Genomic DNA, 72,089 nt, shown 5'->3' with positions numbered 1-72,089 from the left:
AAAAAAATATTTCTTGATGATTCGGCCTTTTCCAAGGTATTCTAGTAATTTGACAAGTCAAGATCGTGCCATCACAATTTCCTTCCTAGAACATTAACAATGTTCATTCCGAAATTCATATCTGTGAATTCTGGACCATTACAAGCGGTGCTTAATCGCAAGAAGAAGAAACGAAAGGACAAAACTCCGAAATAGAAATTGGGGTATAAATTGCAGCAAATAAAAGAGAGCATTAACTGTGAATGATAATGATTATAGAAGACAGAAGCAGAGACTTTGAAATATAAGGGAACATATAAAGCTCAACGACAAACCAGAAATTATAAACCATATATCGATGCATATAGCAATATAAAGACACGGGAGAACTAGAAACACTATAAACCCAAGAGTATAGTAGAAGTAAATAGATTCTTCCGGCGGTAGATGAAAAAGAAGAATGACCGATATGAAAGTTAGAAGTATATCGAGAATCAGAGCTGGATGGAGCATATTGATGAATACTTTAAAATATGAGTTGAGGGGGAAAGAATAGAAGGTGATGAAACATGACTAGGAACTTAGAAATCAACAGATTTAACTCACACAATGGCAGAATAAGTGAATCAAACCCTCTAGTGAATAGGTTAAGTTTTTTTTGATTAATTTAGTCAAACCACAACTAAATCAAGTGTGATTAGATCAACACCTAGAGCTATTATTCACCACATGGGTGATTTGGACTGAGAGAGAATCGGAGGAGCTCACTAGATCTGAGTGTGTGTAACAAATAAGAGGCTTAACCTAAAATGAAGAACATAAGACTTTATATACCCCTGCTGTTGACTCACCCATACGATTCATTCATCACACATACGAGTTGGCTTCATCAGCCGTACGGGTGATCACTCACTCGTGTCTTCTCATTTAGGTTGTAATTGTGACTTAGCTCAGCATCAACCGTGCGTATGAGCCTGTCAGCCGTACTAGTGAGGCTTCACTCGTACGTCTGACTAAGTCTAACATAGTCAAACATCTAAATCTCGTTCCTACAGTTCCTGTAACCACATACAAACACAGGATAATAATGAGCAATCATGGTGGCCTGTAAACTGTTGTACCTGCAATGGACGTGGGTAGATGTCTAGGGACTTGCATAAAATGCATCACCAGAAGGTGTGAGTTGTAAGGAAACGAAGGAGGTGAATTTATAAGAAAATCTCCGACAGAATAATTAAAATGGACGATCGCATTTAAAGCGGATCCTAATTTCCTTGATTACCGGAGAGTCAAATCTTATTAAGAAGATTTTCTTCAAATCCCTTGAAATCTGGGAATCAATCATATCTACGTCAAATGATAAGATGAATCTACACTTACTCATTTCACTCTTCTATGTTAGCTTCATTCGTACTCTTCATATAAATGGATTGTTTATCCAAATTATTCGCTGATGATAAAACTCTAATTTTCAGCCCGTATGTATCATGAAAACATACTTATTATCATTCACGACCTTTCCACTTAAATTTCGGGACGAAATTTCTTTAACGGGTAGGTACTGTGACAACCCGGAAATTTCCAACCAAATTTAAACTTTAATCTTTATATGTTTCCGACACAATAAGCAATATTTGTTAAGTTAAATTTCAAGAATTTTAAACTATGTTCATACATTCATTCAACTTCGACCAAGTTCCAACGATTCACGAACCATTAAACGAATATGATTATATATGTATATGTGTATATATATTATAACTTGAAACGTAAACGAAATATTATATTAAATACTTTATATGATTGTATCTGTTTCAAAATGTTTATCAATGGAATTAGAAGATAAGATCAACTGATTGAATTATCAGATATATTAAATTATGATTACAAGTCTCTGTTGAAAGGCCCACGTTGATTTGAGAAATCTTTCCATTTTAACAATATTCGGAAAATGGTAAAGTAATTTATAAATAAGAACAAATTGTCAATCATTGAGAACTAGACAAAGGATAGTGGAAGATTGAATCTCATAAAGACTCGATTGATCTATTTAGTTTCAAACGTACAAAAACGTTTTCAGTTTAAAAAGAACTTTATTATTAAAACGTATATAACTTTTATAAATATCTAGAACCACTTTTGACAACTCATTACTTAACTACTATGATAAAGATAACGATATTTATATTTTATTTTATTAAATATATATAACGATTTAAATTAATATTATATATATTTATACGCGTATAATACGTATATAGTTTTATACTTTTACTATACTTAAACTTTACCTTTACTTTATTTTTACTTTACTTTAACTTTAATAATTCACTTTAATAATTCATACTTTAATAATTTATACTTTAATAATTCACTTTAATAATTCATACTTTAATAATTCACTTTAATAATTCATACTTTAATAATTCACTTTAATAATTCATACTTTAATAATTCATTTTAATAATTCAAAAATCTATTATAAATAGAATTCAATAGGTTTCATTATTTCATAGAAACTTGAAAATATTTTTCTCTAAACTCTCTCAATCGATTTACATATATATATTTACTCCGTATTATTTCAAGATATTATTAGTATACATAAAATATTACGACGGAGTGTTGTCCGAGTGATTTCGAAATTGTTTTTCGAGTAGGATAGGATTAAGGAAATTATGGGTTATAGCTATAGAGGTGATTGAGTATGGTTCATGGGTATGCTCGTGAGGTCAATATAGTGTTTATATTTTCCGTTGCGTCTACGTACCTTTCCTGCAATATTGAATCTCAATATTGATACGTGAGTACTCATAATTTAACTTTTACATACTAATAGTGTATCCTTGACTAGTGCTCGAGTATTTAGGATTATGCATGCTTGTACTTTTGATATTGCCCTTAGACAGGTTAGGTTGAATCTTGAATTAGTTACACTTGCGGTTGAGATAAGGTATAAGATATGCATGTCCTTGGAAAGCTAGCGAAAAATTAAGAACTTTTCCTTTAGATATCGAATGGTTTCGATGAACGGATTATAAGTTATAATCAATTGAATTTTCTATATTTTTATTAAAAATGATTATTATTATCGTCGTTTTTATCGTCGTTCTAGTTTTATCTTATTATTATCATTATTATTATCTTTATCAATAAAAGGGATTTATCATTAAAAATTGTTTTTTTATTACTATCGTTATTATCGTTAAAGTTATAATTAGTATTATTATTATTATTATCCAATTATTATTATTATTATTATTATTATTATTATTATTATTATTATTATTATTATCATTATTAATATATATATATATATATATATATATATATATATATATATATATATATATATATATATATATATATATATATATATATATATATATATATATATATATATATATATATATATATATATATATATATATCATTATTTAAAAATGGTTATTGTTATTGTTATTATTATTATTACTATATTATCATTAAGATAATTATTAGTATTATCGTTAATAATATTATAGTAACTATCATTATTAATATTAGTGTAATTAAAACAAATAATTGTAACACCTAAATATTTTGATTACTATTATTATCATTATTATGAACACGATATAAAAGATGATTAAAAGCTATTAAACGAAACGATTAGGAAATAATGAGTAAGAGTATCATGATGAAATTAAAATATTATAAGATATTAATTTAGATAAAATTATCGTTCTTATTATTTTTATCATTACTATTATTATTAAAAGTATCGTTAGTATTAAAACTATCATTTTAACAAAAATTATCATTTTAATAGAAATGTCATTGTTACTATAAAATATCATTATTATTATTATTATTATTATTTTAAATAGAATTATTATTTTAAAGATAATATTAAAAATTATCGTAAATATTAAAGTTATCATAATTAGAATTATCGTTTTATCATAATGTCATCTTAGTAATTATAAATATTGATATTTTTATAATAATAATTATTATTACAAAATAATACAACTTTTACTTACTATCATTATAGATATTATTTTATCAAATAAATATGTGATACAAACATATTTTACTACGTGTAATAACTTACTTTAATAATACCTATCATATTATCTTTATGATATTAAATGAACCCTATAAATTTTATTACTTAATATATATAAAAGTATATTTGATTATATAAATTTAATATAAAATTTTATTTATTAATAAATAAATTATATTATTTACTCTAATAAATCTTTTTAAAATATTTAAAAATATAAAACGATGATATTTAAACTATATATTAATCATGTATAGATTTTTAGAAATTATTTTAAGTCAAATTTACTTTTGTTGACTTTTGCATATTAGTCTCGAGCATTAGGATTGTGGTACACTATGACTTGACCTAATTTGTTAGAAAAATATTGACCAACATATAAATATATATAATTAATTTAGGTTCGTGAATCCAAGGCCAACCTTGCACTTGTTCAATGACGTTATATGTATTTTTACTACGAAATACAGTATGGTGAGTTTCATTTGCCTTTTTACCTTTTATATTTTTGGGCTGAGAATACATGCGCAACTTTTATAAATGTTTTACGAAATAGACACAAGTACGTGAAACTACATTCTATGGTTGAATTATCGAAATCGAATATGCCCCTTTTTATTAAGTCTGGTAATCTAAGAATTAGGGAACAGACACCCTAATTGACGCGAATCCTAAAGATAGATCTATTGGGCCTAACAAACCCCATCCAAAGTACCGGATGCTTTAGTACTTCGAAATTTATATCATGTCCGAAGGAGGATCCCGGAATGATAGGGGATATTCTTATATGTATCTAGTTAATGTCGGTTACTAGGTGTTCACCATATGAATGATTATTTTTGTCTCTATGCATGGGACGTATATTTATGAGAACTGAAAATGAAATTCTTGTGGTCTATTAAAATGATGGAAATAAATGATTATGATAAACTAATGAACTCACCAACATTTTGGTTGACACTTTAAAGCATGTTTATTCTCAGGTGTTAAAGAAATCTTCCGCTATGCATTTGCTCATTTTAAAGATATTACTTGGAGTCTTTCATAGCATATTTTGAAGAACGTTGCATTCGAGTCATTGAGTTCATCAAAGATTATTATTAAATCAATTTATAGTTGGATAGTGGATATTATGAAATGGTATGCATGCCTGTCAATTTTCGATGTAAAGAAAGTTTGTCTTTTAAAAACGAATGCAATGTTTGTAAAATGTATCATATAGAGGTCAAATACCTCGCAATGTAATCAACTATTGTGAATCGTTTATAATGTATATGAACGGGTCCTTTCAGTTGGTATCAGAGCGGTGGTCTTAGCGAACCAGGTCTGCATTAGTGTGTCTAACTGATAAGTCGATAGGATGCATTAGTGAGTCTGGACTTCGACCGTATCTGCATGTCAAAAGTTTTGCTTATCATTTTGTGTCGAAAATTAACTACTTATCATCCTCAGAAAATTACCTGCTTATCATTTTTAGTCTAAGACACGTCTTGCTGTATTGATTGCATGAATAGTGTATAGACAAAAATTCATATCTTAGCATATCTGCTAAATCATATCTTATCGTATCTGTTACTTTAAACTTTGCCTGACATATCCCGCAAAGTCCTCCGTAATCTACGAAATCTTTTGATCTATATATATATATATATATATATATATATATATATATATATATATATATATATATATATATATATATATATATATATATATATATATATATATATATATATATATATATATATATATATATATATTCTATGTAATTAGAATACCATCCGTTAGCCAAAATCATATCATATCGAAAAAAAAAAAAATCCTTTATCCAATCGTACGAAGACCAAGGATGGGAAGTAGTCCTAGTAAAACCAGAATGCATGACTTGTTTCTGGACGTATGAATTACGTGTCTTTATTGCCTTTGCTGAACGACTTGTGTACTAGCTAGAATTATCTTCACAACCATCTTGTATCAAATTTATTGTGTGCTATATTTCATGCTATATGTAAAATAAGCGGTATTGTAAGTTTGTAAAATATTGTGTAAAAGTTTGAACGCGAAATATTATTATAATCAGTTTTTCATATAGAATTGTAGTAGTTGAATTGTATATTAGCTAATAAGTATGAACTTAACGGGTAGGTACTACCCGAATTTAAACTTATAAAATGCTAATATGAAGAAAAAGCTTTTATAAATGAGTTCATATTATGCTACGAAATACTATTAACTACTCTTAATATTCTGTATGATTAACTTGTTCCATTTGACTATTTTGAAGGAAATGGCACCGACTACTCGACACACCGTGAATATGAATGAAGAGGAATTCCGTACTTTTCTAGCTTCAAACATAGCCGCAGTACAGACTGCGCTACATACCAACAATAACCTTGGATCTAGCAGTACAGGAAATCGTGTAGGATGCACCTACAAAGAATTCACTGCCTGCAAACCTTTGGAATTTGATGGAACCGAAGGACCGATCGGATTGAAACGGTGGACCGAGAAGGTCGAATCGGTGTTTGCCATAAGTAAGTGTACTGAAGAGGACAAAGTAAAGTACGATACGCATACCTTCACAGGTTCTGCGTTAACATGGTGGAATACCTATCTAGAGCAAGTGGGACAAGACGATGCGTACGCACTACCGTGGTCAGCATTCAAGCACTTGATGAACGAGAAGTACCGTCCCAGAACTGAGGTCAATAAGCTCAAGACAGAACTTAGAGGGTTACGAACCCAAGGATTTGATATTACCACGTACGAAAGACGATTCACAGAATTGTGCCTATTGTGTCCGGGAGCATTCGAAGATGAGGAAGAGAAGATCAACGCGTTTGTGAAAGGATTACCGGAAAGAATCCAAGAAGATATAAGTTCACACGAGCCCGCCTCCATACAACATGCATGTAGAATGGCTCACAAACTAGTGAACCAGATTGAAGAAAGAATTAAAGAACAGACTGCTGAAGAGGCCAATGTGAAGCAAGTCAAAAGAAAGTGGGAGGAAAACGGTGATAAGAATCACCAATACAACAACAACAGCAATTACAACAATAATCGCAACAATTATCCCAACAATCGCAACATCAATCGCAACTACAACAAATGGCCCAACAACAACAACAACAACAACAACAACAACAACAACAACAACAACAACAACAAGAACAGCAACTACAACAATCATCCCAACAACAATAATAACCGCAACAACAACAACAATCAGAAGCAGCTATGCCAAAGGTGTGAAAAGTATCACTCGGGGTTCTGCACCAAATTTTGCAACAAGTGTAAAAGAAATGGTCATAGCGCGGTGAAGTGTGAGGTCTACGGACCAGGGGTTAATAGAACGAAAGGAACAAATGGTGTCGGAACGAGTAATGGCGGAGCAAGTAGTGTCGGAGCAAGTTATGCCAATGTAGTTTGTTATAAATGTGGAAAACTGGGCCACATTATTAGAAATTGCCCGAACCAGGAGAACACGAATGGACAAGGCCGCGGAAGAGTTTTCAATATTAATGCGGCATAGGCACAGGAAGACCCGGAGCTTGTTACGGGTACGTTTCTTATTGACAATAAATCTGCTTACGTTTTATTTGATTCGGGTGCGGATAGAAGCTATATGAGTAGAGATTTTTGTGCTAAATTAAGTTGTCCATTGACGCCTTTGGATAGTAAATTTTTACTCGAATTAGCAAATGGTAAATTAATTTCAGCAGATAATATATGTCGGAATCGAGAAATTAAACTGGTTAGCGAAACATTTAAGATTGACTTGATACCAGTAGAGTTAGGGAGTTTTGATGTGATAATCGGTATGGACTGGTTGAAAGAAGTGAAAGCAGAGATCGTTTGTTACAAAAATGCAATTCGCATTATACGAGAAAAAGGAAAACCCTTAATGGTGTACGGAGAAAAGGGCAACACGAAGCTACATCTTATTAGTAATTTGAAGTCACAAAAACTAATAAGAAAAGGTTGCTATGCTGTTCTAGCACACGTCGAGAAAGTACAAACTGAAGAAAAGAGCATCAATGATGTTCCCGTCGCAAAAGAATTTCCCGATGTATTTCCGAAAGAATTACCGGGATTACCCCCACATCGATCCGTTGAATTTCAAATAGATCTTGTACCAGGAGCTGCACCAATAGCTCGTGCTCCTTACAGACTCGCACCCATCGAGATGAAAGAACTGCAAAGCAAATTACAAGAACTTTTAGAGCATGGTTTCATTCGACCAAGCACATCACCGTGGGGAGCTCCTGTTTTGTTTGTCAAGAAGAAATATGGTACATTCAGGTTGTGTATCGACTACCGAGAGTTGAACAAACTTACCATCAAGAACCGCTACCCACTACCGAGAATCGACGACTTATTTGATCAACTACAAGGCTCGTCTGTTTATTCAAAGATTGACTTACATTCCGGGTATCATCAAATGCGGGTGAAAGAAGATGATATTCCAAAGACTGCTTTCAGAACACGTTACGGTCATTACGAGTTTATGGTCATGCCATTTGGTTTAACTAATGCACCAGCTGTGTTCATGGACCTTATGAATCGAGTGTGTGGACCATACCTTGACAAGTTTGTAATTGTTTTCATTGATGACATACTTATTTACTCAAAGAATGACCAAGAACACGGTGAACATTTGAGAAAGGTGTTAGAAGTATTGAGGAAAGGAAGAATTGTACGCTAAATTTTCAAAGTGTGCATTTTGGTTGGAAGAAGTTCAATTCCTCGGTCACATAGTGAACAAAAAAGGTATTAAGGTGGATCCGGCAAAGATAGAAACTGTTGAAAAGTGGAAAACCCCGAAAACTCCGAAACACATACGCCAGTTTTTAGGACTAGCTGGTTACTACAGAAGGTTCATCCAAGACTTTTCCAGAATTGCAAAACCCTTGACTGCATTAACGCATAAAGGGAAGAAATTTGAATGGAAGGATGAACAAGAGAAAGCATTTCAGTTATTGAAGAAAAAGCTAACTATGGCACCTATATTGTCATTGCCTGAAGGGAATGATGATTTTGTGATTTATTGTGATGCATCAAAGCAAGGTCTCGGTTGTGTATTAATGCAACGAACGAAGGTGATTGCTTATGCATCTAGACAATTGAAGATTCATGAGCAAAATTATACGACGCATGATTTGGTATTAGGCGCGGTTGTTTTTGCATTAAAGACTTGGAGGCACTACTTATATGGGGTCAAAAGTATTATATATACCGACCACAAAAGTCTTCAACACATATTTAATCAGAAACAACTGAATATGAGGCAGCGTAGGTGGATTGAATTGTTGAATGATTATGACTTTGAGATTCGTTACCACCCGGGGAAGGCAAATGTGGTAGCCGATGCCTTGAGCAGGAAGGACAGAGAACCCATTCGAGTAAAATCTATGAATATAATGATTCATAATAACCTTACTACTCAAATAAAGGAGGCGCAACAAGGAGTTTTAAAAGAAGGAAATTTAAAGGATGAAATACCCAAAGGATCGGAGCAGCATCTTAATATTCGGGAAGACGGAACCCGGTATAGGGCTGAAAGGATTTGGGTACCAAAATTTAGAGATATGAGAGAAATGGTACTTAGAGAAGCTCATAAAACCAGATACTCAATACATCCTGGAATGGGGAAGATGTACAAGGATCTCAAGAAACATTTTTGGTGGCCGGGTATGAAAGCCGATGTTGCTAAATACGTAGGAGAATGTTTGACGTGTTCTAAGGTCAAAGCTGAGCATCAGAAACCATCAGGTCTACTTCAACAACCCGAAATCCCAGAATGGAAATGGGAAAACATTACCATGGATTTCATCACTAAATTGCCAAGGACTGCAAGTGGTTTTGATACTATTTGGGTAATAGTTGATCGTCTCACCAAATCAGCACACTTCCTGCCAATAAGAGAAGATGACAAGATGGAGAAGTTAGCACGACTGTATTTGAAGGAAGTCGTCTCCAGACATGGAATACCAATCTCTATTATCTCTGATAGGGATGGCAGATTTATTTCAAGATTCTGGCAGACATTACAGCAAGCATTAGGAACTCGTCTAGACATGAGTACTGCCTATCATCCACAAACTGATGGGCAGAGCGAAAGGACGATACAAACGCTTGAAGACTTGCTACGAGCATGTGTTATTGATTTCGGAAACAGTTGGGATCGACATCTACCATTAGCAGAATTTTCCTACAACAACAGCTACCATTCAAGCATTGAGATGGCGCCGTTTGAAGCACTTTATGGTAGAAAGTGCAGGTCTCTGATTTGTTGGAGTGAAATAGGGGATAGACAGATTACGGGTCCGGAGATTATACAAGAAACTACCGAGAAGATCATCCAAATTCAACAACGGTTGAAAACCGCCCAAAGTCGACAAAAGAACTATGCTGACATTAAAAGAAAAGATATAGAATTTGAAATTGGAGAGATGTTCATGCTTAAAGTTTCACCTTGGAAAGGCGTTGTTCGATTTGGTAAAAGAGGGAAATTAAATCCAAGGTATATTGGACCATTCAAGATTATTGATCGTGTCGGACCAGTAGCTTACCGACTTGAGTTACCTCAACAACTCGCGGCTGTACATAACACTTTCCACGTCTCGAATTTGAAGAAATGTTTTGCTAAAGAAGATCTCACTATTCCGTTAGATGAAATCCAAATCAACGAAAAACTCCAATTCATCGAAGAACCCGTCGAAATAATGGATCGTGAGGTTAAAAGACTTAAACAAAACAAGATACCAATTGTTAAGGTTCGATGGAATGCTCGTAGAGGACCTGAGTTCACCTGGGAGCGTGAAGATCAGATGAAGAAGAAATACCCGCATCTATTTCCAGAAGATTCGTCAACACCTTCAACAGCTTAAAATTTCGGGATGAAATTTATTTAACGGGTAGGTACTGTAGTGACCCGAACTTTTCCATGTTTATATATATTAATTGAGATTGATATTTACATGATTAAATATTTTCAACATGTTAAGCAATCAAACTTGTTAAGACTTGATTAATTGAAATATGTTTCATATAGACAATTGACCACCCAAGTTGACCGGCGATTCACGAACGTTAAAACTTGTAAAAACGACATGACGATATATATATGGATATACATATGGTTAACATGAGATTATTATAAGTAAGTATCTCCATAAGTATATTAACAATGAGTTATATATATATATAAACAAGACTACTAACTTAAGGATTTCGAAACGAGACATATATGTAACGATTATCATTGTAACGACATTTAAATGTATATATATCATATTAAGATATATTAATATATCATAATATCATGATAATATAATAATTTAACATCTCATTAGATATAATAAACAATGTGTTAACAACATTAATTGAGATCGTTAACTTAAAGGTTTCAAAACAACACTTACATGTAACGACTAACGATGACTTAACGACTCAGTTAAAATGTATATACATGTAGTGTATTTAGATGTATTAAAATACTTTTGGAAGACTTCAAGACATATATCAAAACACTCATACTTAACGAAAATGGTTACAGTTACTTTCCCATTCTTTTCTTTCATCAAGAATTCTAGTCGTATTCTTACCCGTATTATACACAGCTTCAAAACGTACTTACTATGGGTATATACCAATAGGAACTAGCATGGGATTCCTCTCTTGATTATGTCATGTATGACTAATCAATTTTAACTTCTACCATGAGCTAGTCAACTAACTAGAACTCCTTTTAACCCCACTCACCACTCACCAATTACCACTCATCATTCACTCCATTTCACTTCCAATTCTCTTTCTAATTCTCTCTCAACACACACACACACACACACACTATTATGAACATATTTTTCCAGTAGTTAATCATCATCTTCATCAAAAATCACTTCAAGAATCAAGCTATAATCATCATAGGAAGAACACTTTAAGAACACTTCAAAAATCCCTTCAAGTTTACTAATTTACTTCCAAGCTTTCTAATCCATTCCAAGTAATCATCTAAGATCAAGAAACCTTTGTTATATACAGTAGGTTATCTTTCTTATTCAAGGTAATATTCATATTCAAACTTTGATTCAATTTCTATAACTATAAACTATCTTAATTCGAGTAAAAATCTTACTTGAACTTGTTTTTGTGTCATGATCCTACTTCAAGAACTTTCAAGCCATCCAAGATCCTTTGAAGCTAGATCATTTCTTGTCACTTCCAGTAGGTTTACCTACTAAACTTGAGGTAGTAATGATATTCATAACATCATTCGATTCATATATATAAAACTATCTAATTCGAAGGTTTAAACTCGTAATCACTAGAACATAGTTTAGTTAATTCTAAACTTGTTCGCAAACAAAAGTTAATCCTTCTAACTTGACTTTTAAAATTAACTAAACACATATTCTATATCTATATGATATGCTAACTTAATGATTTAAAACCTGAAAACACGAAAAACACCGTAAAACCGGATTTACGCCGTCGTAGTAACACCGCGGGCTGTTTTGGGTTAGTTAATTAAAAACTATGATAAACTTTGATTTAAAAGTTGTTATTCTGAGAAAATGATTTTTATTATGAACATGAAACTATATCTAAAAATTATAGTTAAACTCAAAGTGGAAGTATGTTTTCTAAAATGGTCATCTAGACGTCGTTCTTTCGACTGAAATGACTACCTTTACAAAAATGACTTGTAACTTATTTTTCCGACTATAAACCTATACTTTTTCTGTTTAGATTCATAAAATAGAGTTCAATATGAAACCATAGCAATTTTATTCACTCAAAACGGATTTAAAATGAAGAAGTTATGGGTAAAACAAGATTGGATAATTTTTCTCATTTTAGCTACGTGAAAATTGGTAACAAATCTATTCCAACCATAACTTAATCAACTTCTATTGTATATTATGTAATCTTGAGATACCATAGACACGTATACAATGTTTCGACCTATCATGTCGACACATCTATATATATTTCGGAACAACCATAGACACTCTATATGTGAATGTTGGAGTTAGCTATACAGGGTTGAGGTTGATTCCAAAATATATATAGTTTGAGTTGTGATCAATACTGAGATACGTATACACTGGGTCGTGGATTGATTCAAGATAATATTTATCGATTTATTTCTGTACATCTAACTGTGGACAACTAGTTGTAGGTTACTAACGAGGACAGCTGACTTAATAAACTTAAAACATCAAAATATATTAAAAGTGTTGTAAATATATTTTGAACATACTTTAATATATATGTATATATTGTTATAGGTTCATGAATCAATAGTGGCCAAGTCTTACTTCTCGACGAAGTAAAAAATCTGTGAAAGTGAGTTATAGTCCCACTTTTAAAATCTAATATTTTTGGGATGAGAATACATGCAGGTTTTATAAATGATTTACAAAATAGACACAAGTACGTGAAACTACATTCTATGGTTGAATTATCGAAATCGAATATGCCCCTTTTTATTAAGTCTGGTAATCTAAGAATTAGGGAACAGACACCCTAATTGATGCGAATCCTAAAGATAGATCTATTGGGCCTAACAAACCCCATCCAAAGTATCGGATGCTTTAGTACCTCAAAATTTATATCATATCCGAAGGGTGTCCCGGAATGATGGGGATATTCTTATATATGCATCTTGTTAATGTCGGTTACCAGGTGTTCACCATATGAATGATTTTTATCTCTATGTATGGGATGTATATTGAAATATGAAATCTTGTGGTCTATTGTTACAATTTGATATATATAGGTTAAACCTATAACTCACCAACATTTTTGTTGACGTTTAAAGCATGTTTATTCTCAGGTGAATACTAAGAGCTTCCGCTATTGCATACTAAAATAAGGACAAGATTTGGAGTCCATGTTTGTATGATACTGTGTAAAAAGTGCATTTAAGAAACTGATTTCGATGTAACATATTTGTATTGTAAACCATTATGTAATGGTCGTGTGTAAACAGGATATTTTAGATTATCATTATTTGATAATCTACGTAAAGCTTTTTAAACCTTTATTTATGAAATAAAGGTTATTGTTTTTTTTAAAAATGAATGCAGTCTTTGAAAAACGTCTCATATAGAGGTCAAAACCTCGCAACGAAATCAATTAATATGGAACGTTTTTAGTCAATAAGAACGGGACATTTCAAATCGTACCTTTGTCAAAATATAGTCTTAAATCATTGATGTTTCGCGAGGTGTATACTAAATAGCTATTAATTTTTGCAAGAAATACTATTAAATACGATACAATTTTACACAAGATATTTATTTATTTAGAGAATGGATATACTTAAACCTTGCTACAACACTTATAGGCAGTGTACCTAATCGTACAGTAGTGTAGTTTTTAGTAAGTCCGGTTCGTTCCACAGGGAATCTTTTTAAACAAAGCTTAACGCTATATTAGTTTACTTTTATAAAAATATAAATATATATATAAGTAATATTATTATTATAAAGGGGGGTTTTTACCGTTTAATGACCGATTTGTCGATTTTAAAACTTTAGTCGCAGTTAAAACCAAATGTAAAATATTAAAAATAAATACAAGACTTAAATTAAAGCGTAAAGTAAATGACGATAATGAAATTGCAAATAATAAAAGTGCGATAAAATAAACTTGCGGTAATTAAAAAGTACGATAATTAAAAGTGCAATTAAATAAAATAACAATAAATAAAAGTGCTATAATTAGAAGTGCAATTAAATATAAAATAAAGGAAATTAAATATGAAATAAAAGAATTATGCTTATTTAAACTTCCGTAATCATGATGTTTGACGTGTTGATTTTAGTTTTATGCCCATGGGTTAATTGTCCTTTGTCCTGGATTATTTAATATGTCCGTCTGGTTTTTGTCCATAACAGTCCATCAGTCATAAATATAAAGTGCGAGTATCCTCGTCAAATTATCCTTATACCCGAAGTTAAATATTCCAACTAATTGTGGACTTAAACTGTAACAAGATTTTAATACTTTGTTTAATAATTACACCAGGATGTCGACTGAGTGTAACCCAAGGTTTTAATATTTTGTTATCAATTATACCAAGTATCCTTGTACATAATTTCACCCCTGTTTTAATTATTCTAGTGACTATTAATCCATTCCCATGTCCGGTTAAATGAACGATTATTCGTACATATAAATACCCCGCCCATCGTGTCCGATCGAGTGTATATGGTAATTTATAGGGACGCCCAATTGTAAATCTTTATATTAATATTAACAAACTATCATTTAGTTAAACAAATATAAAGCCCATTAATAGCCCATAATCTAATTTCCACAAGTGTCGTTCTTTTGTCCAAACCCCAATTATGGTACAAAGCCCAATTACCCAATTTTAGTAATTAGCCCAACATCATGATTACTTCGGATTAAATAAGCATAATAATAACTTAGCTACGAGACATTAAATTAAAAAGATTGAACATAACTTACAATGATTAAAAATAGCGTAGCGTTACACGGACAGAATTTCGACTTACACCTTTACAATATTCGCTAACATACCCTTATTATTAGGATTTAAAATTAAAATTAAAATTAAAATATAAATTATAAATATATATTACGTATATATTGAGAGAAGAAGAAAAAAAAGATGATAAAAATGATCAGAATTTGGTTGGCTTTATAGGGAGTTTCAAAACTTGGGGCTCCGCGACTCGCGGCCCTTTTGGCCTTCAAACTCCGCGAGTCGCGGAGTTTGAAATTACAGCTCACCCATTTTGGAGTCTCTCTTGCCGACGGTTTTTATTTATTTATATAATATATAAATAATTATAAGAATTATTTAAATATTATATTATATTTATGTGCATAGTTGCCTTGTAATTTTTAGTCCGTTGCGTCGAGCGTTGAGAGTTGACTCTGGTCCCGGTTCCGGATTTTCGAACGTCCTTGCGTACAATTTTATATTTTGTACTTTGTGTTTTGAATCTTGTACTCTTGTAATTTCGAGACGTTTCTTATCAATAATTGGAACCTCTTTGATTGTCTTTTGTACTTTTGAGCTTTTTGGTCGTTTGCGTCTTCAATTCATCGAATCTGTCTTTTGTCTTCACCTTTTATTATTTAAACGAATATCACTTGTAAATAGAACAATTGTAACTAAAAGCTTGTCTTTCTTGAGGAATAATGCTATGAAATATATGTTCGTTTATATCATTATCAAATATTCCCACACTTGAGCGTTGCTTGTCCTCAAGCAATATCGTCTTGAAATACTAGAATCACTTCTTTATTCTTCACACTTTGTACATCAGTGATTTCTATACGGTGGTATAAACAATGGTAGTAACGATATGGTTTACAGTCCCACATGACTATAATAATTTAGATCCATTAAGGAAATTGGATCTTTATGAAAACATTTGATCTTTTGAAAATTAAATCTAGTTTTTACCCTAGATAAGTTTTCCGGAATAACCCTTCACCGGTGTTTGCAAAATATTTTTGTGGGTTTGGTGGGTTTCAGATTTGAAAATTTTAGCTCAAAACTTATGGTTTTGTGTCACCCACTTGCTAACCTTGTATTTGGAAAGCAACACGTCCAGTTTACTTGTCCCGTATATTACCTTTCGGTAAACTACCGTCCGGTTGTAAAGGAAAACGATGAACAAGCAACTGTTAAGGCAATGTCCCCTGACATGCTTTTAATTATGATCTATAATGTGTCGGACGCAATTACTATCCTTGGTAGGAGCAATAGTAAAGCTCACCCTTATGATTTTTCGGTCTGGCACAAGGTCCTGTCTTTGACCACTATGCAACCACCGTTCTTACGGTTGACACCCGATTTGGTTCAGGTGACCTAATGAATTCCAGGTGAATTCCTAGGATTTTACGTTCAATGGTAATGAACGCATTGAAAATAGGGTTTTCAGAAAACAAATCGGTTTGTAATTTTGATCAAAATATTTTCTCGTTCAAGCTCGAGTTTAGATATCATTGAATTCCATGAGTTTGTAATTCTCAATCTTTAAGGTCAATCTCAAGGATTGAGTAATATCAGGCTTAAAAGCTGATTTTTGATCTTTTAAGGAGATTATCCTTTCTGGGGATCTGATTTATTAGTCTTATCCAGCTAATTTGTACGGTGCCCTCCCCATTTTATGAGATAAATCCTTCTCATGGTTAGGATAAATCTGACCACTTGGCGATCCTGTTTGATGCCGAGGTCCGTGGATTTCCTGCTGATTTTAGTGATGACTTTTCTAGATTTTTCGTCAACCTACAGCTGGTCTGGACGACAATTTCCTGACTTAAATCAAGAAGCGCGTGTCTTTTTCGGAAGACTTTACTTCCTTTTAATGATGGAATTGATTCATCGTGTAGATCCATCTTTTCTTTTCTTTCATCGGGTAAAACAGTTTAGTTTAGTCCAAAGCAAAAGTATTTTCAGTTATTTGTACAAAAATATGTGATATATGTTTTGAATAACTGGGAGAATTTTCCCACACTTGGCTTTTATTTTCCTTTTTATTGTCCTCTATTCCATTTTAAATGAATTTTAACATTTTGGTTTGTTTCTCAATTTATGTCCTTTCCGAGGTAACAATAATTTCGGTGTTAAAACCTAGTTTTATCGTTCATAAATATGTATAAACATGATTTTGAGTTCATTTAATTGAAAATTTTGAAAAATTTTACTAGAATTTGGTAGTCAGTATATAAGACTAGGGCTGTTCTTTATTATCAGAGAGCACTAGATTCTAATACAACTAATGCTTTACTAGTATTTTTAATGGTAACCAAGTGTTTAAGATAAAAATTTTAAAATCCGAAAGAATTTAACCCCTTCCGACACTTAAGATCTTGCAATGCCCTCATTTGCAAGAAATCAGTAACAATTTAAATTATTGAGGGTGATTTGTGTGAAAATGATTAAATTTTTACCAAAGTTTCCAAATATATTGGCGTTTGTTTGCTGAATGATAAATGGTGCACATCATTTGTTCATTCCTTCTTGTTGTTATTTCACATATATTTTGCATCTTGTCGTCAAAATTAGTTGCTTTTGCTGAACTTAATGCCAGTTTTTGAAAATGCGTTGTTTTACCCTGTTGTGTACATAAGATAAACTGCAAACATATATACATATTTTTGAAGTTTGGTATATTACCCCACATTCAAAAATTATTAAAATCTAAGAATAAAAGTTAGAAAATTATAAAAACTATTACAATATTAACATGAGTATTAAACGTATCAACATTACAAATTACAAAATAAATAAAACTAAGTAGACTAGGGATGATACTGGTACCAATAGGGGTTCCAAGCATAACCATAGGTGCTATAGAATGCTTCGGCAGGGTCATACGTAGGATACGGTGGTTGCATCTCTATAGACCAGGGAGGGAATATGGGTTTCGGTGTAGGGATATAGTTTCTACCTATATGTTGGCAATGAGCTATGATTTGGTTCTGATGAACTTGCCAATCTTCAAATGCTCTCTGTCTAGCATTGTCGTACTCCTGTGCAGCTATAAACCTTTGCATTTCTTGCATCTCATTTCCCCCTCCTACATTACCTTGCTGTTGGTTTCTCTTAACCTGTGGATGTCTACCATGGTATTGTACTGCGGCGTTATTTCGCCTCTTCAAAACTTTCGCACCATGGTATACATTTAAACCTATAGTATCGCGGGGTTCTGGTTCTTCGACTAATAATCCCCCCCGACTTATATCCACACCGAGATATTCAGCAATCAAAGTAATAAAAATACCACCTCCTATTATGCTATGCGGTCTCATCCCCCTAACCATAGCTGATAAATAATAACCCACACAATAAGGTATACTTACAACGCTTTGTGGGTCTCGAATACACATATGGTAAAGCAAATCCTGTTCATTTACCTTTTCCTTGTTCTTACCTCTTTGTGTAATCGAATTAGATAAAAACCTATGAATCACTCTTAATTCAGCTCTATCTATATCCAAATAAGAGTAATTTCCCCCTTTGAATCGGTGATGGCTTGTCATTTGACTCCATACACCGTGTGTATCAAAATTTTCATCTATTTTTCTACCAATTAGTATCAACCCTCTACAATCGGCAGATGCTAACTCCTCAGGCGTATATATACGTAAAGCCTGAGCCATGTCTAGTAAAGACATGTGGCTCATCGAACCTCCTAACAAAAATCTAATAAAAGATCGATCGGTTAAACTAGCTACCCGATCATTTAATTCTATACTACACAACAATTCTTCACACCATACTTTATATACAGGTCTACGCATGGTGAATAAACGTACCCAGTCATTAAAAGTAGAATTACCATACCTCTGTACAAGTAATTCCCTAATTGGCCCGGCCAATTCTACAGCTTCTAAGGGTCCCCATTCTATGACCCTCGGTACCTCGACAACCTTAGAATGAAGAGTATGCAAACCCCTTTGGTATTTTGGATAATCAATCCAAAGTCTGTCAAATCTCAGGTTCGGGTGCAACTCTTCCAAGTGCATATCAGAAAATGTCATGACTGGATGAGGTATATCCTGCTTGTAGTAGTTATCCACCTCTTGTTGTTCCGCATTCTCATCAGGAGCATTGCGGGCTTGGGATGAAGATTCACCCCTTTCAGTCTGCAAAACACATCAAACACAATTTTTGTGCATCCAAATATGCATTAGTGTCAGCAAAATCATCAATCAAAATAATTACAATGACATGATCAATTTATATCAAACTTAAGCTCATTTTCACATTTTTATCAAATCTACACTTTTTCAAATAAGCATATATGAAAATGTTCGCCAAGTTCATAAGCATTCAACTCAAATAACATGTCAAAATAATCATTACTAGCAATTAAACAAGTTTCAAATGGCATTATCTCTCAAAAATCAAGTTCATGAATTTTAGACTTGAAAAAGTCCACTTTAATTCTCAAAATCATGTTTAGGCTCAAAGTTTGGATCATTTAACTACCTAAACATGTTACACTACTTAATTTAGCAACAATTCATGACAAAAATCGGCCATAACCTGTTTATATCAAAAAGCCCCAAATTTGCTCAAGAACACAAACCCTAGATTACTCAAAATTTGAAGTTTAAGGCTTCTAATCATGTTAAACAACATCAATCTAGGTTATACAAGCATAATACATAAACAATTTAAGCATAATTACACTAAAAAGCATCAAAATCAAATTGGGGAAAAAATTGCTCAAGAACACTAATTTTCGGATTAAATGGTGTTTAGGTGTAGAAATTTACCGTTTTTCTTGAGTAATTCCTTGATAGCATCCTTCTCAACATGATTTTAGTAGAAGATTTGGTGATTAACGGTTAAAAATTGTGATTTTGGGGTGTATTTTTCGGCTTTTTTCGGCAGTTTGTTCGCAGTGTTTTGTGTTTGAGGTGTGCAACTGAGCTGTTCCAGCTCTTTTTATTTTTTTTGTAAATTGGTCCCTCCGCGAGTCGCGGAGATTTCCCCTTCAAACTCCGTGAGTCGCGGAGTTTGGTTTTTTTTTTTTTATAACTTATTAAAACAATTAAGTAATTAATTTTAAAATTTTGTTTCCCTTGTTATTTAGGACGAGGTCGTTTCGGATCGATGTCCTAGTCCGTCCTTCGACAAAATTTTAAAATTTGTCTTTTTGTAGTGATTGTTTTAAAAGCTAAGATTTTTGGGTTTTTTTAATGTTTTTGGCATACTTTAATTCAATAAGATTAAAAATAATGATAATAAAAGTTCTCGTCCCTCCCTCGGGTAAAGCAATTTCGGTTCAAAGACCTAGTCTTCAACTTACGACGAATTTTAAAAATCATATTTTTAACTTAATGAGATAAAGTAAATTTTTGTTTTTAAATTCACACAATTTAAATATAAAATTCAAAATTAATATTAAAAATTCACACCAAACTTAAAATTTGAAATGCACAAAATTAAAAATTCATATTTTAAAAATTAAAAATTCACACCAAACTTAATTTAAAAATTCATATTATAAATTCACACCAAACTTATATTAATTTTTCAAATATTTACAATTTTAAATATATTGTTTTTACAAAGTTTACAATATTAATTTAAGATTTATATATTAATTTTAAAAACATGGTAAAAATAAAAAATCTTTTTGGCTTTTTATCCCACTTTAATCAATCAAATATTATCAAAAATATGCGCCTCTCTTTTCGGTAAAGTAATTTCAGTTCCAAGACCTAATTTAACTCATGACGAATTTTTGAAATATTTTGGGTTGATTGTTTAAAGATATTTATACCTTAAGAATAAACGTTAAATTTCGCAGTGATGTAATAAATTTTTGAATGATATCAATAATTTCGGTCGCCAAACCTAATTTTATTTAATACCAATTTAATACTTTTTAGCGAACAAATTAGCGTTTATTATCAAAAGGTTAAAAATAAAAAAAATAAAATAAAAACTGTACAGACATACCTGTGAAATAGATTTCTTAGTTATATGATCTATCCCATTCATAAGATAGTCAGTTTAATTGGTTTTCCATGGCTACATAGGCGTAACCTCGAGCATTCAGTATCTTTTCTTCTAAACATATGAATGGTCCGTCTCTGCATAAAGTAACAAATTCGGTGTTTGAATAGGTTTGATTATTTGAACATTTACCTCCATGTGACCATTTTCCGCATTTGTGACATCTTTCTAGGTGTCGTGCTCTTCTTTTTGCTGCGGATTTTGATTTTCCTTTACCAAATTGTAACTTATTATCTTCGCATCTGGATTCTTTTCTAACTCCGTCCATTCTTTCTCTGATTACTGATACTATTTCGCTCGGTAGTGTGTCATTATTACGTTTAGTGATCAAAGCGTGTAGCATTAGACCATGATTTAGTTCACAGGCAGTCTTCATTTCCTAAAAAAAAATAAAAATTCAGAATGGGGGGAGAAGACTAGTTCTTTAGGGTCTGCTAGGGAAAGACCATTCAGGTTCCATTTTCGAGAACTACACGAAAACAGACAATCTAACTCTAACAGAAATACATATTATCCTTTAAAGACTTGATTCTCCCCACACTTAGTTAGCTGTGGTGTCGAAATTGTGATTAACTTCGTTGTTGACTTCCATCGGACTATCTATATAATGTTTAACTCTGTGACCATTAACTTTAAATTCAATCCCATTTGAATTTATTAATTCTATCGTTCCGTATGGGAAAACTCTTTTGACTATGAATGGTCCAGACCATCTTGATTTCAATTTTCCAGGAAATAGCTTGAATCGTGAATTGAAAAGAAGAACTCTGTCTCCTTCTTTAAATTCTTTTGAACTTCTGATTCTTTTATCATGCCATTTCTTCGTTCTTTCTTTATAGATTAACGAATTATCGTATGCTTCATGTCTTAATTCTTCTAATTCGTTTAGTTGACTTAACCGTAGACGTCCGGCTTCATGTAAATCAAGATTACATGTCTTCAAAGCCCAAAATGCTTTGTGTTCAATTTCTACTGGAAGATGACATGCTTTTCCATAAACAAGTCTAAAAGGTGTGGTTCCAATTGGAGTTTTGTAGGCTGTTCTAAAAGCCCAGAGTGCATCCTCCAATTTAATGGACCATTCCTTCGGATTTGATCCTACGGTTTTCTCTAGAATACGTTTTAAAGCTCGGTTGGTATTTTCAACTTGTCCACTTGTTTGTGGATAATATGCGGTGGAGATTTTATGAGTTACTCCATATCTTTTAAGAACTTTCTCAAGTTGATTATTACAGAAATGAGTACCCCGATCACTTATTAAAGCTTTCGGTATTCCAAACCTTGCAAAAAGACGTTTTAAAAAGTTGACTACAACTCGTGCATCATTAGTTGGGAGAGCTTGTGCTTCCGCCCATTTAGATACATAATCAATTGCTACGAGTATATATAGATTATTATGAGATTTTGGAAATGGACCCATAAAGTCAATACCCCAAATGTCAAATACTTCACATACTTGTATGACATTTTGTGGCATTTCATTACGTTGACTTATTTTTCCGGCCCTTTGACAAGCATCACAGGATTTGCAAAGAAGGTGTGCATCTTTGTAAATTGTAGGCCAATAGAATCCAGCATCATAAACTTTTCTTGCTGTTAGTTGAGGCCCATAATGCCCTCCTGTTGGTCCTGTGTGACAATAGTTTAATATTTTACTAGCTTCATCTCCAAATACACATCGGCGTATTATTCCATCGGGACAACTTTTAAACAGATGTGGATCTTCCCAAAAATAGTATTTTATATCACTGAAGAATTTCTTTCGTCTTTGGTACGATAATCCTTTTTCAAGGAATCCACAAACTAAGTAGTTTGCATAGTCTACAAACCATGGGATTTCTTTATAATCTATCTTCAATAGATATTCATCAGGAAAGTTGTGTTGTATGGCCGATTCATTTAGAACTTCTAATTCGGGATTTTCAAGACGAGAAAGATGATCAGCGGCGAGATTTTCTGCTCCTCTTTTATCTCGGATTTCGATATCAAACTCTTGTAAGAGTAAGATCCAACGGATTAATCTTGGTTTAGCATCTTGTTTTGAAAATAGGTATCTAAGAGCAGAATGGTCGGTATAGACCACCGTTTTTGCTAGAACGAGATATGATCGAAATTTGTCAAAAGCAAAGACAATAGCAAGGAGTTCTTTTTCAGTAGTTGTATAGTTCGTTTGTGCTCCTTGTAACGTCTTACTAGCATAATATATAGGTTGAAATCGTTTTTCAATCCTTTGTCCTAAAACGGCTCCCATTGCAAAATCACTTGCATCGCACATTAGTTCAAATGGTAGATTCCAATTTGGTGTTATCATGATCGGCGCATTAGTGAGTTTCTCTTTAAGAATATTAAAAGATTTGATACACTCATCTGAAAAGATGAATGGAGCATCCTTTTCTAGGAGTTTATTCATAGGAGTGGCAATTTTAGAAAAATCTTTTATGAAACGTCGGTAAAAACCGGCATGCCCTAGAAAACTCCTAACTCCTCTAACATTGGTGGGATGTGGAAGTTTAGCAATTACATCTACTTTAGCTCTATCCACTTCAATTCCTTCTTTTGAAATTTTGTGTCCAAGAACGATGCCTTCTTTAACCATGAAATGGCATTTCTCCCAATTAAGAACTAGATTTGATTTTTCGCATCTAATTAGCATACGTTCCAGATTAACTAGACATGATTCAAATGTATCACCGAAGACTGAAAAGTCATCCATGAATACTTCCATGCATTCTTCTATCATGTCGTGAAAAATCGCCATCATGCACCTTTGAAAGGTTTCAGGGGCGTTGCAAAGTCCAAATGGCATGCGTTTGTAAGCAAAAGTACCATAAGGGCACGTGAATGTGGTTTTCTCTTGGTCCTCGGGTGCTATTGGAATTTGAAAATATCCGGAAAATCCATCTAGAAAACAATAGTAACTATTTCCGGCTAATCTTTCCAACATTTGATCTATGAAAGGTAAGGGAAAGTGATCTTTTCTGGTGGCGTCATTTAATTTTCTATAATCAATACATACACGCCATCCTGTTACAGTCCTAGTAGGAATAAGCTCATTTTTCTCATTTGTAATGACAGTCATGCCACCCTTCTTAGGCACGCATTGAACTGGGCTTACCCATGGACTATCAGAAATTGGATAAATTAAACCTGCATCTAGCAGTTTAATAATCTCTTTCTTAACTACATCTTGCATATTAGGATTTAGTCTTCGTTGACGTTGCATATACGTTTTATGACCTTCTTCCATAAGGATTTTATGTGTGCAATACGAAGGACTTATTCCTTTAATATCATGAATCTTCCATGCAATGGCTGGTTTATGAGCTTTTAACACAGAAATGAGTTGTGACTTCTCATTTTCATTAAGAGAAGACGATATTATTACAGGTAATTCAGATTCACCATGTAAATAAGCGTATTCCAAATGGTTTGGAAGTGGCTTTAACTCTAATTTCGGAGGTTCTTCTATCGATGATTTGTATCGATATCTGTCTTCTTCTTTTAACATTTGAATTTCTTCTGTTGTTGGTTCATATCCATTAGCTATAAGTGTAGCTAATATTTCAGCTTCATCAATTGGTTCATTACCTTCTCCTAAAGAACATTCTCCTGTTCCTTGTAATTCTGGAAATTCTTCTAACAATTCTACATGTGCATCTATAGTTTGAAAATAATAACATGTATCATCTGCAGATTGCGGTTGTTGCATTGCTCTATCAACTGAAAAGGTAACACTCTCGTCCTCTATACTTAGGGTCAGTTTCTTACCGAACACGTCTATCATTGCTTTAGCCGTGTTTAAGAATGGTCTTCCTAATATGAGAGGAACTTGAGAATCTTCTTCCATGTCCAAAACAACAAAATCTACCGGAAATACTAAAGTACCAATTTTAACTAGCATGTTCTCCATTATCCTTCTAGGATATTTTATTGATCTATCGGCTAGTTATATGCTTATTCTTGTTGGTTTCAATTCTCCAAGGTCTAGTTTAGCGTATAGTGAATACGGCATTAGATTTATACTAGCACCTAAATCTGCTAATGCTTCTATTGAACTAAGACTACCCAGAAAACATGGAATTGTGAAACTTCCTGGATCAGATAGTTTTTCTGGTATCTTATTCAACAGCACTGCTGAACAATTAGCATTCATGGTAACAGCCGAGAGTTCTTCCATTTTCTTTCTATTCGAGATTAGATCTTTCAAGAATTTAGCATATCTAGGCATTCCTGAAATCACATCAATGAAAGAAAGATTTACATTTATCTGTTTAAACATATCCAAGAATTTGGATTGCTCGGCTTCAAGTTTCTCTTTCTTCATTTTTCTCGGGTAAGGAAGTGGTGGTTGGTATGGTTTAACATAAGGTTTAGCCTTAACTGTGTTATCTTCATTAACCTTTTCAACTACCGGTTCTTTTTCCTTATCTTGATCAGGTCGTGGTTCTTGTGGAGTAGGAATAGCTTCATCAGAAGTTACAGGTATTTCAGGTGGTTTAAGTGTTGTACCACTTCTTGTGGTAATGGCTTTAGCTGTTTCATTCCGGGGGTTAGCGTTTGTATCACTAGGTAGACTTTCCGGTTTTCTTTCACCTATTAACCTTGCTAGGTTACTTACTTCTTGTTCCAGATTTTGAATAGAAGCTTGTTGATTTCTAAATGCTTGAGCATTTTGTTCATTAGTTTGTTTTTGAGATGTGAAAAACTGCGTTTGAGTTTCAACTAGCGTCGTCATCATATCTTATAAATTCGGTTTTTTATCATCGGTTTGTTGTGGTGGTTTGTTTTGAAAATTAGGTCTTTGCTGATTGTAAGTATTATTGGATACTTGTTGATTGCTAGGACCTTGTTGGTTGTTGTATGGAATATTTCGGTTATAACTCTGGTTTTGATTGTAAATCGGTCTTGGCGGTTGATAATTATTCTGATAATTATTTCCAGGCCTTTGGTTTATGTATGAAATATTCTCTTTTTGTTCCATTGTTAATTCAATACTGAGACAATCTTTTGTCAAATGTGGTCCTCCACACTGCTCACAACTAATTCGTATTGAGTGAATATCTTTAGTCATCTTTTCCATTCGTCTCTCGACAGCATCTATCTTTGCAGAAATGGAATCTAAGTCATGGCTAGAATCGGCTCTAGCTGCTTTAGATGATCTAACGATATCTTTTTCTTGGTGCCACTCATGTGAGTGGGAAGCAGTGTTATCAATAATTTTGTAAGCATCAGTTTCGGTTTTCTTCATAATAGAACCACCAGCTGCTATATCTATGTCTTTTCTTGTAGTGATGTCGCATCCTTGGTAGAATATTTGTACTATTTGACAGGTGTCTAAACCATGTTGCGGACATCCTCTTAATAACTTTCCATATCTTGTCCACGCCTCATATAGAGTTTCATTCGGCTTCTGTGTAAACGTAACAATTTCTGCTTGAAGTCTTACGGCTTTAGATGCAGGAAAGAATTGTTTAAGAAATTTGTCAACTAAAACATCCCATGTATCAATCGCCCCTTCAGGTAACGATTCTAACCAATCTTTGGCTTCTCCCTTTAAAGTCCAGGGAAATAACATGAGATATATCTGTTCATCCTCCACTTCTTGGATTTTAAATAGTGTGCAGATCCTATTAAAGGTACGTAAATGTTCATTTGGGTCTCAATATAATTGAGGACTGTTTGGCTCCAATAACCCGGTCCACGTACAAATCCAACTATTACTACGAACCAGAAAATTTTGATGTCTATCAATTTAACCACTTAAAATAAATTTTCGTAATTTTAAGAAATTTAGATAAGAAGTAGAATAAAAATCTATGTCCTAAAACTAGAATAGCGAGAAATAAGAAAGAAAAAGAGTTCGTCAGAAAAAGGTCGAAAAAGAAAAATGGTTGAAAAATAAAAGGTGACGGAAAAATAAAAGAAACTTATAAAACTTAAAAACACTTGACTAACCTAACCTTATTACTACAACTAACTTAAAATTATAATCGCAAATTGAGATTACTAATTGGAATGATAATTGATACATAGGTAAAAGTCATCTAAAAATATTAAAGCTTACAGGAAAAACTAAATCCCAAATGGAAATAACTTAAAAAGAACTAAAAATTAAAAAGGCGTCGCAAAATTCTAAAGCACCTAAATCTTAGTCTAAAGAAAAAGCACTTAAGGAATTCTACGGCAAAGCCTAAAAATCTAGAAGTAAAAATAACTATGGCAAAAACTAAGTTTAATACTAAATATGAGCAAAAAAAATACAAATATTACGCTAAAACGATTAAAAAGGAACAAAATATAAAAATATACAAAAAGTTGTAAAAAGTACAATTTTTATAAAAAATATTATTTATTTATTAAAACTACTAATTTTACAAATTAATTAACTAATTAATACTAAATACATAAATTAAATAAAAAGTAAAAGTAATTATAATAATAATAATTAGGTAGGGTTATAATAATAATAATTAATAATTACTCCGTAATTAATTAAGTTAGGGTTTCTGTCGGTGTCAGGTCCCCTTCGCGAGTCGCGGTATTTAAAGCATCAAACCCCGCGAGTCGCGGGGTTTCAAAATTCAAACCTGGAACAGTTTAAAACTGACGCGTTTTTTATTTTATTTTTTATTTTCTGTTTTAAATTTTTCTGTTTTATAATCTAAAATTTATATATAATAAAAACTTATATTTTTACAAACTAAAGATACTTTATCAAACTTAAATACTTAACAAAATCTTAAAAATATATAAATTTTTGTTTTTTTTATATTTTCGAATATTTAAAACGTATTTTTATAAAAACGAATTTTAATAAAAGTAAACTAAAAATCTTTTTTTTTATTAGCGTTGCGCTTCCGGCGTTTAAGAGTTCCCCGGCAGCGGCGCCAAAAAATACTTGATGTTTCGCGAGGTGTATACGAAATAGCTATTAATTTTTGCAGGAAATACTATTAAATACGATATAATTTTACACAAGATATTTATTTATTTAGAGAATGGATATACTTAAACCTTGCTACAACACTTATAGGCAGTGTACCTAATCGTACAGTAGTGTAGTTTTTAGTAAGTCCGGTTCGTTCCACAGGGAATCTTTTTAAACAAAGCTTAACGCTATATTAGTTTACTTTTATAAAAATATAAATATATATATAAGTAATATTATTATTATAAAGGGGGGTTTTTTACCGTTTAATGACCGGTTTGTCGATTTTAAAACTTTAGTCGCAGTTAAAACCAAATGTAAAATATTAAAAATAAATACAAGACTTAAATTAAAGTGTAAAGTAAATGACGATAATGAAATTGCAAATAATAAAAGTGCGATAAAATAAACTTGCGGTAATTAAAAAGTACGATAATTAAAAGTGCAATTAAATAAAATAACAATAAATAAAAGTGCTATAATTAGAAGTGCAATTAAATATAAAATAAAGGAAATTAAATATGAAATAAAAGAATTATGCTTATTTAAACTTCCGTAATCATGATGTTTGACGTGTTGATTTTAGTTTTATGCCCATGGGTTAATTGTCCTTTGTCCTGGATTATTTAATATGTCCGTTTGGTTTTTGTCCATAACAGTCCATCAGTCATAAATATAAAGTGCGAGTATCCTCGTCAAATTATCCTTATACCCGAAGTTAAATATTCCAACTATTTGTGGACTTAAACTGTAACAAGATTTTAATACTTTGTTTAATAATTACACCAGGATGTCGACTGAGTGTAACCCAAGGTTTTAATATTTTGTTATCAATTATACCAAGTATCCTTGTACATAATTTCACCCCTGTTTTAATTATTCTAGTGACTATTAATCCATTCCCATGTCCTGTTAAATGAACTATTATTCGTACATATAAATACCCCGCCCATCGTGTCCGATCGAGTGTATATGGTAATTTATAGGGACGCCCAATTGTAAATCTTTATATTAACATTAACAAACTATCATTTAGTTAAACAAATATAAAGCCCATTAATAGCCCATAATCTAATTTCCACAAGTGTCGTTCTTTTGTCCAAACCCCAATTATGGTACAAAGCCCAATTACCCAATTTTAGTAATTAGCCCAACATCATGATTACTTCGGATTAAATAAGCATAATAATAACTTAGCTACGAGACATTAAATTAAAAAGGTTGAACATAACTTACAATGATTAAAAATAGCGTAGCGTTACACGGACAGAATTTCGACTTACACCTTTACAATATTCGCTAACATACCCTTATTATTAGGATTTAAAATTAAAATTAAAATTAAAATATAAATTATAAATATATATTACGTATATATTGAGAGAAGAAGAAAAAAAAGATGATAAAAATGATCAGAATTCGGTTGGTTTTATAGGGAGTTTCAAAACTTGGGGCTCCGCGACTCGCGGCCCTTTTGGCCTTCAAACTCCGCGAGTCGCGGAGTTTGAAATTACAGCTCACCCATTTTGGAGTCTCTCTTGCCGACGGTTTTTATTTATTTATATAATATATAAATAATTATAAGAATTATTTAAATATTATATTATATTTATGTGCATAGTTGCCTTGTATTTTTTAGTCCGTTGCGTCGAGCGTTGAGAGTTGACTCTGGTCCTGGTTCCGGATTTTCGAACGTCCTTGCGTACAATTTTATATTTTGTACTTTGTGTTTTGAATCTTGTACTCTTGTAATTTCGAGACGTTTCTTATCAATAATTGGAACCTCTTTGATTGTCTTTTGTACTTTTGAGCTTTTTGGTCGTTTGCGTCTTCAATTCGTCGAATCTGTCTTTTGTCTTCACCTTTTATTATTTAAACGAATATCACTTGTAAATAGAACAATTGTAACTAAAAGCTTGTCTTTCTTGAGGAATAATGCTATGAAATATATGTTCGTTTTTAGCATTATCAATCATCCATAAACTATACCACTCGAGGTATAACTTATACATTTGAGTGTTTTGGTCATTTACTTTTATAAATCATCGTCTCGCTATTTGTTAATTTATATATTATATACATTTACATTTTGAAATAGTGTTTTACTGTAGCAAAGTTACTGTAGCAAAGTCAATTTTTACTGTAGTAATTCACTGTAGCAAATAGTGATTTTCGAAAACACTGTAGCATTTTGGGTACTGTAGCAATTTGAAAATGCTGTAGCAAATTAGTGTTTTACTGGTTCATCTTAAATGCTTTAGTTAACTTATCTAAATATCAAACGAATCAATAAATGAATGTTACTATCGTTTACTAAATAACTTGAAATTATATATATGTATATATCTTTTTAATATACATAAATCAGTTTTTAAATACACATTGGAAGTTATTTATAAATAAATTTTAATAATAAATATTTCAACTTATCATATATATTCAAATAGATATTTAAACCAATAAGTTTAATGTACGGTATCAAACAATTAATACATTGTTACCTTTTCAAGTTATAGTATATATGTATCTATTTACATATAATTGTTCACGAATCATCGAAAACAACTGAAAGGTATTTGAATATATGAAAGTAGTTCAAAAATTTTTAGATTCAGTTTTACAGACGTTGCTTATCGCGTCAGAAATGTTAATCATACAAAGATTAAGTTTAAATTTGATCAGAAATTTCCGGGTCATCACATACCTACCCGTTAAAATATTTTCACCATTAACAGTTTGTACAAAAGAATTTTTAATTACAATCTTTATGAAAACATATATACATATATATTTTCTTCAGATGTAATCATGGATTTAATGAGTTAATATGATATTAATCTCATTTGTTTTACCGTTAGAACTAGAATACATAATCTCTAAAACATTAGAGATTACATAATCGCCATGAAGAACGAAGATAGTTGATGTAGAACGATATGTAGAACGAGGATTATACTCGAGGTATAGATTGTGATGTCGAGACGTGTGATGTGGATATTGTTGTTGGTGGTACTGGTTATGCTGCTGGTGTTGCCGCTAGTTCTTGTAATCTTTGCACCATATTCTCCAAAGTCACTACCCGAGTGCGAAGCTCGTTGACTTCTTCTATTACACCGGGATGATTATCGGTTCGGATGAGTGGATGAATAAGATCTAGAATCTGAGATAGTATATAATCATGACGGGATACTCTGGAAATAAGAGAGAAAATGGTATTATGAACATGTTCATCGGTAAGTGCTTCAGGTTCTTCGCCAAGAGGAGAATGTGGTGGATGGAAAGGATCACCTTCTTCTTGTCTCTAATGATTAAGTAGACTACGAACCCATCCCCAATTCATCCAGAATTGATGATGATTGATTGGTTGGTCCATCCCGGTTACACTGCTTTCAGAGCTTGAGTGGGAATCCATTTCGGGATCCGAGGGACTTGAACTAATGACGAATTCCATTTCTTACGATTGAATAAAGGATTTTTCAATATGAAATGATTTTCCAGCTATCGGGTGGTATTATAATTACATAGAATATCTATATATAAAGAGCAAAAGATTTCGTAGATTACGGAGGAATTTACGGAATATGTCAGGCAAAGTTTATAGTAATAGATACGATAGGATATGAATTTTGTCTATACACTATTCATGCAATCAATACAGTAAGATGTGTCTAGACTAGGAATGATAATCAGGTAATTTCCTAAGGATGATAAGTAGATGATTTTCGACACGAAATGATAAGCAAAACTTTTGACATGCAGACACGGTCGAAGTCCAGACCTACTAATGCATCTAAACAACTATCAGTTAGACACACTAATGCAAGACCTGGTTCGCTAAGACCACCGCTCTGATACCAACTTTAATGACTCATCCTAATCCATCTGGACTAATACATTACATTTGGTTACATCGCGAGGTACTTGACCTCTATATGATACATTTTATAAACATTGCATTCATTTTGAAAAGACAAACTCTCCTTACATCGAAAGTTGACAATATGCATACCATTTCATAATACATCCCACTATAATTGACTTAATAATAATCTTGATGAACTCAATGAATCGAATGCAACGTCTTTTGAAATATGTCATGAATGACTCCAAGTAATATCTCTAAAATGAGCAAATGCACAGCTGAAGATTTCTTTCATACCTGAGAATAAACATGCTTTCAAGTGTCAACCAAAATGTTGGTGAGTTCATTAGTTTATCATAATCATTCATTTCTAACATTTTAATAGACCACAAGATTTCATATATTGACACGCGTAACTCGCGAATTAAAATTCATTCATATGGTGAACACCTGGTAACCGACCTTAACAGGATGCATATAGAATATCCCCATCATTCCGGGACTCACATCGGACATGATAAATTGAAGTACTAAAGCAGTTCAAATTCTCTGACTGGGGCTTGTTAGTGCCCATAGATCCATCTTTAGGATTCGCGTCAATTGGTGGCAATTATAATAAACACCAATTCTTAGGCTACCAAGGTAAAAAGGGGCATATTCGGTTTGATAATCCAACCATAGAATGTAGTTTCGATCACTTGTGTCTATTTCGTAAACATTTATAAAAGCAGCGCATGTATTCTCAGTCCCAAAAATATATATTGCAAAAGCATTTAAAAAGGGAGCAAATGAAACTCACATAATGTATTTTGTAGTAAAAATACATATGACGATATTGAACAATGCAGGGTTGGTCTCGGATTCACGAACCTATATCATTTGTATATATATTAACATACGTAATTGTAATCGAACAAATATGTATGTTATTATTATTGATGTAATTTTTATGTATAATAAATTAATAAGTTCCATTATATATATATTTTCATTTTATATATAAATATTAATATAGATAAGTTATGTTTGTTAAGTACATAATTATATATGAAATCTTTTATTTTTATGCTTATGACTTTAATAATGTTATTAAAACTTTTATTTTTATAATCATAATTATTTTAATAATCGTAATTTAGATAATACTGATAACAATAATAATGATAGTTTTAGTAAAAATAATACTGTTAATAATAAGGGTAATTTTAATAAAAAAGATAGTTTTAATAGAATTTTCAGAAATCATACACTAATACTAATGTTAGTGTTTAAATGATAAATCTATTAATGATACTTTGTAATATTAGTAATAGTAATGATAATACCAACTTTAATAAACTGACATATTTAAATATGATACTTTTAATAATGATAATAATAATAATAACTATGAATATAACAATTTTACTATTAATGAATCAATGATAATAAGTTTAATAATATTGATACTAACTATCATATTAATAACAATAATGATAGTATTAATAATAATGCCTATATTAATAATGATACTAATAATTAGAAAATGATACTAATAATAGTATTTATAATAATAAATTGTATTGTTTTCATAATAATAATCATAATTCTAAAAATGATAATACCCATAATAATGATACTTAAGGCTAATACTAAAATGATAATAATATTAGTAATAACATTAATAATAATGATAATCCTAGTTGTAGTTATAATACTTATACTAATAATAACGATAATGCTAATATTCTTAATTTTAATTAATGATAATGATACTTCTAGATATTTAGTAATAATAATAATTTTCATATTTGTATTTATAATCAATATATATATATATATATATATATATATATATATATATATATATATATATATATATATATATAATCCTTACAATCATTTTTATCATAAATAATAATAATACTTAGTAATGATAATAATCTAACTTATAATGATAATCATAATATTAATAACAATGAATAACATAATGATAACAATAATTAATAATAAAGATAATAATAATAATGTAATAATAATAATAATAATAATAATAATAATAATAATAATAATAATAATAATAATAATAATAATAATAATTAGAAATCTACCTCATTACATCTGTCTAAAAAGAAACATCCCAGACCGGACTCGAACACGAGACCTCTCGATAATCCATACACCCCCTTAACCAACTGAACCAATCTGTTTTTCTGCTTTTATACCACTTCCATACAAATTGTGTGTAGATAAATATATAAATATATATATATATATATATATATATATATATATATATATATATATATATATATATATATATATATATATATATGTATATATATATATAAATATAAGTATATATATAATAATAATTGAAAGAATAAAATATAATATAAACATTAAAGTTAAATATGTAAATAAGATATAAAATAATTAAATTTATTCTTTATATATATATATATATATATATATATATATATATATATATATATATATATATATATATATATATATATATATATATATATATATATATAAATATAAGTATATATATAATAATAATTGAAAGAATAAAATATAATATAAAGTTAAATATGTAAATATAAATATAAGTATATATATAAGTATATATATAATAATAATTGAAAGAATAAAATATAATATAAACATTAAAGTTAAATATGTAAATAAGATATAAAATAATTAAATTTATTCTTTATATATATATATATATATATATATATATATATATATATATATATATATATATATATATATACATATGACTTTTTATACATAACTGATATTGTAGGTATATTGTAATAAATATAAAATATATAAATCTTGACAAATCAAATATAAATTCTATAGATAATTATTATTATATTGTTGTAAGATATAAAAATTAAGTGCTCAAACTATGTTGTTATGTATATATGTATATGTATATCTTAAAAAGGACATATGTAATATTATTATATTAAATTTAATTACAAGTTGAATATAATTGTTATATTAATGTTATTATCATTACTTTCATTATTATTATTATCATTATTATTATTATTTGTAAAATTTGATATATATAATTTGTTATATTATTATTAGTAGTATTTTGATTAGTAATATTATTATTATTATTATTATTTTTATTAATAGTATTTGCTATAACACTTTATTATTTGATATTAATATTAGTAATATATTTATTTATTTATTAATAGCAAATATATAGGATTAAAATCTGTTATATCATGACTAATTAATTATTTGACATTAAAATCTTTAAATGATACAAATCTGTCCCAATCCCTTCCACTTGGCATAAAGTCTTGATTCCATTTGCAATACTCCAAATTCTGTTGCTAGTCGAAACAGATATACATATACTGTTATATATATAGATACAAGGTATGTAATTCTATTTCCTATCATTGTCATTCTGTAGGAAATTTTGAGTTTGTATTTAGAATCTGCACAGATCGATTTCCAAATCAGATATATCCAAAAATTAGATTACAATCACTTTCATTTTTTTTTTGTGTATTCCTGTTTCTGCTCGATTTCTTGTCGATCCGATTGATATAAAACATGATTTAATATGAACTGTTAAGAGATGCTAATCAACTTTACAATCTCATTCTTAGTTATCATAATCATCTGTTTGAAACTGATCATTTTTTTTCCAAATATTCAAGTATACCACTCGACATCTCTGTATCCTTCAGTTTTTCACCAAATCACGAATTAGAACGAAACTTTAAAATCTAATAATGCAAAGTTATTAGAAATCTTTTACTCAATCACTCTATAAATTCACAGCCTTCAATTTTCATTATCGAATCCAAATTTCAGAGTCAAAGTTTGGTTTCAAAAAGTCAAACAAATCGTTCATCGTGAAATTCAAATTCGTGTGTGTGTTTCAAGGTAAATTGACGATTCCTATAGTTTCTATATGTGATTACTAAACTACTTCGTGTTATAGTCCTTAGCTATAAAGCAATTAAAATCGAAAATCATTATAATTTTTTTTTGTTTCCAACCGTCACCCAGCAAGCTGTCTTTCTTTTTTTTTTTTCAATCAAATTCATCACTAATATATGTTTTTATATTGGATATTAAATCCCAAAAATAATTAGTAAACTTATTTTTATGTGGATTGGATTTTTGGATCGATTTTGATTTTTAGTGGTGAGGAAGAAGATGACTACGATTTAAGGGTTAAAAGCAATTAAAATCCAATATTAACAGAAAAGCAGTGTGGCTCAGTTGGTGGGGAGGATGTGTTGGTTTCGAGAGGTCTCAGGTTCAATTCCAAGCGTGGGCAGTTATTTCTCTAGAACTCTTTTTAAGGTAGTTTACTATTTGTTATTATTATTATTTGTTATTATTATTATTATTATTATTGTTATTGTTATTATTATTATTAATGTTATTATTATTATTATAAATATTATTATTATCATTATTGATTATTGATATTATTATTATTATGCTTGTGAATATAATTATAATTAGGATATAGAAGATGATAATAGAAAGATAACAAAATAAGATACTATATAACTATGATTAATATTGTTATTTTGATTATTACCGTTAACTTTAATATTAGTATTATTATCAACATAGTTATTAGTTAAGGTTATATACATATGCAGATTATAAATACAAACATGTTTATAAAGATGATTATACTTGTAAATGAATAATGAGTTAAAATGAAATATTATTATTATTAATATCATTATATTATTAATCATTATTATTATTAGTGTTATTATTAACATAAGATTATGGATGATATTAGGAACAACGAGTACGATAAGTATGCTATAAATAAAGATGAAATCGTTAGTAATGATAATAAATAATATTATGAATACGTAAGAAATCTAAATAAATTTATGGGTTGTATAAGTATGTATAACACATCTTTTATTATTAAAAGGGTTATTATAATTAATACCAAATTTGTGATTTTTATCATTACCATAATTATACTAATATTATTACTATTAGTAATATTATAATTATTATCATTTTTACTACTATTAATACTATTTCGATATTACTATAACTACTATTATTAATATACAAATTATATATATATATATATATATATATATATATATATATATATATATATATATATTAAAAATATATTTAATACATATAACATAACAAAAATTAATATTTTATATAACAAAATGAATAAATGACACATATATACATATATATACATTCAATATAAAAACAACATAACTAATAAAGTTATATATATATATATATATATATATATAGATAAATTTGATCGATTACAAATATGTATATTAATAAATATACCAATGATATAGGTTCGTGAATCCGAGGCCAACCCTGCATTGTTCAATGTCGTCATATGTATTTTTACTACAAAATACAGTATTGTGAGTTTCATTTGCTCCCTTTTTAAATGCTTTTGCAATATATATTTTTGGGATGAGAATACATGCAAGTTTTATAAATGATTTACAAAATAGACACAAGTACGTGAAACTACATTCTATGGTTGAATTATCGAAATCGAATATGCCCCTTTTTATTAAGTCTGGTAATCTAAGAATTAGGGAACAGACACCCTAATTGACGCGAATCCTAAAGATAGATCTATTGGGCCTAACAAACCCCATCCAAAATACCGGATGCTTTAGTACTTCGAAATTTATATCATACCCGAAAGGTGTCCCGGAATGATGGGGATATTCTTATATATGCATCTTGTTAATGTCGGTTACCAGGTGTTCAATCCATATGAATGATATTTTTGTCTCCATGCATGAGACGTATGTTTATGAGATATGGAAATATGAAATCTTGTGGTCTATTAAAATTATGAAATGATTATTATAATAAACTAATGAACTCACCAACTTTTTGGTTGACACTTTAAAGCATGTTTATTTCCAGGTACGAAAGAAATCTTTCGCTGTACATTTTCTCATTTTAGAGATATTACTTGGAGTCATTCATGACATATTTCAAAAGATGTTGCATTCGGTTCGTTGAGTTCATCAAGATTATTATTTAGTCAATTACAGTTAGATATATTATGAAATAGTATGTATGCCGTCAACTTTCGGTGTAAATGAAAATTTGTCTTTTAAAACGAATGCAATGCTTGTAAAATGTATCATATAGAGGTCAAGTACCTCGCAATGTAATCAACTATTGTGAATCATTTATAATTGATGTGGACTTCGTCCGGATGGATTAGGACAGGTCATTAGAGTTGGTATCAGAGCGGTGGTCTTAGCGAACCAGGTCTGCATTAGTGTGTCTAGTTGATAAGTCGTTAGGATGCATTAGTGAGTCTGGACTTCGACCGTGTCTGCATGTCAAAAGTTTTGCTTATCATTAGTGCTGAAAAATTATTTGCTTATCATCCTTAAAGTCTAGACACGTCTTACTGCCTCTATTGCATAGACAGTGTATAGAAAAATTCATATCTTAGCATATCTACTAATCCATATCTTAGCGTATCTGTCACTGTAGACTTTATCTGACACGTTTCCTTAATCTTCTCCTTAATTCACGGGATCTTTGGAAGTATGTATAGATATTCTATATATAATTAGAATATCATTCGATATTCGAAAATTATTTCATATCAAAACCCTTTAACTGATTGTGAGAGATGGATCCTACACCTAGCTTGGATTCCATTAGTTCCGGAAGCGATTTCGAGATGTATATTGAAGCAGACTCCGAAGTCAATGAACCAGAAGTGCCTCAACCATTTAGTTATTTTTCTTTCTGGAGGAGTTGGGGGTGGGTCCGAGACTTATTCACTCTATGGAGAAATGAAGAAGGCGAGCCCTATCGCGAACCAAACTTACCTCCTAACATCGGAGAAAACGATGTACTCACCGGTGAACCTATGCGCAACACTGTATTCACCCTTCTTGCTAAAGTTTTCCACCTCGAAGGGCGTAGTACTGCAATCTCAGAAAATATTCAACCTCTACTCCCGAATATCAATCGAAGGGGAGTATTAGAAGAAGTTAGAGAACTTCGAATTGATAATCAAGACCTATCGAATCAGATGAGTGGATGGATAGAAATGATAGAGGGTAGGATAGAAACCCTGACAAGAATGGTACGTGAATTACAAGCTATACTTACTACACCAACAGTACCATCAATAACAGCACCAGTATCATCAACAATCCATGCCTCAACATCTCATTCTGTACCTCGAGTATCATCATTGTTCTACGTATCATTCTACCTCATTTATCTTGTTCGACATGGCAATTATGTAATCTCTAATGTTTTAGAGATTATGTATCATAGTTCAAGCAGTAAACCAGATGAGTTTAATATCATATTAACTCATTAAATCCATGATTATAGTCCGAAGAAAATATATATGTATATATATTTTCATAAAGATTGTAATTAAAAATTCTTTTGTACAAACTGTTAATGGTAAAAATATTTTAACGGGTAGGTAATACCCGAGGAATATTTAGATTTCACATTAATAAGTTACACTGTACATTCTTCGAATCTGATTCAACAGTCATTTACTATCCTACTTACATCTCCAGATATATGAATCTGTTCACCGCAGAATAACCATTTTTCATTCAATTTCATATTTGGATTTTGACCTATCAGAATCCAACAAGTGGCATAATGAAGAAAACATTGGACAAAATAAAATTTGTTAGAAACAAACAAATTAATTATGAGAAATTTTGTTAAGAATCCACGCTAACTGTTCCTAGCTAACTGTTCCTAGCTAACTGTTAATTCTGTATTACATTTTAATTATCGCAATTTATTTATCGCAATTTAATTATCGCAATTTTAATTCTCGCAATTTTATTTATCGTCATTTAATTTCTGTTATTTATTTTTACGCACTTTAAATATCGGGACACGTATACAAGGTTTTGACATATCATATCGACGCATATATATATATATATATATATATATATATATATATATATATATATATATATATATATATATATATATATATATATATATATATATATATATATATATATATTATTTGGAATAACTATAGACACTCTATATACAGTAATAATCGAGTTCTCTATACAGGGTTGAGGTTGATTCTACAATAATATATATACTTTGAGTTGTGATCGAGTCTGAGACATGTACACGGGTCACGATATGTATTAATTAATTCGAATATTATATATTAAACTATATATGAATTATTGGACTATTACTGTGGACTATCGACTGTGGACTAATAACATTGGATAATTAAAATGAATTAAAATATTGATTATAACATATGAAACTAAACATTTCTTCAAGTTTGCCACTTGATTTCTTCTTAAACCTCATTTGTATCTTGATGATTACAATCCGCGTTCAAACCTTTCATGATTCTTGAAAACACCTCAATCGAGAGAATAAACCAACCGCACTTCATCTACAGCAGAAAAGATTGATGCATATAGTTATGCACCTGAAAAACACTCGGAACCTGAGTAAACGTTTAACATGTAGCCGTGCAAATTCCTTAGTGTTATTATTACCCAAAATAACTTAATAATTCCTTTCAAAGTAGCAAATTTTGTCACAGCTTCAGCAAGACAATTTCAACTTTTTGTTCAAAACAGCCTTAATATAACTTTGATATATATGCGTGCTCTTTTATTGTTACCGTGGAACCTTTCATATTTCACCATATTACCATCATCGTTTAATCATCTAAAAACACAATTCTCCTGAAACCACCCCGGATTGATAACCGATGATTCAGATATCGTAGCATTAAATGCAGAGAAAACAGAAAAAATGGTTGATGGTCTAAACGGCCAAAAGTTTGATGATAAAGAAAGGAGTGTTAGGAACGCTCGATAGAAAATTTGGTACTGAAAAATAGATTGAGCGAACTATGAAGGAGACCAAGGACAAATACAAGGACCAAACTCTATATTCAAAGTATCCAGGTAATTCTGGATCCGATGAAATCTTAAGCAAATATCTTGCTCCTTACTCTAAACCCTTGCGGACAATATTCTTCATCATCCTCTGATCTTAGAAATTCCAAGATATCATCGTATCTTTCATTATAAATATCCTCCATATTTCTGAAGATATTTTCATAACTATTCTTATCTGAAATCATTAATCTATTAGTGCTATCAGTGTTACATCATATAGAAACTGTTAGTTTCTATATTCTGTAAACTTTCAAGCTTAAAATATGAATGTTATTGAAGTAGTGTTGGAAACTGATGCATGAGTTAGTATAATATAATGACACTTGATCAACGTGATTATATTACAGTAAGTTATGCCGAGTTTCTAAATGGAACATGATGATTCACAGATTATAACGTCATCATGTGCCATGTTACACGACTCTTACATTTTATCTGATATATAAACATATCAAGAACATATTTTCTTGATAGTTCTATCTTTTCCGGATATTCTGGTAATTTGACGAATCAAGATCGTGTTATTACCATTTCTTTCTTAGAACATTAACTATGTTCATTTCAAAATTCATATCTATGAACTCTGGACCGTTGCTCGCTTTAATAGAGGTCGAGAGAGTAATAAAAAGGCAAAGAGATCCAAAATATATGAGAAAATATAAAGCCCAATGACAACACCGAAATTACAAACCGTGGATATCAGTACGTATAGCAATATAAAGACACGGGAGGATTATAAATATAATAATACCTAGAGCATAATAGAAATAAACAGATTCTTCAGGTGGGAGTTGGAAAAGAAGAACGATCATTGCGATAGTTAGAATAAGAACAAGGATCAGAACAGGGTTAAGCATTTTCATAAATCTTTTGAATTTGGGAATTGAGTATAGAAGTGGTGAAAACAAATGGAACGGAAAAGGTAAATTTATAAAGGAAATATCAGACGTAGTAATCGGGGTAGATCACTGTATATAATTAAAGAGATCTTAATTTCCATAAATCCCGAAGAATCAGATCTTATAGATTTCCAAGATTTTCTTTTAAATCTCTTGAATTTCGGAATTCAATCAAGACGATATCAAAAGTTAAGACGCACCTTATTTTCTAAATTCAACCATGACTAGTCAAAAGTTATGGTGAAACCTGTCTTCCTCATTTCACTATTTAGTGATAACTTCACTCGTAGTCTTCGAGTAATCGAATTATCTTATCTATATTACTCAACAGTAATAAAACTCTATTTATCAGCTCGTATTCGTCATAATAACATTCTTATTGTTAGCCATGACGACCTCTATTAAATTTCGGGGACGAAATTCTTTAACGGGTAGGTACTGTGATGACCCGGAAATTTCCGACCAAATTTAAACTTTAATTTTAATATAAGTTTGATATGATAAGCAAAGACTATTAGATTGAACTTTAGAATTATTGAACTATTTCATTGAAAGCATTTAACCCTTGACTATCCTCGAGGATTCACGAACAAATTGTGTGTAGATAAATATATATATATATATATATATATATATAAATATAAGTATATATATAATAATAATTGAAAGAATAAAATATAATATAAACATTAAAGTTAAATATGTAAATAAGATATAAAATAATTAAATTTATTCTATATATATATATATATATATATATATATATATATATATATATATATATATATATATATACATATGACTTTTTATACATAACTGATATTGTAGGTATATTGTAATAAATATAAAATATATAAATCTTGACAAATCAAATATAAATTCTATAGATAATTATTATTATATTGTTGTAAGATATAAAAATTAAGTGCTCAAACTATGTTGTTATGTATATATGTATATGTATATCTTAAAAAGGACATATGTAATATTATTATATTAAATTTAATTACAAGTTGAATATAATTGTTATATTAATGTTATTATCATTACTTTCATTATTATTATTATTATTATTATTATTATTATTATTATTATTATTATTATTATTATTTGTAAAATTTGATATATATAATTTGTTATATTATTATTATTAGTAGTATTTTGATTAGTAATATTATTATTATTATTTTTATTAACAGTATTTCCAATAACACTTTATTATTTGATATTAATATTAGTAATATATTTATTTATTTATTAATAGCAAATATATAGGATTAAAATCTGTTATATCACGACTAATTAATTATTTGACATTAAAATCTTTAAATGATACAAATCTCTCCCAATCCCTTCCACTTGGCTTAAAGTCTTGATTCCATTTGCAATACTCCAAATTCTGTTACTAGTCAAAACAGATATACATATACTGTTATATATATAGATACAAGGTATGTAATTCTATTTCCTATCATTGTCATTCTGTAGGAAATTTTGAGTTTGTCTTTAGAATCTGCACAGATCGATTTCCAAATCAGATATATCCAAAAATTAGATTACAATCACTTTTTTTTTTGTGTACTCCTGTTTCTGCTCGATTTCTTGTCAATGCGATTGATATAAAACGTGATTTAATACGAACTGTTAAGAGATGCTAATCAACTTTACAATCTCAATCTCAATTATCATAATCATCTGTTTGAAACTGATCAATTTTTTTTTTCCAAATATTGAAGTATACCGCTCGACATCTCTGTATCCTTCACTTTTTCACCAAATCACGAATTAGAACGAAACTTTAAAATCTAATAATGCAAAGTTATTAGAAATCTTTTACCCAATCACTCTATAAATTCACAGCCTTCAATTTTCATTATCGAATCCATATTTCAGAGTCAAAGTTTGGTTTCAAAAAGTTAAACAAATTGTTCATCATGAAATTCAAATTCGTGTGTGGGTTTCAAGGTAAATTGACAATTCCTATAGTTTCTATATGTGATTACTAAGCTACTTCGTGTTATAGTCCTTAGCTATAAAGCAATTAAAATCGAAAATCATTATAATTTTTTTTTGTTTCCAACCGTCACCCAGCAAGCTGTCTTTCTTTTTATTTTATTTTTTATTTCAATCAAATTCATCACTAATATATGTTTTTATATTGGATATTAAATCCCAAAATTAATTAGTAAACTTATTTTTATGTGGATTGGATTTTTGGATCGATTTTGATTTTTAGTGGTGAGGAAGAAGATGACTACGGTTTAAGGGTTAAAAGCAATTAAAATCCAATATTAACAGAAAAGCAGTGTGGCTCAGTTGGTGGGGAGGATGTGTTGGTTTCGAGAGGTCTCGAGTTTAATTCCAGGTGTGGGCAGTTATTTCTCTAGAACTCTTTTTAAGGTAGTTTACTATTTGTTATTATTATTATTATTTGTTATTATTATTATTATTGTTATTATTATTATTAATGTTATTATTATTATTATAAATATTATTGTTATCATTATTGATTATTGATATTATTATAATTATGCTTATGAATATAATTATAATTAGGATATAGAAGATGATAATAGAAAGTTAACAAAATAAGATAATATATAACTATGATTAATATTGTTATTTTGATTATTATCGTTAACTTTAATATTAGTATTATTATCAACATAGTTATTAGTTAAGGTTATATACATATGCAGATTATAAATACAAACATGTTTATAAAGATGATTATACTTGTAATTGAATAATGAGTTAAAATGAAATATTATTATTATTAATATCATTATATTATTAATCATTATTATTATTATTAGTGTTATTATTGACATAAGATTATGGATGATATTAGGAACAACGAGTACGATAATTATGCTATAAATAAAGATGAAATCGTTAGTAATGATAATAAATAATATTATGAATACGTAAGAAATCTAAATAAATTTATGGGTTGTATAAGTATGTATAACACATCTTTTATTATTAAAAAGGTTATTATAATTAATACCAAATTTGTGATTTTTATCATTACCATAATTATTCTAATATTATTACTATTAGTAATATTATAATTATTATCATTTTTACCACTATTAATACTATTTCGATATTACTATAACTACTATTATTAATATACAAATTATATATATATATATATATATATATATATATATATATATATATATATATATATATATATATATATATATATTAAAAATATATTTAATACATATAACATAACAAAAATTAATATTTTATATAACAAAATGAATAAATGACACATATATACATATATATACATTCAATATAAAAACAACATAACTAATAAAGTTATATATATATATATATAGATAAATTTGATCGATTACGAATATGTATATTAATAAATATACCAATGATATAGGTTCGTGAATCCGAGGCCAACCCTGCATTGTTCAATGTCGTCATATGTATTTTTACTACAAAATACAGTATTGTGAGTTTCATTTGCTCCATTTTTAAATGCTTTTGCAATATATATTTTTGGGATGAGAATACATGCAGGTTTTATAAATGATTTACAAAATAGACACAAGTACGTGAAACTACATTCTATGGTTGAATTACCGAAATCGAATATGCCCCTTTTTATTAAGTCTGGTAATCTAAGAATTAGGGAACAGACACCCTAATTGACGCGAATCCTAAATATAGATCTATTGGGCCTAACAAACCCCATCCAAAGTACCAGATGCTTTAGTACTTCGAAATTTATATCTTATCCGAAGGGTGTCCCGGAATGATGGGGATATTCTTATATATGCATCTTGTTAATATCGATTACTAGGTGTTCAATCCATATGAATGATATTTTTGTCTCTATGCATGGGACGTATGTTTTTGAGATATGGAAATATGAAATCTTGTGGTCTATTAAAATTATGAAATGATTATTTGTGATAAACTAATGAACTCACCAACCTTTTGGTTGACACTTTAAAGCATGTTTATTCTCAGGTACGAAAGAAATCTTCCGCTGTACATTTGCTCATTTTAGAGATATTACTTGGAGTCATTCATGACATATTTCAAAAGACGTTGCATTCGGGTCGTTGAGTTCATCAAGATTATTATTTAGTCAATTACAGTTAGATATATTATGAAATAGTATGCATGCCATCAACATTCAGTGTAAATGAAAATTTGTCTTTTAAAACGAATGCAATGTTTGTAAAATGTATCATATAGAGGTCAAGTACCTCGCAATGTAATCAACTATTATGAATCGTTTATAATCGATGTGGACTTCGTCCGGATGGATTAGGACGGGTCATTAGATATATATATATATATATATATATATATATATATATATATATATATATATATATATATATATATATATATATATATATATATATATATATATATATATATATATATATATATATATATATATATATATATTACAACTATTAGAAATCATATATATTTATATATATAGATTCACTTCTCATAATTACTTAATGATTCTGTTTTATTGTTTTACATTTTTAACTCAAGTGGTTAAATTATATTTTATTAATTCTAAATATTATATATGTACATTATATATATATATATATATATATATATATATATATATATATATATATATATATATATATATATATATACATTTTTATTTACACACAACTGTTCGTGAATCATCGAGGATGGTCAAGGAGTAACTAAATGTATGATAACCGTTCAAAATTTTTGAGATTCAATTAAATAGGTTTTGCTTATCATGTCGAAATCAAATACGATTCAAGTTTAAATTTGGTCGGAAATTTCCGGGTCATCACAGTACCTACCCGTTAAAGAAATTTCATCCCGAAATTTGAGTGTAGTTGTCATGGCTAACAATAAAAATGTTTTCATGACGAATATGAGCTGATATATAGAGTTTTATCATCATTGAGTAATATGGATAAAAAAAATTCGATTATTCGAAGAGTACGAATGAAGCTATCACGAAAAAGTGAAATGAGATAGACAAGTTTCATCATAAATTTTCACTAGTCATGGTTGAATTCCGGAATTCAAGGGATTTAAAGATAATCTTCGAAATCTATGGTATCAGAGCGTTGGTTGTAGGGAACTAAGATATGAAAGGACCCGTTCATACCGATTATAAACGATTCACAATAGTTGATTTCATTGTGAGGTATTTGACCTCTATATGATACATTTTACAAACATTGCATTCGTTTTTAAAAGACAAACTTTCATTACATCGAAAGTTGACAGACATGCATACCATTTCATAATATATCAAACTATCAATGACTTAATAATAATCTTGTTGAACTCAACGACTCAAATGCATCGTCTTTTGAAATATGTCATGAATGACTCCAAGTAATATCTCTAAAATGAGCAAATGCACAGCGGAAGATTTCCTTAATACCTGAGAATAAACATGCTTTAAAGTGTCAACCAAAAGGTTGGTGAGTTCATTAGTTTATCGTAATCAATCATTTCCATAATTTAACAGACCATAAGATTTTCATTTCCATTTCTCATAAACATAATCTCATATCAGGCATTTCGCACGACATAGAGATAAAAATCATTCATATGGTGAACGCTTGATAACCGAACTAACAGGATGCATATAGAATATCCCCATCATTCCGGGACTCTCATCGGACATGATTCTAAGTACTAAAGCATTTGTAACCCAAATGGGACATGTCAAGGTCCATAGATCTATCTTTAAGATTCACGTCAATTAGGGGCCATTTCCCTAATTCTTCGGCTACCAAGCTAAAAAGGGGCATATTCGATTCGATAATCCAACCATAGAATCTAGTTTCGATTACTTGTGTCTATTTCGTAAAACATTTATAAAAGCAGCGCATGTATTCTCAGTCCCAAAAATATATATTGCAAAAGCATTTAAAAAGGGAGCAAATGAAACTCACTATACTGTATTTTGTAGTAAAAATACATATAACGGCATTGAACAAGTGTTGGGTTGGCCTCGGATTCATGAACCTATATCATTTGTATATATATTAATACATATCCTTGTAGTCGTACAATTAAGTTATTTGAACTTGTTCCAGGAGTTTGGTTACGATCAAAAAGATCAAAAGTTGTGATCCTCAAAACAGTCCAAAGCTTCCGTTCATCCTCCTCGTCTTTACTGTTTCATCATCACAATCGACTTATCATCACGATCATCGATCATTATGATCATACATCATCACTTTAATCATCATCTTTGTGATTTATAATAAAAGCAACAGGATACGGACACTGTTCATCATCTTCTCCGATGAACAGCAGCAGGCGTGCAGTAGCGGTGTTTGTAGCTGCACATCAGCAGTCTTCTTGAATGTTTTGACGAGCAAAGGCAACAGAAGCAAGAACAATTGCGTATATTGTGATGGTTTGTGAGGGCTCACGGGTTAAACAGAAAGTAAACAAAATAATGAGCAGTTTGCATGATATGGTGGTGGTGGCGTTTGTGTTGTCATTGAAACAGAGTTGGAAAAGAGCAGAAACAACGTATATTGTCAAGGTGTTAGTGTTGGGTTGTTCACGATGATGACAAAATAGTAGGTGACAGTTTGTTGGGTGTGGAGGAGGGTGGCGATTTGGTGGGTTGAAACCGAAGGATATGTCAAACCCCATCCTAATCCATCTGGACGAAGTCACCAACATCTGGTCCCATTGCGATGATCGACTCCAAGTAATGTCTCTAATATGAGCAAATGCACAGCGGAAGATTTCTTTCATACCCGAGAATAAACATGCTTTCAAGTGTCAACTAAAAGGTTGGTAAGTTCATTAGTTTATCACAAATAATCATTTCCAATATTTTAATAGACCACAAGATATTAATATTTAGGTGAACATCCATGTCGAAATAGCTGTCAGATTCTGAAGAATTCGAACTGGTTGAGGGATCCATCTCGTATGATCAGATGAAAGATATTCGAATATGAAATAGATTATAGGATGTAGATTAGTACCCTGCAATACATGATTTACATATGCATATATAATACTAAAATCCCATAAGTTACTGAGGAATCTACGGAAGCTGTCAGGCAAAGGTAATAATAACAGATACGCTAAGATATGAATTTATCTATACACTGTCTATGCAATAGAGGCAGTAAGACGTGTCTAGACTTTAAGGATGATAAGCAAGTGATTCCCTAAGAATGATAAGCATGTAATTTTCGACACGAAATGATAAGCAAAACTTTTTGTCATGCAGACACGGTCGAAGTCCAGACCCACTAATGCATCTAAACAACTATCAGTTAGACACACTAATGCAAGACCTGGTTCGCTAAGACCACCGCTCTGATACCACATGTGACATCATGTGGGGAAAACTACCGTCCCACCCAGTGTCTTCCCAGCAAACTGCCTGGTGACCACTGAGTGTATCTCAGATACTGATTTTAGGGCCTGCCTCTCGGCTACTGCCAACCCGCATAAGGGATCGCAAGGAGTAAGATCCAATGCTTCATCACAGGTAACACTGTGAGAACCTCCTTTACGGCTAACCCGCCACACATGGATGGCGTTATACCAGCTCTGATGCCACATGTTAAACCCCATCCTAATCCATCTGGACGAAGTCACCAACATCTGGTCCCATTGCGATGATCGACTCCAAGTAATGTCTCTAATATGTGCAAATGCACAGCGGAAGATTTCTTTCATACTTGAGGATAAACATGCTTTCAAGTATCAACCAAAAGGTTGGTGAGTTCATTAGTTTATCATAAACAATCATTTGAATAATATAATAGACCACAAGATACTCATAAATATACGTCCCATGCATAGAGACAAAAATCATTCATATGGATTGAACACCTGGTAACCGACCTTAACAAGATGCATATAGAATATCCCCATCATTCTGGGACTCCCTTCGGACATGATAAATTCAAAGTACTAAAGCATCCGGTACTTTGGATGGGGCTTGTTGGGCCCAATAGATCTATCTTTAGAATTCGCGTCAATTAGGGTGTCTGTTCCCTAATTCTTAGATTACAAGACTAAAAAGGGGCATATTCGGTTTAATAATCCAGCCATATAATGTAGTTTTAAGTACTTGTGTCTATTTCGTCAAACATTTATAAAGCAGCGCATGTATTCTCAGTCCCAAAAATATATATTGCAAAATCATTTAAAAAGGGAGCCAATGAAACTCACAATACTGTATTTTGTAGTAAAAATACAAATGACGACATTGAACAATTGTAGGGTTGGCCTCGGATTCACGAACCTATATCATTTATATATGTATTAACACATATAATGGTAATCGAACAAATTTATATATTATTAGTGATTTAATTGTTATTTTAATTATTTATAGGTTTCCTTAATAATTTAGTTAGATATATAAAAATACTAATATAGTTATGTTATATATATTAAATATATTTTTATATAATTAATGTTTATTTGTTATAATATTAATAATAGGAATAATATTAATAATAGTAATACTTATAATAATAATATTGATAATACTAATAATAATGTTAATATTGATAATAAAAATGATAATAATAATAAAATATATAAAATTTTTAATAATGATAGTAATAATAATAAAAATAAAAAGGTTGTATTATTTTTACAATAAAAATACTAATTTTTATAAAATTTCTTAATACTAATAATACTTAATAATAATACTTGTTAATAAATATATTAATGTTAATAATTGTAATAATAATAATATTAATAGTAGTATTGATAATAATAATATAGTTATAATAATAATATTGATACTAGTAGTAAAAATGATAATAATAACAATGTTAAAAATAATAATATTAATGTTAAAAATAATAATAATAATGATAATAATATTAAAAATAATGATAATTCTAATAATAATAATAATGATATTTTTAATGATAGTAAAATGATATTTTTTTTAAAAATGATAATAATGATAACAATACTATTAATGATAGTTATACTTATGTTAATAATGATAATAATACTATTATCAATTATAATAATAAAAATGTTAATTCTAATACTAATGTTAGTAATAATAATAACAATAATAATTAATAATAACCATTATATTAATAATAGTAATAATAATAATAATAAAAATAATAATAATAATAATAATAAAAATAAAGAGTTACAACCTTTGAAGAAAGCTAAAAAAAAAAGAATGCCACGGCCGAGACTCGAACCTAAGACCTCTCGCAAACCCGACCCACCCATAAACCATTACGCTGTTGCTTACATTTCTGATTAAGTCTATAGCTTTTATTATATTTAACCCATCATCCACATCAACAATCTAGCCCAATTAATTAATATCTCAAGCCCATAAAATAGTCCATTAATCCACAAGATCTAATAATATCTTCAAGTTAATTCGACTGGTGGAGAAATTTGGCTTCTTCATTCGACGCAGACCACATCAGGAATGGTTCAGTTGATCAATTCCTCCTCCTCTCATCGATCTACCTCATCATTCATCATCAACCATCACACGATTCTTATCTTTGTTTCAATCGATATATAAAATCTAGGATCCGGGTACGTAATTCGATTTCCATTTAATGAAATTCGTATGCTAGAGATCTTCTTAAATCGATTGATTTGTCTATGTTGAATTTATATACCTAATTACGATTTTGTTGTTCTTGTGGGATAATGAAATTGATTGTAGGTTAGAGATTAGGTTGGTTTTGTGATCGTTTCGAATGGTAACAGAGAGTAGCAAGTCTTTGAGTTTGGGTAGGACATAAATTATAGTGTAAAAAGAAATGGTAATAGGCTATGGTGATGATTGTATGATGGTTTAATACATGAAATAGAAAAAGATCTGCATCTGCAGTTGCAGTTGCATTCTTATGGTGTAGCTTTTAGAAAAGGAGAAAAAAATAGAAAGGAGACAGGAACAGTAGAAACAAAAGGATTCGATGATTTGCAGGTGTGTTGATTCTTTGTTTGTCACGAATAGAAACAACAATTAATGAAACATAGAAACAAACGCAGAAATAAATTAAAGAAACAAACGCAGCAGTTACCAGGTATTTGGTTGTTGTGTGCAACACAGAAACAAATGCAGCAGGTTGTGGGTTTGTGATGGTGGGGTGGTGGTTTGGGTAATTCATTAATGAAACAAGAAAACAGTAAACTGTAGCAGTGGTGATTGAGGTGGATTGTGTTTAATCGAACATAATTAAAACAATTACATATATAGCTTGATCGAGAATGGAAACAGAAAAAGAAATAAGTAGGTAATGAGTAAGTGATTAGTAAGAAATCTATTGGAAGAACACCCAAATACGCTTATCAAAGAATAAGGCTAATGAACAAGAGTGAGTTGATTTTATGTGTGTGTGATTTCCTTCATGTATATATGTATATGTATATATAAATTAAGGTGTTTCTAGAGTGGTAGTGGACTTCGGTTTAGTTTTTTTATCAAGTCTGATCGGAACATAAGTCTTTTGCAGGTTCTTGTTGAGCAACAATAAATGGAAAAACATAAATGGAAGAGTATAGCAGCAAACCACAAAAAATATATAGCAGCTACAACAACTTCGGTTGTTCAGTCTTTGGTTAAGGTAGTAGCATGAAATCGATGGGTGTTCAGTGGTGGATGGTTGGGTGATGATGAAGGTCTCGATGATCATGGTTTGAAGGTGGTGATTAGGGTGGTTTAAATCAAGAGAAAGAGGAAAGATGGATAGAGAGAGAAGAAAGGGTGTTCAATGTGGTGAAGGAGTTGAATTACACATAAAGAAGTAGTAATTATTTGACACAAGTGTTGGTCTTGGTGTTTGCTTGAACGAGGGAATTAAGAAAGAGATAATGACCCTTTTATCAATTATTTGATGTAGCTGTATATATATATATATCCCATCACCCAATAAATGTAAATGTATATATATAAGATATATGCCAATCAAACAATCAATAAATTCACGGAGTCATTAACTGTTTTTAGTCAACAACTCAAAGAAAAAGAGGAAGAAAGACAAGAGGATCAACCCACTCTTGTGAGTTGGTCACGTGAAAGTAACAGGAAATACAAGGCAAAAGGTAATTTTGTATTTGTCCATCTACACTTAATTTTGGTATATGTATTTAATTATTTTTATGAATAATATTATGTACTTAATTTATTTGTTTTTCTTTGTCAAGTTAAATCATGCTAGGCTAAATTTCATACTCAGATGTAATAACCTTTGATCGTTGAATTATAACGCCATATATATATATATATATATATATATATATATATATATATATATATATATATATATATATATATATATATATATATATATATATATATATATATATATATATATATATATATATATATATATATATATATATATATATATATATATATATTAGACACGTTATCAACGGTCATTTTACGTTTAATTGAGAGTCCACAAATTAAATCTTATGATGATGTTATTGGGTTTTGTAAATTAGTGGGAAAACATGGGTTAACGCATGTTTACTCTCATGTAAGCACTTTAATCCTCATATTAGTTTTTGTTAAAATTTTACAATTATAATTTCATCATATTATATATATACGTTTTATGATAAGTTTAATTATATCGAAAGTTATTTTAGATAATAACTAAATCATATAACAGTTTAGTAATGTATTTCAAATTATAATATATATACCTATCTAATTACAAACAGTTGTTCGTGAATCATCGGAAGCAGTCGAAGGTCAATTGAGTTTATGAAATAGTTCAAAATTTTTGAGACTCAACATTACAGACTTTACTTATCGTATCAGAATCATACAAAGATTAAGTTTAAATTTGGTCAGAAATTCCCGGGTCGTCACAGTACCTACCAGTTAAAGAAATTTTGTCCCAAAATTTGATCGAGGTCGTCATAGCTAACAATAAATATGTTTTCATGACGATTATGAGTTGATAACTAGAGTTTTATTACCATAGAGTAATAAGGATAAAATAATTCGATTTATTTGAAGAGTACAAATGAAGCTATCACAAAAGAGTGAATTGAATAAATGCAGATTCGTCTTGTCTGGTGACGTAGTTACGGTTGATTTCCGGAAATCAAGGAATTTAAAGAAAATCTTCGAAATCTAAAAGATTTGATTTTTCGGCGAGTAAGGAAATTAAGATCTTTATAGTTAAATACGGTGATCTGCCTCGATTACTCTGTCTGATATTTTCATTATAAATTAAACTCTTCCGTTCCATTATTTTCACCATTCCTATACTTTCTTTCTTAGTTTCATACATCCAAAAGATTGTGAAAATGCTTAATCCCGTTCTAATCCTTGATATTTTTCCTAATTATCATTTCTGTCATCCTTCTTTTCAATCTTCCACCAGAAAATCTGTTTACTTCTACTATTATCTTGGGATGATACTATTCTTAATTCTACCATGTCTTTATATTGCTATTCGTATTAATATCCACGGTTTGTAACCTCCGTGTTGTTATTGGGCTTTATATTTTCCCTTATGCTTCGGAGTTCTTTGCCTTTTTATTCTCCTCTTGACCTCTAGTAAAGCGAGTAATGGTCCAGAATTCGTAAGTATGGAGTTTCGAATGAACTTAATGTTCTAAACAAGAAAGAACGTTACCGCACGATTTGATTTATCAAATTACCTGAATCACTGAGAATAGAACTATCAAGAATATATTTTCTTGATATGTTCAGAAGTTAAGCAGAATGAAAAAGTTATGTAACATGGCACCTGATGAAGTTATGGTCTGTGAATCATAAAGTTTTATTAGAAACTCAGCATGACTTACTGTAATATAATCACGCTGATCAAGTGTCATTATATTATACTAACTCATGCTTTAGTTCCCAACACTACTTCAAAATCATTCATAATTCAAACTTGAATTTTAAAGAAATTTAGAAACTAAAGTAGTTTCCTTTATGATGTAATATAGATAGCACGAAGAGATAAATAATTTCGGACGAGAATATTTATGAAAATATCTTCAGAAATATCGAAGATATTTATGATGATATTTTGGAATTTCTAAGTTCGATGGTTGATGAAGAAAATTTTTTCGCAAGATTTTAAAGTCAGAAGCAAGGTATTCGATAATAACTTCAGTAGATAATGAATCATTTGAGCAGATTTATTCTTTGTGATTTGTCTACAACATCCTTCATGGTTTTCTTAATTCGTTTTCTAGTTCCAAATCTTCTCTTAGCTTTGCTAACATACTATTCTTTGTCATCAAACTTTTGACTATTAAGGTCGTTCACAGTTTTTGCTGCTTTATTCAACTTTTTCAACATTCGGAGTATTGGTTCATAGACTGGGTGCTTTTCAGAATTTCAGAATAGAAGATCATGATTCTAAGAGATAAATGTTATATGTATACATATGACTGTTGATGTAGAAACACTGCCAGATTCGAAATACTGATTGCTAATTTCTGTTAATTGGTATGACAACTCTCGTTACAAGATGTGGATGAGTATATGTTAGAGTTTCAATGAGTATAATGATAAGGTTTTGATGAACAAATATAAGGGTTTTTCGGAGAGACTTAAGCCAATGAGTAATGAAGTTGTTGGTAAGTTTCTGCTAATGTGGTGGAATATAAACGGTTCCCCGATAACGATAACGAAAGGCAACTTATATATTACGGTTATAATATGGCTAATTCGAATGAAAGTTGAAGTTGTCTTGCTGGAGCTGTGATAAAATTGACTAATTTGGAGAGGGATTGTAAACTTATTTTCAGTAATAACAGCGCCAAAAGATCTAGCACAGATACGTGTTTAAACGTTTACTCAGGTTCCGAGTGTTTTCAGGTGCATAACTATATGCATTAATCTTTTTTTCCGTAGATGAAGTGCGGTTGGCTCATCCTCTCGATTGAGGTATTTTCAAGAATCATGAAAGGTTTTAACGCAGATTGTAATCGTCAAGATTTAAATGAGGTTTAAGATGAAATCAAGTGGCAAACTTGAAGAAATGTTTAGTTTTATATGTTATAATCAATATTTTAATTCATTTTAATTATCCAATGTTATTAGTTCACAGTCGATAGTCCACAGTTAACAGTCCAATATTTCATATATAGTTTAATATATAATATTCGAATTAATTAATACGTATCGTGACCCGTGTACATGTCTCAGACTCGATCACAACTCAAACTACACATATTATTTGAGAATTAACCTCAACCCTGTATAGCTAACTCTATCATTACTGCATATAGAGTGTCTATGGTTATTCCAAATAATATATATAAATGCGTCGATATGATATGTCAAAACCTTGTATACGTGTCCCGATATTTAAAATGCATAAATAATAGTATTTAAATGACTATAAATAAAGTGCGTAAAATAAATTGCGATAATTAAATGTACAATAATGAATTAACAGTTAGCTAGGAACAGTTAGCTAGGATTTTGTTAGCGTGGATTCTTAACAAAATTTCTCATAGTTAATTTGTTTGTTTCTAAAAAATTTTATTTTGTCCAATGTTTTCTTCATTATGCCACTTGTCGGATTCTGATAGGTCAAAATCCAAATATGAAATTGAATGAAAATGGTTATTCTGTGGTAAACGGATGCGTATATCGATGGATGTAAGTAGGATTGTAAATGACTGTTGAATCAGATTCGAAGAATGTACAGTGTAACTTACTAATGTGAAAACTAAATATTCCTCGCGTATTACTACCCGTTAAAATATTTTCACCGTTAACAGTTTGTACGAAAGAATTTTTAATTACAATCTTTATGAAAATATATATACATATATATTTTTCTTCAGATATAATCATGGATTTAATGAGTTAATATGATATTAATCTCATTTGTTTTTCGGTTTGAGCTAAAATAAGTAATCTCTAAAACTTTTAGAAACCACATATTCTTCGCAGAATATTTCTTCAATGAAGTTATGGATCAATACTTCATCGTTCATTGTTGTTGGTACTCCTTGGTATCTATCGTGCATATGATGTTGATGTTCGTGGGACAGATTGTGATGTTGAGGTGTGGAATGCGGATGTTGCTGTTGGTGGTACTGTTGGTGCCAGTGATGTTGTTGAAGCTGGTACGTTTTGCACCATATTTTTCAAATTGATTACTCAGGTGCGAAGCTCATTGACTTCTTCGATTACTCCGGGATGATTGACGGTTGTAACAAGCGGATGAATAAGGTTGAGAATTTTGGATATCATATAATCATTGCGGGATATCCTGGAAATGAGGGTGAATATGGTGTTTCGAACAGGTTCGTCGGTAAGTGCTTCAGGTTTTTCACCAAGAGGTGCATTCGGTTGGTGGAAGGGATCGCCTTCTTCGCGTCTCCATTGATTAAGTAGGCTACGAACCCATCAGATGAATTGGGGATGGCTGTTTGGTTGATTCATTCTGGTGACGTTGCTTTCGGAGCTTAGGTGAACATCCATGTCGAAATAGCTGTCGGATTCCGAAGAATTCGAACTGGTTGAGGGATCCATCTCGTACGATCAGATGAAAGATATTCGAATATGAAATAGATTATAGGATGTAGATTAATACCCTGCAATACATGATTTACATATGCATATATAATACTAAAATCCCATAAGTTAATGAGGAATCTACGGAAGCTGTCAGGCAAAGGTAACAATAACAGATACGCTAAGATATGAATTTATCTATACATTGTCTATGCAATAGACACAGTAAGTGATTCCTCAGTATGAATAACAGATACGCTAAGATATGAATTTATCTATACGCTAAGATATGAATAACAGATACGCTAAGATATGAATTTATCTATACAATGTCTATGCAATACACTGTCTAGACTTTAAGGATGATAAGCAAGTGATTCCCTAAGAATGATAAGCATGTAATTTTTGACACAAAATGATAAGTAAAACTTTTTGACATGCAGACACGGTAGAAGTCCAGACCCACTAATGCATCTAAACAACTATCAGTTAGACACACTAATGCAAGACCTGGTTCGCTAAGACCACCGCTCTGATACCACATGTGACATCATGTGGGGACAACCACCGTCACACCCAGTGCCTTCCCAGCTAATCGCCTGGTGACCACTGAGTGTACCTCAGATACTGATTTTAGGGCCTGCCTCTCGGCTACTGCCAACCCTCGTAAGGGATCGCAAGGAGTAAGAGCCAATGCTTCGTCACAGGTAACACTGTGAGAACCTCCTTTAGGACTAACCCGCCACACATGGACGATGTTATACCAGCTCTGATGCCACATGTTAAACCCCGTCCTAATCCATCTGGACGAAGTCACCAACATCTAATCCCATTGCGATGATCGACTCCAAGTAATGTCTCTAATATGAGCAAATGCACAGCGGAAGATTTCTTTCATACCTGAGAATAAACATGCTTTCAAGTGTCAACCAAAAGGTTGGTGAGTTCATTAGTTTATCATAAATAATCATTTCAATAATATAATAGACCACAAGATACTCATAAATATACGTCCCATGCATAGAAACAAAAATCATTCATATGGATTGAACACCTGGTAACCGACCTTAACAAGATGCATATAGAATATCCCCATCATTCCGGGACTCCCTTCAGACATGATAAATTCGAAGTACTAAAGCATCCGGTACTTTGGATGGGGCTTGTTGGGCCCAATAGATCTATCTTTAGGATTCGCGTCAATTAGGGTGTCTGTTCCCTAATTCTTAGATTACCATACTAAAAAGGGGAATATTCGGTTTAATAATCCAGCCATAGAATGTAGTTTTAAGTACTTGTGTCTATTTCATCAAACATTTATAAAGCAGCCCATGTATTCTTAGTCCCAAAAATATATATTGCAAAATCATTTAAAAAGGGAGCAAATGAAACTCACAATACTGTATTTTGTAGTAAAAATACATATGACGACATTGAACAATTGTAGGGTTGGCCTCGGATTTACGAACCTATATCATTTATATATATATTAACACATATAATGGTAATCGAACAAATTTATATATTATTAGTGATTTAATTGTTATTTTAATTATTTATAGGTTTCCTTAATAATTTAGTTAGATATATAAAAATACTAATATAGTTATGTTACATATATTAAATATATTTTTATATAATTAATGTTTATTTGTTATAATATTAATAATAGGAATAATATTAATAATAGTAATACTTATAATAATAATATTGATAATACTAATAATAATGTTAATATTGATAATAAAAATGATAATAATAATAAAATATATAAAATTTTTAATAATGATAGTAATAATAATAAAAATAAAAAGGTTGTATTATTTTTACAATAAAAATACTAATTTTTATAAAATTTCTTAATACTAATAATACTTAATAATAATACTTGTTAATAAATATATTAATGTTAATAATTGTAATAATAATAATATTAATAGTAGTATTGATAATAATAATATAGTTATAATAATAATAATGATACTAGTAGTAAAAATGATAATAATAACAATGTTAAAAATAATAATATTAATGTTAAAAATAATAATAATAATGATAATAATATTAAAAATAATGATAATTCTAATAATAATAATAAAGATATTTTTAATGATAGTAAAATAATAATTTTTGTAAAAATGATAATAATGATAACAATACTATTAATGATAGTTATACTTATGTTAATAATGATAATAATACTATTATCAATGATAATAATAAAAATGTTAATTCTAATACTAATGTTAGTAATAATAATAACAATAATAATTAATAATAACCATTATATTAATAATTGTAATAATAATAATAATAATAATAATAATAATAATAATAATAATAATAATAATAATAATAATAATAATAATAATAATAATAATAATATTAATAATATTAATATTAATAATAATAATAATAATAAAGAGTTACAACCTTTGAAGAAAGCTAAAAAAAAAAGAATGCCACCGCCGAGACTCGAACCTAAGACCTCTCGCAAACCCGACCCACCTATAAACCATTACGCTGTTGCTTACATTTCTGATTAAGTCTATAGCTTTTATTATATTTAACCCGTCATCCACATCAACAATCTAGCCCAATTAATTAATATCTCATGCCCATAAAATAGTCCATTAATCCACAAGATCCAATAATATCTTTAAGTTAATTAGACTGGTGGGGAAATTTGGGTTCTTCATTCGACGCAGACCACATCAGGAATGGTTTGGTTGATCAATTCCTCCTCCTCTCATCGATCTACCTCATCATTCATCATCAGCTATCACACGATTCTCATCTTTGTTTCAATCGATATATAAAATCTAGGATCCGGGTACGTAATTCAATTTCCATTTAACGAAATTCGTATGCTAGAGATCTTCTTAAATCGATTGATTTGTCTATGTTGAATTTATATACCTAATTACGATTTTGTTGTTCTTGTGGGATAATGAAATTGATTGTAGGTTAGAGATTAGGTTGGTTTTGTGATCGTTTCGAATGGTAACAGAGAGTAGCAAGTCTTTGATTTTGGGCAGGACATAAATTATAGTGTAAAAAGAAATGGTAATAGGCTATGGTGATGATTGTATGATGGTTTAATACATGAAACAGAAAATGATCTGCATCTGCAGTTGCAGTTGCATTCTTATGGTGTAGCTTTTAGAAAAGGAGAAAAAAATAGAAAGGAGATAGGAACAGTAGAAACAAAAGGATTCGATGATTTGCAGGTGTGTTGATTCTTTGTTTGTCACGAATAGAAACAACAATTAATGAAACACATAAACAAAAGCAGAAATAAATTAATGAAACAAACGCAGCAGTTACCAGGTATTTGGTTGTTGTGTGCAACACAGAAACAAATGCAGCAGGTTGTGGGTTTGTGATGGTGGGGTGGTGGTTTGGGTAATTCATTAATGAAACATGAAATTAGTAAACTGTAGCAGTGGTGATTGAGGTGGATTGGGTTTAATCGAACATAATTAAAACAATTACATATATAGCTTGATCGAGAATGGAAACAGAAAAAGAAATAAGTAGGTAATGAGTAAGTGATTAGTAAGAAATCTATTGGAAGAACACCCAAATACGCTTATCAAAGAATAAGGCTAATGAACAAGAGTGAGTTGATTTTATGTGTGTGTGATTTCCTTCATGTATATATGTATATATAAATTAAGGTGTTTCTAGAGTGGTAGTGGACTTCGGTTTAGTTTCTTTATCAAGTCTATCGGAACATAAGTCTTTTGCAGGTTCTTGTTGAGCAACAATAAATGGAAAAACATAAATGGAAGAGTATAGCAGCAAACCACAAAAAATATATAGCAGCTACAACAACTTCAGTTGTTCAGTCTTTGGTTAAGGTAGTAACATGAAATTGATGGGTGTTCAGTGATGGATGGTTGGGTGGTGATGAAGGTCTCGATGATCATGGTTTGAAGGTGGCGATTAGGGTGGTTTCAATCAAGAGAAAGAGGAAAGATGGATAGAGAGAGAAGAAAGGGTGTTCAATGTGGTGAAGGAGTTGAATTACACATAAAGAAGTAGTAATTATTTGACACAAGTGTTGGTCTTGGTGTTTGCTTGAACGAGGGAATTAAGAAAGAGATAATGACCCTTTTATCAATTATTTGATGTAGCTTTATATATATATATATATATATATATATATATATATATATATATATATATATATATATATATATATATCCCATCACCCAATAAATGTAAATGTATATATATAAGATATATGCCAATCAAACAATCAATAAATTCACGGAGTCATTAACTGTTTTTAGTCAACAACTCAAAGAAAAAGAGGAAGGAAGACAAGAGGATCAACCCACTCTTGTGAGTTGGTCACGTGAAAGTAACAGGAAATACAAGGCAAAAGGAAATTTTGTATTTGTCCATCTACACTTAATTTTGGTACATGTATTTAATTATTTTTATGATTAATATTATGTACTTAATTTATTTGTTTTTCTTTGTCAAGTTAAATCATGCTAGGCTAAATTTCATACTCAGATGTAATAACATTTGATCGTTAAATTATAACGCCATATATATATATATATATATATATATATATATATATATATATATATATATATATATATTAGACTCGTTATCAACGGTCATTTTACGTTTAATTGAGAGTCCACAAATTAAATCTTATGATGATGTTATTGGGTTTTGTAAATTAGTGGGCAAACATGGGTTAACGCATGTTTACTCTCATGTAAGCATTTTAATCCTCATATTAGTTTTTGTTAAAATTTTACAATTATAATTTCATGATATTATATATATATACGTTTTATGATAAGTTTAATTATATCGAAAGTTATTTTAGATAATAACTAAATCATATAACAGTTTAGTAATGTATTTCAAATTATAATATATATACCTATCTAATTACAAACAGTTGTTCGTGAATCGTTGGAAGCAGTCGAAGGTCAATTGAGTTTATGAAATAGTTCAAAATTTTTGAGACTCAACATTACAGACTTTGCTTATCGTATCAGAATCATACAAAGATTAAATTTAAATTTGGTCGGAAAATCCCGGGTCATCACAGGATAGCTGTAGCAGTAGCAATAATTAGAATGTGAGCTGCAGTAGAAACTTTGAGCTGTTGATGTAACTAATCAGAAAATTGAAAAGAAACATGAGAGGGAGAGAGAGTAAGAAGAAGATGTGGTGATGGTGGTGGTAGCTGTAGAGTGACGGGGATGAGTGTTGTCGTGAAGGTGGTGATGGAGGTCGAAGGTGCTAATCGGGTGTGGTGATTTGTTGCTTGACATAAAAAAAATAAAGGTGACCGATGGTTTTCATGGTTGAAGTGGTGGTTGGTGATTGCCGGGGTGATGGTGGCGATAGGTTGAAGGTGGTGGTTTATGGTGGTGGCTCACGGTATCTTGGTCGTTGCTCATTAAAACAGAAATAACAAAATTTGAAGTGGTACAGGGGAAGAGAAGTTTTATGTCTATCCCTATATCATATATCTAATGTATATATAAATATATGTTAGTTGGATAGATTAGGATTGAAAAAGGAGAAACATTACATAATAATTAAATCACGGGAGTACATGATTATTTAACTGCCGACACTTTCAACGGGTATCAATTCGTGATCCGTTGTTAATCAGTGACGGATAAAGGTTCTCAGAATAATCCCAAACTTTTAGATTAACTATATTTATTTATTTTGCTCATTATGGTATAAAATTCGATCCATATTGTGTTAAATAAAAATTACATCAACTGTCCCTCTCATTTCTGGGTAAAATATAAAAAATTCTAAAATTTAATAACTACATCCTAAATACATTTTTAGTAAGCCTAAAATTTATAGAACTCATTTTCGGGTCACCGTTTATTTAAAAATCAATGTCAGTTCGAATTAAACTTCTCTAAATTATAATCGAAACGTTCAACGAATATTACAATTATTTAATATTTATTTTTAATACACTTTATTTATATATAGTTATGCTTTAAATAATAATTATTATAATATCTTATTTTTTTTAATTTTATTTTACATAATTAATTTTAAATACAACAACATATAATGTTTCAATTATTTTTCAAATTTCCATTTATATATATGTATATATACACACACATAACTGTTTAAAATTTATTGTTCGGGAATCGTCGAGAACGGTCGAAAGTCAATTGAATATATGAACATCGTTTCAAACTTTTCTAGACTCAACATTATATACTTTGTTTATCGTATTGAAATCATATAAAGATTAAGTTTAAATTTAGTTGAAAATTCCCGGGTCATCACAGTACCTACTCGTTAAAGAAATTTCGTCCCGAAATTTGAGTGAGGTGGTCATGGCTAACAATAAAAATGTTTTCATGATGAATGTGAGTTGATAAATAGAGTTTTATCATCATTGAGTAATATGGATAATAATTCGGTTACTCGAAGAGTACGAGTGAAGCTATCACAAAAGTGTGAAATTAGTAAATGCAGATTTATCTTAACCGATGATGTAGTCACGGTTGATTTTCAGAATTTAAGGAATTAAAGAAAATCTTCAAAATCTATAAGATTTGATTCTTCGGCGAATAAGGAAATTAAGATTTCTATAATTAAATACGGTGATCTGTCTCGATTACTCTGTCCGAAATTTCCATTATAAATTAAACTTTTTCCGTTCCATTATTTTCACCATTCCAATACTTTCTTCCTCAGTTCATACATCCAAAAGATTGTGAAAATGCTTAATCCCGTTCTAATCCTTGATGTTTTTCTAATTATCATTTCTGTCATTCTTCTTTCATTCTTCCACCAGAAAATCTGTTTACTTCTACTATTACCTTGGGGGTGATACTATTCTTAATTCTACCGTGTCTTTATATTGCTATTCGTATTAATATCCACGGTTTGTAATTTCTGCGTTGTTGTTGGGTTTTATATCTTCCCTAATATTTCAATATCCCTGCTTCTGTCTCCTATAATCATTGTCATCCACAGTTAATGCTCTCTCATATTTGCTGCGATTTATACCCATATTTACACTTTGAAGCTTTATGCTCTGTTTTCTCTTCTATCCATTAATCACAGCAAGTAAAGGTCCAGAATTTGTAAGTATGGAGTTTCGAATGAACATGACTAATGTTCTAAGAGAGAAATTGTAATAGCACGATCTTGATTGGGTAAATTACCAGAATTCAAGAGAAAAGATAGGACTATCAGGAAGATATGTTCTCAATATGTTTGGAGATCAAGTAGAATGTAAGGGTCATGTAGCATGGTACATAACGATGTTATAGTCTGTGAATCATCACGTTCCATTAGAAACTCAGCATGACTTACTGTAATATAATCACGTTGATCAAGTGTCATTATATTATACTAACTCATGCATCAGTTCCCAACACTACTTCAAAAACATTCATATTTTAAATTCGAAGGTTTATAGAATATAGAAACTAAAATAGTTTCCTTTTATGATATAACACAGATAGCGTTGAGAGATAATTAATATCGAACGAGAATATTTATGAAGATAACTTCAGAAATATTGAGGATATTAATAAAGAAAAGATACGATGATATCTTAGAATTTCAGAATCAAATTGTGATGAAGAAATTCATTCACGATGATTTAGAGCGGTTAAGGAGTAAGGTATTCGCTAAAGATTTCATCAGAAACAGAATCATCAGGATTCTTTATATACAAGTTTAGTCCTTGTGATTTGTTCAGAGTCTCCTTCATGGTTTGCTCAGTCCATTTTTCCAATACAAATTTTCCATTGAGTTTTTCCAACACTCCATTCTTTATCATTAAACTTCCGGGGGTTATGGTCGTTTACGGTTGTCTACAGTTTCTGCTGCTTCATTCAGCTTTTTTAAAATTGGGAGTATTGATTCGTAGAATGGGTGCTTTTCAGAATTTCAGAATGAAAGATCATAATTCTAAGAGATAAATGTTATATATATACATATAATTGTTGATGTAGAAACGTTGCGAGATTCTAAATACAGATTTACTGATTCCTGGTAATTGGTATGTCAATTCTCGTTACAAGATGCGGATGAGTTCATGATAGGGTTTTGATGAACGAATATAATGGTTCTTCAGAGAGACTTAAGCCGATGAGTAATGAAGTTGCTGGTAAGTTTACTGTTAATGTGGTGGAATATAAACGGTTCCTCGTAACAATGATGAAAGACAAACTTATATATCAAAGTGATAATAAGACTTATTTGAATGAAAGTCGAAGTTGATTTGCTGGAGCTGTGACAAAATTTGCTACTTTGGAAAGGGATTGCAAAGTGATTTTCGGTAATAACAATGCCAAAGGAACTAGCACAGATTCATGTTAAACGTTTACCCAGGTTCCGAGTGTTTTCAGGTGCATAACTATATGCATCAATCTTTTCTTCCGTAGATGAAGTGCGGTTGGTTCATCCTCTTGATTGAGATGTTTTTAAGAATCATGAAAGGTTTGAACGCAGATTGTAATCGTCAAGATACAAACGAGGTTTAAGATGAAATCAAGTGGCAAACTTGAAGAAATGTTTAGTTTCATATGTTATAATCAATATTATAATTCATTTTAACTATCCAATGTTATTAGTCCACAGTTAGCAGTCCACAATTAGTAGTTCAACAATTCATATATAGGTTGACATATAATATTCGAATTAATTAATATTTGTCGTGACCCGTTATATACATGTCTCAGACTCGATCACAACTCAAAGTATATATATTATTGTAGAATCAACCTCCACCCTGTACAGCTAACTCAAGCATTACTGCATATAGAGTGTCTATGGTTATTCCAAATAATATATATAGATGCGTCGATATGATATGTCAAAACCTTGTATACGTGTCCCGATATTTAAAGTGTGTAAAATAAATAACAGAAATTAAATGACGATAAATAAAGTGCGTAAAGTAAATAACAGAAATTAAATGACGATAAATAAAATTGCGATAATTAAATTGCGATAAATAAACTGCGATAAATAAAATGTAATCAGTTAGCTTGGAACAGTTAGCTGGAAACAGTTAGCGTGGATTCTTAACAAAATTTTTCTCATAGTTAATTCATTTGTTTCTAACAAATTTTATTTTGTCCAATGTTTTTCTTTATTATGCCACTTGTTGGATTCTGATAAATCAAAATCCAAATATGAAATTGGATAAAAAATGGTTATTCTGTGGTGAATGGATTCGTATATCGGTGGATGTAAGTAGGATAGTAAATGACTGTTGAATCAGCTTCGAAGAATGTACAGCGTAACTTATTAATATGAAATCTAAATATTCCTCAGGTATTACCTACCCGTTAAAATATTTTCACCATTAACAGTTTTGTACAAAAGAATTTTTAATTACAATCTTTTTGAAAATATACTTACATATATATTTTCTTCAGATATAATCATGGATTTAATGAGTTAATATGATATTAATCTCATTTGATTTACCGTTAGAACTAGAATATATAAACTCTAAAACATTGGAGATTACATAGTCTCTATGAAGAACGAAGATAATTGATGTAGAACGATACGTAGAACTATAATTACACTCGAGGTATAGAATGAGATGTTGAGGCGTGTGATGTTGAAACTTGGGTTGTTGGTGGTACTGTTGGTGCCGGTGATGTTGCTGAAGCTGGTAAGTTTTGCACCATATTCTCCAAATTAATTACTCGAGCGTGAAGTTCGTTGATTTCTTATATTATTCTGGAATGATTGTCAGTCAGAACGAGCGAATGAATAAGGTTTATAATTTTAGATAGAATATAATCGTGGCGAGATACTCTGGAAATGAGTGTGAAAGTGGTGTTTCGAATGGGTTTGCCGGTAAGTGCTTTAGGTTCTTTTCCAAGAGGTGAATTCGGTTGGTGGAAAGGATCGCCTTCTTATCGTCTCCATTGATTAAGTCGACTACGAACCATACCCATTTCGTCTAAAATAGGTGATGACTAATTGGTTGATCAATTCCGGTTACGCTGCTTTCGGAGCTTAGGTGAATATACATATCAGAATAGCGGTCAGAACAACTATCGGAATAGATTATCGGAATCCGAAGGACTCGAACTAGTTGAGGGATCCATCTGGTGCGATCATGGAATTGATTTTTGATATGCAATAGATTATAGGACTTAGTTTAATATTCCAAAATCTCATAAGTTACGGAGGATTTTTCGGAACTGACAGGCAAATTTTATAGTAACAGATACACTAAGATATAGATTAACAGATACGCTAAGATATGAATTTTGTCTATACACTATTCATGCAATCAATGCAGTAAGATGTGTCTAGACTAGGAATGATAAGCAGGTAATTTTCGACACGAAATGATAAGCAAAAGTTTTGACATGCAGACACGGTCGAAGTCCAGACTCACTAATGCATCTTAACAATTATCAGTTAGACACATTAATGCAAGACCTGGTTCGCTAAGACCACCGCTCTGATACTAACTGAAAGGACCCGTTCATACCGATTATAAACGATTCACAATAGTTGATTTCATTGCGAGGTATTTGACCTCTATATGTCACATTTTACAAATGTTGCATTCGTTTTTAAAAAGACAAACTTTCATTACATCGAAAGTTGACGGCATGCATACCATTTCATAATATATCCAACTATAATTGACTTAATAATATTCTTGATGAACTCAACGACTCGAATGCAACGTCTTTTGAAATATGCCATGAATGACTCCAAGTAATATCTCTAAAATGAACAAATGAACAGCGGAAGATTTCTTTCATACCTGAGAATAAACATGCTTTAAAGTGTCAACCAAAAGGTTGGTGAGTTCATAAGTTTATCGTAAATAATAAAATTCATCATTTTGATAGACCACAAGATTCAAATACAGTACACCTATCTCGTGTATGAAACCATTTTTCATAATGCTTGGCAGAGTAGGTTCGTATCCTTTTCTCCCCTGTAGGTTGCCTCGCGATTTTTAAATAATCGTGCACATATCTCGTGCACAAAACTAATACACATAACCTGTGTATAAAAATCATTCTCTCGATATATAACATTCATTTCGATTTTATTACTTAACATGGTAACCGACCTTAACATATAATGCGCATCAATAATATCCCCAAAACAGAACATCTCGTCTGTATAATATATAAACTTCAAAGTACTAAACACCACGCCCACTAGCTCTTCCGTCTAGTGAATATTCTGGGTGGGGGTGTTAAACCCGGTAGCTACCTTTAGGATTCGTGTGAATTAGGGGCATACCCGATTCTAATTCTTAGGTTACCAAGCAATAATAATCAGGGGAAAATATTCACATCAATTGGTGGCAATTATCATGTCCACATAATTCAATAATAATCCACAGAACTTCTGTCTGTATAATAATTCATTCGAGGAATATTTTGCTTGTGTTTATCTCGTCAAACATTTATAAAAGCATTTCATGTGTTCGCAGTTCAAAATATATTTTAAAAGCATTTAATAAAGCAGTTGTAGAAACAGCGCATGTATTCTCAGTCCCAAAAAATGTAAAGAGTAAAAGGGAATCAAATGAACTCACAGTACGATATTTTGTAGTAAAAATATGCATGCGACAGAACTGAACAATGCAGGGTTGGCCTCGGATTTACGAACCTATATCATTTATATGTACATTAACATATATACTCGTAATCAAATGAATTTATATATTATTAGTGCTATACTTGTTATTTAAATGATTTATGCTTTTTATTAATATCTTACATATATTTATTTTATATATCTTACTTATTAAAATAATAATAATAATAGAGTTAAGTTATATGTTTTAGATATATTTTTGTGTAACTAATATCTATTTGGTTAAAATAATACTAGTAAATAACCAAAAGTCGTAATATCTTTATAATAATAATATCAGTATTATAATACTAATAATACTCATTTTGAAATAATGATAATAATAATAATAATAAGTAAAAAAGTTGTAATGTCTTTATAATGATAATAATAACAATACTTACAATTGTAATAATCATTTTTAATAATAATAATAAAATGATAATACTAGTAATAATTTGTATGAAAATAGGATTAACAATAAGGGTGATAATAATAATGATAATAATAATGCTCATAATAATAATATTAACAAAACTAATAATTTTATTATTAATGATAATTATGATAATAATTGAGTTGTAATAATAATAATAATAATGGTAAAAGTAATAATAATAATTAATATTTATAATACTTAATAACAATAACAATAATATTAATAATAATAATAATACTTTTAATAATAATAATAATAATAATAATAATAATAATAATAATAATAATAATAACAATATTTATTAATCATAATCATAATAATAATAATAATTAATAATAAGAATAATAATAATAATTATAGTAATAATACTACCTTTAAAGTAATAATCTCAAAAAAAAATGTCGTTGCCCGGGCTCGAACCCGAGACCTCCCGCTCCCCTAACTCCTGTCCAAAACACTGCTATACTATTGTTTTTCTGATTTATACGCGAATGAAAATCTATATAGCCATTAATATGTAGCTTCGACCCACAAGTAATATAATCATCGACCCATTTATGTAAAGAGGATTCTGGCCCAAATAATTTTGCTAGCCCAATAATGAATTTTTAAGTTATTTGAACTTGTTCCAGGAGTTTGGTTACGATCAAAAAGATCAAAAGTTGCGATCCTCAAAACAGTCCAAAGCTTCCGTTCATCCTCCTCGTCTTTATTGTTTCATCATCATAATTGACTTATCATCACGATCATCGATCATTATGATCATACATCATCACTTTAATCATCATCTTTGTGATTTATAATAAAAGCAACAGGATACGGACACTGTTCATCATCTTCTCCGATGAACAGCAGCAGGCGTGCAGTAGCGGTGTTTGTAGCTGCACAGCAGTAGTCTTCTTGAATGTTTTGACGAGCAAAGGAAACAGAAGCAAGAACAATAGTGTATATTGTGATGGTTTGTAAGGGCTCACGGGTTAAACAGAAAGTAAAGAAAATAACGAGCAGGTTGCATGATATGGTGGTGGTGGCATTTGTGTTGTCATCGAAACAGAGTTGGAAAAGAGCAGACACAACGTATATTGTCAAGGTGTTAGTGTTGGGTTGTTCACGATGATGACAAAACAGTAGGTGACGGTTTTTTGGGTGTAGAGGAGGGTAGCGATTTGGGGGTTTGAAATTGAAGTATAGCTGTAGCAGTAGCAATAATTAGAATGTGAGCTGCAGTAGAAACTTTGAGCTGTTGATGTAACTAATCAGAAAACCGAAAAGAAACATGAGAGGGAAAGAGAGTAAGAAGAAGATGTGGTGATGGTGGTGGTAGCTGTAGAGTGACGGGGATGAGTGTTGTCGTGAAGGTGGTGATGGAGGTTCAAGGTGCTAACCGGGTGTGGTGATTTGTTGCTTGACATAAAAAGAAAATAAAGATGACCGATGGTTTTCATGGTTGAAGTGGTGGTTGGTGATTGCCTGGGTGATGGTGGCGATAGGTTGAAGGTGGTGGTTTATGGTGGCGGCTCACGGGGTCTTGGCCGTTGCTCATTAAAATAGAAATAACAAAATTTGAAGTAGTGCAGGAGAAGAGAAGTTTTATGTGTATCCCTATATCATATATCTAATGTATATATAAATATATGTTAGTTGGATAGATTAGGATTGAAAAAGGAGAAACAATACATAATAATTAAATCACGAGTGTATATGATTATTTAACTGCCGACACTTTCAACGGGTATCAATTCATGATCCGTTGTTAATCAGTGACGGATAAAGGTTCTCAGAATAATCCCAAACTTTTAGATTAACTATATTTATTTATTTTGGTCATTATGGTATAAAATTCAATCCATATGGTGTTAAATAAAAATTACATCAACTGTCCCTCTCATTTCTGGGTAAAATATAAAAAAATTCTAAAATTTAATAACTAGATCCTAAATACATTTTTAGTAAGCCTAAAATTTATAGAACTCATTTTCGTGTCACCGTTTATTTAAAAATCACGTCAGTTCAAATTAAACTTCTCTAAATTATAATCAAAACGTTCAACGAATATTACAATTATTTAATATTTATTTTAATACACTTTATTTATATATAGTTATGCTTTAAATAATAATTATTATAATATCTTATTTATTTTATTTTATTTTACATAATTAATTTTAAATACAACAACATATAATGTTTCAATTATTTTTCAAATTTCCATTTATATATATGTATATATACACACATAACTATTTAAAATTTATTGTTCGGGAATCGTCGAGAACGGTCGAAAGTCAATTGAATATATGAACATCATTTCAAACTTTTCTAGACACAA

Source organism: Rutidosis leptorrhynchoides, chromosome 5 (genome assembly GCF_046630445.1).
Source record: "Rutidosis leptorrhynchoides isolate AG116_Rl617_1_P2 chromosome 5, CSIRO_AGI_Rlap_v1, whole genome shotgun sequence".
NCBI classification, from domain to species: domain Eukaryota; kingdom Viridiplantae; phylum Streptophyta; class Magnoliopsida; order Asterales; family Asteraceae; genus Rutidosis; species Rutidosis leptorrhynchoides.
The sequence above is the reverse complement of the archived record's forward strand: the minus strand, read 5'-3'. Positions refer to the sequence as shown.